This window comes from Halichoerus grypus, chromosome 8 (genome assembly GCF_964656455.1).
Source record: "Halichoerus grypus chromosome 8, mHalGry1.hap1.1, whole genome shotgun sequence".
Taxonomy (NCBI): Eukaryota; Metazoa; Chordata; class Mammalia; order Carnivora; family Phocidae; genus Halichoerus; species Halichoerus grypus.
In genome coordinates, this window is record NC_135719.1 from 29,772,961 (window position 1) to 29,845,049 (window position 72,089).

The 72,089-nt window shown below is 38.9% G+C and overlaps 1 protein-coding gene across 1 annotated transcript; it reads left to right on the forward strand.

The window, feature by feature from the left end:
- The first annotated feature begins 34,952 nt into the window (after positions 1–34,952).
- On the forward strand, positions 34,953–40,101 carry MKRN3 (makorin ring finger protein 3). Its single transcript, XM_078078701.1, has one exon. The coding sequence runs from the start codon at positions 35,059–35,061 to the stop codon at positions 36,562–36,564; it is 1,506 nt and encodes a 501-aa protein (XP_077934827.1). The 5' UTR covers positions 34,953–35,058; the 3' UTR covers positions 36,565–40,101.
- The last annotated feature ends 31,988 nt before the right edge of the window (positions 40,102–72,089 follow it).

Consider the following 72,089-nt stretch of genomic DNA (forward strand, 5'->3'; position numbering starts at 1 on the left):
ATATTTTGTGGATGGCAGTTTTACAATCAGAGATTACCCCATCAAAGTAAAGTACAATCTTTAGAGTACAAGTCTGCCAGCCATATGGGAATGATTTGGTAACATTATTCTCTCAGGATACAATTTCAGGTGTAGAATAAGGAGGGAGTGACTCATTTAAGCATTGCTTCCATTGGAACCATTTAATGTAAAGGGAGGTGAGCACCTAACAGAGTCTGCCAGTACCTGGTACTTAGCCATCCTGTGGTGCAGAAGTGCACCTGGCTGATTTTATTCCAGCACATCTCCCAGGACAGGATTAGGTCCAAGGGGTCCACTGGCAATCCTATTATCCAAACTTTCCACTGTAAGAGTAGCTGCCACAACAAAATAGGTACATGAATTTGACTACCTTGCAGGGTTTTTTTGGGGGCAAACAATCTGGTTGCTGAACAAAGGCAGATTCTGGTTGCTTAAGACCAAGAGATCCTTTACCTCCTTCTCTAAGGTGGCTAGAGGCCTGGACCTCCTCCTCTGATTGTGGATTCCAGGGTTCCTTTGTGGATTTCCTTTTCTAATGTGACTGGCACCCACTAAGTAGAGGGTCTCTTTTCCTCTCTCTCAGATCCACACAGTTCCGTTTGTGGGTCCTGAAGCTATAATTTAAATCTCCTGTAAAACTTTTGACAAATTTGGTTTAATTAACCAGAATTTATGACCCAGATAAATAAGATAAGAGGCAGATTTGGTGGCCTTAGCTTCACTGCTGGTACTGAGCCATCATATATGGGCTGAGGAAACCTGTATAATCATGATCTCTAAGCACTTTTGTAGGGATTTGTTTCTTGGGCTCTCTATTATAAGAGGATCATATTGCACAATCTGCCCTTGATTGGGTCCCTAACATATAGAAGATATTGAGATGATAAAAAAAAGTCCATACTGTTTTCCAGAGTGGCCGCAGTATGGAGGTTCCTCAAAAAGTTGAAAATAGAGCTACTCTACAACCCAGCAATTGCACTACTAAGTATTTATCTAAGGATACAAACAGTGATTCAAAGGGGCACAGGCATCCCAATGTTTATAGAAGCAGTGTCCACAATAGCCAAACTGTGGAAAGAGCCCAGATGTCCATCAACAGATGAATGGGTAAAGAAAATGTAGTATATACATACAAGGGACTATTATTCAGCCATCAAAATGAATGAAATCTTGCCATTGGCAACAACACGGATGAAACTAGAGGGTATTATGCTAAGTGAAATAAGTCAGTCAGAGAAAGACAAATACCATACGCTCTCACTCATATGTGGAATTTAAGAAACAAAACAGATGAACATAGGGGAAAGGAAGGAAAAGTAAAATAAGAGGAAAAAGAGAGGGAGGCAAACCATAAGAGATGATGAACTCTAGGAAACAAACAAGGTCGCTGGAGGGGAGGTGGGTGGGGGATGGGGTAACTGGGTGATGGGCATAAGGAGGGCACTTGATGTAATGAGCACTGGGTGTTATATACAACTGAAGAATCACTAAATTCTACTCTGAAACTAATAATACAGTATATGTTAATTAAATTGAATTTAAATAAAAAAATTAAAATCAAAATGATAAGGGAAAAAATCCATTTCATGAGCAGATGTGAATTGCATCCTCTTTAAGGTCAAAGGAGTGGGCCTTCACTATAAGTAGCCAGTAGGGAAGTATTTGGAGAAAACTGGTAGTTTGTGTGAGGGTTTGGAGACCTGAGGGCTGGGAATTTAGCAGTATTAGAGCTTGGGATAAAATTTCTGTCCATTTGAGGACCACTTATTGCCAGAGTCCAGCTCCAGTCGGGGTGGGTCTCTCGTAGGAAAGGACGGCGTCGGCGAATGAGGAGACACAGACACAGGATCAGGTTGCAAGCATCTCCTCCTGACAGCCTCAGAGGAACTTTATTTATATGTTAGGATATTTTTGTTTTTCCAAATCTTAGATCATTTTCTGGATTACAGCCATAGCCTTCTTTCATTTTTCCTTTGTAATGATTAACATGACCTTTATTGATTTCCGCTTATTGACTTTCGCTAAAACTAAAAATCAGTACGCAAAGAGAAAGGTGCTAGACAGAGCGTGACCATTTTGTTATCTTGTTCTATAGAAACTAATTCTTCATGGAATTAGTTTCATTATGATTGCTTAGATAGGCGTAACTAAGATGAGTAGTCACTTTATCATGAAACCCCAGAAATATTCCCACAATTATAAAGATTGCCATAAACAAAATGAAAGAGAATAGCAGGAGCCAGCCCAGAAATATTCCCACAATTATAAAGATTGCCATAAACAAAATGAAAGAGAATAGCAGGAGCCAGCTGTGGAGTCTCCTGTTTTCAGGATCGTCCCCCATACTTGGACCTTGTCAAACAGCATGAGTAGCTTGGCTCACGCCAACTTATTGTTTAAAAATTTGAGGAACACATCTTTGAATAGGCCATTGTGCCTCTCTTGAAGTCCAGCCGCTTGGGGCTGATAAGTTAGTTAGGGGGAAACTCTACAAGTTTCCATGGTCTAGAGCTCATGGCCAAACAGCTTGGGAAGTGAAATGGGTACCTTGATCTGAATTTATAATACCTGGTGGGCCAATGGAGATTAGCACATGTCTAGTTAAGAAGATTACATGATTAGAAACAGGGTTTCTTTCTGCAAAGAGCAGCCAGCTGGAGTCCAGTCAAGTGATGATAGTGGTTGCATACCCACTAAGTCCAGCAGAGGGCAGCAGTAGCCTGATGAAATCAATGTGCCATATAGACTAGGGTTTGTTGCCCTGAGGCACCTATCTCCAAACTGGGAGCCTTCCAGAATTTTGTTTGAGAACAAAGGGAGTAATGATCTAAAACAACTCTGGCTGGAGCCAGGGTAGGGGAGTGCACACCTGTGTGTCCTATCAGTGTGTCCTTTTGTTCCCCTATGGCCTGATATGGGCCCATTCTGCTAGTGGGTATGGCATCTCTGGAGGAATAGTTGTGTCTAGTAGTCTGAGAGGTGGGGTCTTGGAACAGGCATGTAATTTGAATAAGCAGTCAGCAATGTTATAATGTGCTTCTGGTATTTGTTGACATATGTATGCAGAGACATAAATGACCACAATTGGCATGTGTGAGTTGGATACTTTTTTTCCAAATGAAGGCACCCCAGAAAGGCTTTCTTTTGTCATTGTTCCAACCAGACTGTGAGCCATTGACTACTGCCCAGAAGTCAGTAAAAATATTTGTCCTCAGGAGTCTCTTGTTATGGCCTTTTGTAGAGACAGTCACATTGCCACCAATTCTCCTAGTTGGACAGCGCCAGGAGAGCCCTACTTAACTAGTGATGGACCCCTAGCAGGATGCTATGCTATGGCTTTCCAGCAGGGCTGCACTGTGTAAGGTGGTGGTACTGCCAACCAACAAGAACAACTCTTTCCATGTCAGACAGTTGATACCAAGCCCCTCCCCCACCCGCCCGAACAGCTGAGGGGCCAGCAGTGGGGGTGCCATTAGCTGCACCTCTGGGTCAGTGGACAAGGGGCCGAGCATGGGAGAAGCCACATCCTCCTATAATCTGAAAGGCCCTTGACTTCAGGTCCAGCACTTTCCTGAAGGTATCATTCCCATTTTAACAGTGAAGGCTCAGTGGCTGTGCCAGGCTTCTGCTGGGTTGAATCCTTGAGCCAAAGCACAATGGAGACTTGCGTGCAAAGCAGCACAGGCTGTGAGCCCACTAGTATCTCTTTTTCTAAAAGAGGCGTAACAGCTGCCAAAATTTGACATTCTAGTGGTAGGTACCAGACTGCTTTTTGGAGAAGACATTTGGTTCAGAACGCCATGGGCAGCCAAGTAGAGAAGTGCTTAGTCTGAAAAATCTATGAGGCATAATCAGAAGCATCTACTGATTCAACTCAGAAATCTGAGCCCAGAGGACTAAGGGCAGGGGCTACCGTATGGCTCACTGGGGCCAGCCACAAAGCAGTTGGTCAAGGTTCTCCTCAAAGGAAAGATGCTGACATGTGTAAAACCATAAGTAGGCTTAAGTAGAATAAATAAGTTTAGAATTTGTTTCCTCCAAAAGGTAAAGAGACCTAATATGTGCTGTACTTGCTGTAGTGTAGTGGGAAACTTGTTTGTGAGGACCTGATATCTTATACTAAAAGTAATTTCTTGGCCCTTAGCTGACCATACTATGCCAAAAATTTGACAGAAGTCGCTGCTCTTTGTATCTTATTTAGGGTAATAATTTGTCACTAGGTATAAATCTTCCTGAATGGCATCTTCAGAAGGCCCCCATGGTAGAATGCCATCTATATAATGTCAAAGGTGGCAGCAAGCTAATTTGAGTAAATTTAGATCTTGTCTGCACAAGTTATGTGCAGTGGCAGGGCTCTTTAGAAAATCCATGGGCAGCCAAACTAAAGATATACTGGGTGCTCTTGAAACTAAAAACAAATTGAGGTTGTAAGTAAAACACATTGACTAGATCTAGGACAGCAAAGTAGAGGCCCTGAGATTTTTGAATGTCTTCTATCATCCCTAGAATACTGGGAGTGGGAGCTTTGATGGCATTCAAATTTTGATAGTCAATTGTTCATCTCCATTAATTGGCGGCCAGTTTTAAGACTGCTCAGATGCAGCTATGAAAGGATGAGATGGTGGGGCTAATGACCCCATTCTCATGCATATCTCTCACTATGGACTGGTGGCTCTCTGTACCTATTTTGGCAGTTATTGCGGCATATTTGCTGTTTTCACTGAAGTAGTCAGTTGGATAAGTTCCTATTTGGCAGCTCTCATAGGAAAGGCCAGGCATGTCCACAATAGCCAGACTGGAAGGAGCCGAGATGCCTTTCAACAGATGAATGGATAAAGAAGATGTGGTCCATATATACAATGGAATATTATATAGTCATCAGAAACGATAAATACCCACCATTTGCATTGACATGGATGGAACTGGAGGGGATTATGCTAAGTGAAATAAGTCAAGCAGAGAAAGACAATTATATGGTTTCACTCATAGGTGAAACATAAGCAATAACACGGAGGACCATAGGGGAAAGGAGGGAAATCTGAAGGGGGGGAAACTGAAGGGGGAGACGAACCATGAGAGACTCTGGACTCCAGGAAACAAACTGAGAGTTTCAGAAGGGAGGGGGTGGGGGATGGGGTACCCGGGTGATGGGTATTGAGGAGGGCACGTGTTGTGATGAGCACTGGCTGTTATACTTAACTAAAGAATCATTGAACACTACATCAAAAACTAACTATGTAGGGGCGGAGCAAGATGGCGGAGGAGTAGAAGACCTGGATTTCGTCTGGTCCCAGGAATTCAGCTGGATAGGGATCAAACCATTCTGAACACCTACGAACTCAACAGGAGATCGAAGAAAAGAATAGCAACAACTCTCTGAACAGAAAAGCGACCAATTTCTGGAAGGTAGGATGTGCGGAGAAGTGAATCCGAGGTGATATTCGGGAGGATAGATGGCGGGGGAGGGGGCCTCCGTGGGCCACTTCTGGCAAGTGATAGAGCCGCAGAGCACAAAATCGGAACTTTCAGAAGTCGGCTCTGCTGAGGGACGTCACTCCAGTGGCTAAATGGGGGAGGGGGTGGAACCCTCGCGGGACAGTGTGGTCTCAAGACCCTCGGGGTCACAGAAAGACTAGGGGTGCCTGAGTGCGGTGGAGCTCCCAGGTATCGGAGTGGGGAAGCCAGCTGCAGAGATGGAGCCAAGGCGCAGGCTCTCACCTCAGGGTTGCCATAAACCGTGATCCGTGGCACAGTCGGGCCACTGCTCCTCCAGCAGGGACCCAACAAGTGGCAGATCCGGGGAGACTCCCCTTCCTCCCCTAGGAGGAGTGGAGCGGGAGCGCACCGCAGGGATCTGCTGGGTTTGGAGACTCCACACCGAGCCGGGTGCCCGAGATAGAAATGCTCGGTCACAGGCCAGGTGAGCACGGAGTGCGGCCGGAGACTGGGGAGACGGGAGTGACTGACTGCTTTTCTCTGGGGGCTCACTGAGAAGTGGGGCCCCGAGTTCTTGCCTCCTCCAGGGCGGAGATTGGGAGGCCACCATTTTCACTCTCGGCCTCCAAAGCTGTACGGGAAGCTTGCAGGGAACAAAAGCTCCCGAGAGCAAACCCGAGCAGATTACTTAGCCCGGATGGGTAAAGGGTGGGGCAATTCCACCTCAGGCGGTGGGAACCTGACCAAGACATTTGGGAACCACAGCAACAGGCCCCTCCCCCAGAAGATCAGCGAGTAAAGCCAGCCAAGACCAAGTTTACCCATCAATGAGAACGGCAGAATTCCAGCGCTAGGGGAATACAGCTCATAGAATCCATGGTATTTTTACCATGATTCTTTAGTCTTTCAAAGTTAATTATTTTTAACTGTCTTTTTTTTTTTTTTGAATTTTTCGTTTTCCCTTTTTCAACCAACATCTTATGAATCCCTTTAAAAAATTTTTTTTTATTTTTCATTTTTAGAGTCATATTCTATCCCTTCATAGTAGTTACCTGTATTTTTGGCAAATATATATAATTTGTTCTCTCTTTAAAATTTTTAGATAGTTTCTTCTAACAGATCAAAATGTACCCTAAATCTCTAGTGTATGGTTTTGTTCTACTCTCCTGCCTGATCACATTCTCTCCCTTTTTTTTTTCTTTTTTTTTAAAATCCTCATCTTTCTTTTTTCAAACAACTTTTTATCAATTCCTTTTATAATTTTTTTATAATTTTTATCTTTACAGTCATATTCCATCCCTTCATCATATCAACCCTTATTTTTGTACATATATAAGTTTTTCTTTCTTTAAAATTTTGGGAGGCACTTTCTTCTAACAGACCAAAATACACCCAAAATCTAGTGTGTGGCACTGATCTATGCACCAGCCTGAACATATCTGATCATATTCTGTTTTTTTCTTTTGTTCTGTTTTTGTTTGTTTTTATCTTTTTCTTTTTTCTTTTTTTCTTTTTCTTTTTTCTCTCTTTCCCTTTCTTTTCTGCCTGCTTCAGGTCTTTTCTGATTTGTTTAGAATATATTTTCTGGGGACATTGTTACCCTGTTAGCATTTTGTTCTCTCATTCATCTATTCTACACTGGACAAAATGACAAGATGGAAAAAATCACCTCAACAAAAAGAACAAGAGGTAGTACCTACTGCCAGGGACCTACTCAATACGAACATTAGTACGATGTCAGACTAGAGTTCAGAATCATCACTTTAAAGATACTAGATGGACTTGAAAAAAACATGGAAGTTATTAGAGAAGCCCTTTCTGGAGAAATAAAAGAACTAAAATCTAACCAGGTCAAGATCAAAAAGACTATTAATGAGGTGCAAACAAATATGGGGGCGCTAACTGCTAGGATAAATGTGGCAGAAGAGAGAATCAGTGATATAGAAGACCAAATGATGGAAAATAAAGAAGCTGAGAAAAAGAGAGATAAACCACTACTGGATCACAAGGGCAGAATTCGAGAGATAAGCAATACCATAAGACGAAACAACATTAGAATAATTGGGATCTCAGAAGAAGAAGAAACAGAGAGAGGGGCAGAAGGTATATTGGAGCAAATTATAGCAGGGAACTTCCCTAATTTGGGGAAGGAAAAAGGCATCAAAATCCAGGAAGCACAGAGAACCCCTCTCAAAATCAATAAAAATAGGTCAACACCCCGACATCGAATAGTAAAACTTATGAGTCTCAGAGACAAAGAGAAAATCCTGAAAGCAGCTTGGGAGAAGAAATCTGTAACCTACAATGGTAGAAACATTAGATTGGCAACAGACCTATCCAGAGAGACCTGGCAGGCCAGAAAGGACTGGCAGGGCATATTCAGAGCACTAAATGAGAAAAATATGCAGCCAAGAATACTATATCCAGCTAGGCTGTCATTGAAAATAGAAGGAGAGATAAAAAGCTTCCAGGACAAACAAAAACTAAAGGAATTTGCAAACACGAAACCAGCCCTACAACAAATATTGAAAGGGGTCCTCTAAGCAAAGAGAGAGCCTAAAAGCAACATAGACCAGAAAGGAACACAGACAATATACAGTAACAGTCACCTTACAGGCAATACAATGGCACTAAATTCATATCTTTCAATAGTTACCCTGAATGTAAATGGGCTAAATGCCCCAATCAAAAGACACAGGCTATCAGATTGGATTAAAAAACAAGACCCATTGATATGCTGTCTGCAAGAGACTCATTTTAGACCCAAAGACACCTCCAGATTGAAAGTGAGGGGGTGGAAAACCATTTACCATGCTAATGGACACCAAAAGAAAGCTGGGGTGGCAATCCTTATATCAGACAAATTAGATTTTAAACCAAAGACTGTAATAAGAGATGAGGAAGGACACTCTATCCTACTTAAAGGGTCTATCCAACAAGAAGATCTAACAATTGTAAATATCTATGCGCCTATCATGGGAGCAGCCAATTATATAAGGCAATTAATAACAAAAGCAAAGAAACACATTGACAACAATACTATAATAGTGGGGGACTTTAACACCCCACTCACTGAAATGGACAGATCATCTAAGCAAAGGATCAACAAGGAAATAAAGACTTTAAATGACACACTGGACCAAATGGACTTCACAGACATATTCAGAACATTCCATCCCAAAGCAACGGAATACACATTCTTCTCTAGTGCCCATGGAACATTCTCCAGAATCGATCACATCCTAGGTCATAAATCAGGTCTCAACCGGTACCAAAAGATTGGGATCATTCCCTGCCTATTTTCATACAACAATGCTTTGAAACTAGAACTCAATCACAAGAGGAAAGTTGGAAAGAACTCAAATACATGGAGGCTAAAGAGCATCCTACTAAAGAATAAATGGGTCAACCAGGACATTAAAGAATTAAAAAAATTCATGTAAACCAATGAAAATGAAAATACAACTGTTCAAAATCTTTGGGATGCAGCAAAGGCAGTCCTAAGAGGAAAGTATATAGCAATACAAGCCTTTCTCAAGAAACAAGAAAGGTCTCAAGCACACAACCTAACCCTACACCTAAAGGAGCTGGAGAAAGAACAGCAAATAAAGCCTAAACCCAGCAGGAGAAGAGAAATAATAAAGATCAGAGCAGAAATCAAGAAATCGAAACTGAAAGAACAGTAGAAGAGATCAAGAAACTAAGAGCTGGTTCTTTGAAAGAATTAACAGATTGATAAACCCCTGGCCAGACTTATCAAGAAGAAAAATGACCCAAATCAACAAAATCATGAATGAAAGAGGAGAGATCACAACCAACACCAAAGAAATACAAACAATTATAAGAACATATTATGAGCAACTCTATGCCAGCAAATTAGATAACCTGGAAGAAATGGATGCATTCCTAGAGATGTATCAACTACCAAAACTGAACCAGGAAGAAATAGAACACCTGAACAGACCTATAACCACTAAGGAAATTGAAGCAGTCATCAAAAATCTCCCAAAAAACAAAAGCCCAGGGCCAGATGGCTTCCTAGGGGAATTCTACCAAACATTTCAAGAAGAATTAATACCTATTCTTCTGAAACTGTTCCAAAAAATAGAAATGGAAGGAAAACTTCCAAACTCATTTTATGAGGCCACCATTACCTTGATCCCCAAACCAGAAAAAGACCCCATCAAAAAGGAGAATTACAGACCAATATCCCTGATGAACATGGATGCAAAAATTCTCATCAAAATACTAGCCAATAGGATCCAACAGTACATTAAAAGGATTATTCACCACGACCAAGTGGGATTTATTCCTGGGCTGCAAGGTTGGTTCAACAACCGCAAATCAATCAATGTGATACAATACATTAACAAAAGAAAGAACAAGAATTATATGATCCTCTCATTAGATGCAGAAAAAACATTTGACGAAGTACAGCATCCTTTCTTGATCAAAACTCTTCTGAGTTTAGGGATAGAGGGTACATACCTCAATATCATAAAAGCCATCTATGTAAAACCTACAGCGAATATCATTCTCAATGGGGAAAAACTGAGAGCTTTCCCCCTAAGGTCAGGAATGCGGCAGGGATGTCCACTATCACCACTGCTATTCAACATAGTGTTAGAAGTCCTAGCCACTGCAATCAGACAACAAAAAGAAATCAAAGGCATCCAAATCGGCAAAGAAGAAGTCAAACTCTCACTCTTTGCAGATGATATGATACTTTATGTGGAAAACCCAAAAGACTACACCCCAAAACTGCAAGAACTCATACAGGAATTCAGTCAAGTGGCAGGATAGAAAATCAATGCACAGAAATCAGTGGCATTCTTATACACCAACAACAAGACAGAAGAAAGAGAAATGAAGGAGTCGATCCCATTGACAATTGCACCCAAAACCATAAGATACCTAGGAATAAATAGAATCAAAGAGGCAAAGGATCTTTACTCAGAAAACTATAAAATACTCATGAAAGAAATTGAGGAAGACACAAAGAAATGGAAAAACGTTCCATGCTCATGGATTGGAAGAACAAATATTGTGAAGATGTCAATGCTACTTAGAGCAATCTACACATTCAATGCAATCCCCATCCAAATACCATCCACTTTTTTCAAAGAAATGGAACAAATAATCCTAAAATTTGTATGGAACCAGAAAAGACCCCGAATAGCCAGAGGAATGTTGAAAAAGAAAAGCAAAGCTGGCGGCATCACAATTCCGGACTTCCAGCTCTACTACAAAGCTGTCATCATCAAGACAGTATGGTACTGGCACAAAAACAGCCATATAGATCAATGGCACAGAATAGAGGCCCAGAAATGGACCCTCAACTCTATGGTCAACTAATCTTTGACAAAGCAGGAAAGAATGTCCAATGGAAAAAAGACAGTCTCTTCAACAAATGGTGTTGGGAAAATTGGACAGCCACATGCAGAAGAATCAAACTGGACCATTTCCTTACACCACACACAAAAGTAGACTCAAAATGGTTGAAAGACCTAAATGTGAAACAGGAGTCCATCAAAATCCTAAAGGAGAAGACAGGCAGCAACCTCTTCGACCTCAGCCACAGCAACTTCTTCCTAGAAACATCGCCAAAGGCAAGGGAAGCAAGGGCAAAAATGAACTCTTGGGACTTCATCAAGATAAAAAGCTTTTGCACAGCAAAGGAAACAGTCAACAAAACCAAAAGACAACTGACAGAATGGGAAAAGGTATTTGCAAATGACATATCAGATAAAGGGCTAGTATCCAAAATCTATAAAGAACTGATCAAACTCAACACCCAAAGAACAAATGATCCAATCAAGAAATGGGCAGAAGACATGAACAGACATTTTTCCAAAGAAGACATCCAAATGGCCAATAGACACATGAAAAAGTGCTCAACATCACTCAGCATCAGGGAAATCCAAATCAAAACCTCAATGAGATACCACCTCCCACCAGTCAGAATGGCTAAAATTAACAAGTCAGAAAATGACAGATGTTGGCGGGGATGTGGAGATAGGGGAACCCTCCTACACTGTTGGTGGGAATGCAAGCTGGTGCAGCCACTCTGGAAAACAGTATGGAGGTTCCTCAAAAAGTTGAAAATTGAGCTACTATATGATCCAGCAATTGCACTACTGGGTATTTACCCCAAAGATACAAATGTAGGGATCCGAAGGGGTACGTGCACCCTGATGTTTACAGCAGTAATGTCCACAATAGCCAAACTGTGGAAAGAGCCAAGATGTCCATCGATGTGGTATATATATATACCATGGAATACAATGCAGCCATCAAAAGGAATGAGATCTTGCCATTTGCAAGGACGTGGATGGAACTGGAGGGTATTATGCTGAGCGAAATAAGTCAAACAGAGAAAGACATGTATCATATGACCTCACTGCTATGAAGAATTCTTAATCTCAGGAAACAAACTGAGGGTTGCTGGAGTGGGGGGTGGGGTGGGAGGGATGGGGTGACTGGGTGATAGACACTGGGGTGGGTATGTGCTCTGGTAAGCGCTGTGAATTGTGCTAGACTGTTGAATCTCAGATCTGTACCTCTGAAACAAATAATGCAATATAAGTTAAGAAAAAAAAAAAAAAGAAGAAGATAGTAGGAGGGGAAGAATGAAGGGGAGGAAATCGGAGGGGGAGACGAACCATGAGAGACGATGGACTCTGAAAAACAATCTTGAGGGTTCTAGAGGGGAGGCAGGTGGGAGGATGGGTTAGCCTGGTGATGGGTATTAAAGAGGGCACGTTCTGCATGGAGCACTGGGTGTTATGCACAAACAATGGGTCATGGAATACTACATCTAAAACTAATGATGTAATGTATGGTGATTAACATAACAATAAAAAAACAAAAAAACTAATTATGTAGTATATAGTGGCTACCTGAACATAATAAAAAAAAAAGTTAATATTTTTACTTCAAAAAAAGAAAGGCTAGGTGTTGGGGTTTATTCCACCAGGTGTGTCATGGGTGAGGGCATCCATTACCTATGACAGGAAAAGAGATGGCCAAGGGGGCTACAACCGCAGGTACTTATTTTAGAAATATGATGCTGACAGACACACTCAGCTTATTTTGTTCTCTCTTTATAGTCTTACCTTCTGTCTTGTACACTTAGGTGGTTCCCTTTGGGAACTCAGAAGGGTTATCTGGAATTACTGGGTCTAATGGATCCAGAAATGTCAGGGAGTTGTCTTTGTCTCAGTAGACCACCAGAGTACTTAAGTCAGTGATTGTCCCGAGGAGGTGAGACAAGCTCCAGGGAGCCACTGAGTCCCTGGGGTAAACCTCTGGAGTGCTGCAAACCCCAAAGTTTGGGGAAATTTTTTGGAGTAGAAGAAGCCTCAGGACTCTCTGAAGGCCTCTCAGCCCCTGGGATTGAACTTTGTAGTGAGGTGATCACTTGTTTTAAAGAGAAGAGCTTGCACCAGGGCTCCAGATATAAACTCATTGGATAGCCCCTAATTGGCAGAGCTGCCAGTTCTAAAGTGCTATGCTGTTTAGAACCATCTGGACAATTGTTTCCTGATGAGGATTGCTTATGTAGAGCCGTTAGATCATGTACCACCATATGCCAGGGGTGGGACCCAAGCATCCCATAAATTCGGGAATAAAGTGTGAGAGCAGCACAATATTCAGCAACAGAGAGTCCGCAGGCCTTGACTGCATTTGCCTTTCCCAGGAACCATGACTCCTCAAGTGAGGGTGTCCCAATCATACTGTCTAGGACTCAGTCCTGGTGCCTCCTGAAAATACAGCAGTCAGGGATAGAGAGTTTCCTTCCCCAATTTCCATGGCAACTTTCCTGCACCTTTATGTGGAACCCCCACTTGGACAGGGATTGATTGACACTCATTTGTCCAGGCCCTTAACTAACACCATGGAACTCTGTGAAAATCTTAGCCAGATCACCCTAATAGTTGGCAGCTGGGTCCATGCTTAGAGTTGGAAACACACTGGAAGTCTAACACCCACTGGGAAAATTCACCCTCCCTTGGGTGTTAACAGTTAGAGGACATATCTGCAGAACCTCAAACCAGCCCCAAAGAACAATGCTCCAAGGTTCAGGAGGACTCTGGTTGGTTTTTTCAGAGCTTGCACCTTGGGATGGAAAGCTGTGGCAGTACTCTACACAGGCAGTATGCAGTAGCACAAAGCAGTGCAACTGAATGGCAGCAAGGAGTGGACCCCTCCCAGACAGAATTACCCACCTGTGAGAGCCAGTTTGTAATCCATTTGTAGCTAAAAAGGTATTTCCCATGGTTGACAGCAAGCATGACTCAATCCACCATGTTCCTGACATCATTTGTGATTTTGTTAAATTAATATTTATTTGGTAAAGCCACCACATATTTGATGGTGAGCTGTGGCTCAGCAAAGGACCATAGGGGATTGAAATAGAAGTGTGTTACTTACAAGTCCCAGAGGAGGTACACGGCATAACTCCCGGGGCCCACACTAGAAGATCAAAGCAGGCTGCAGACAGGAGAGGCAGAACCTGGGGCTCATGTTTTTATTAGGGTTTGTGGGTAGAGGAATTTGGTGTTCCTAGGCTAAGGCTAAATTGGTCAGTTCAAAAATAGTGGGGCTTTGGTAAACTTCATAGAGGTCTCATCTAACGGGCACACAAAGAGAAGACCATGAGAGGTGTGGAATAATTCTTATCACAAAGCCTTTGGAGAAGTCATATGAGGACCTTACATTTATTTGTGACTCTGCAGGCTGTTATCCCAGGAGAGGCCAATGTCAGTCTGAGGTCCTTGCAGGCATGTGGTCAGACTGAACTAATGCCAAGGCAGCAATATCACAGGGTAGATTAGCTTAACTCTTAATGATCATTCTCATCAGCTCATTTAATCTCACGTAATTAATTCCTGGTCTGATTGATCTTGAGTTGGCAATGGTATTAATCTATCCATTAGGATTCTGGAAATTCTTACCCAGTTCAGTGGTACGGTTTCTAACTTATTAGAAACCTGTACTCCAGAGTACTTATCAGAGTCTTTCCCATCAATTTCATTGAAGAAGAGGCACTTTTGGACTGTAGTTGATTGTGAAAGCTTTCAGGAAAGCATCTGAGTGAACAACAACAAAAAAAGTCTGTGAATGACAAAATAATTAAAATGGCCCTGATTACATATCTGATGACAGTTCATTAAGTGGCTCACAACATTTAAAAAAATGATTTATGGGGAAGCTAACATAGTAGGACCCTAGGCTTGCCTTGTCCCTTAAGCACAGCTAGATAACTATCAAATCATTCTGAATACCCCATAAATCGACCTGAGGACTGACAGAACAAACTGCACAACTAGAGGGAGAGAAGAGGCCAGATCAAGGAGGTTAGGAAGTGCAGAGATGTGATTTGGGGGAGAAATGGATCACTGGTGCTGCAGAAGGGAGGGAGCTCTGGTGGCAGGTAAAGGTGAGAGAGAGTGGAATGCACAGGGATATGCACAAGGAGAACACTTCTCCAAAACTATTGGCTGGGAAAATGAGAGGGGCTGATTGTGAGTTTTTGCAACCAATGGGGCTCAAAGACTGGACTTTTAGAGGTTGGCAGGCTTGGCTGGGATAGAGATTTGAGAGTGATGCCCTACTCCTGGAAAGAAGGCACACAAGCAACCCTGGCAGACAGTACCATCTGAGGATCCCCTAAGGCACATGGGGAGAGACTATTCACTTTTCTTGGAGGGAACCTGTGAGAGGTGGCATTCTCAGAGTCACCTCTCTGGGGACAAAAAAGAGCTGGCACGTACCATTTCCCTTACCCACACTTCAGCACAGGCACAGAGACATCTGCTGAGGGTGGCTGAATCAGACACTGGCTGTTTAGCCTGCTTTGCTCCAAATCCTATGCCCCTGTACTCTGGTGCAACTGCCCTTCTTGGTAAAATCTGCAATAGTTCCAGCATGGTGAGACCCTCCCCCAGAAAACCAGTGCAGGTCCCTACCACACCAGGTCCCTAAAGTTTAGAGTTTTAAAAGTCAGCATGCTTGGCTGGATAAAGGCCAAAGTGCACTATGCTGTTCCAGGCAGGCAAAAAACTTGGAGACAGACAGAGTGAAAACAGCAATCTGAAAAATGACTGGGAGGCACAAGGGGAAATTCTTCACTCTTCCAGGAGTGCTTCCCTCAAAGTAGCAAGCACCCAGAGTCCTCTCTCCAAGGACAAATGATCTGGCTGACACCATTTCCCTCCCCCAGCCTTCAGCATAAACCAACATCAGTAAACAGCTTAGTGCCAACACTGCCTGCCTAACCTGCTTACACCAAGTCCCACTCCCTGTTTTTCTTGGGCAAGTGTGCCTCCCTACTGGCACACTGGGCTTCTTCCTTAGAAGACCAGCAGAAACCCCTGCACGCAGCACATCAACTGACCATAGAGTTCTGCAAGGCTTCAGTTCTAGTGGAAATTGCCTCAATTCTCATCTAACAAGCAGACCATCCATGTCAATGCAAATGGTGGGTATTCATTCTTTCTGATGGCTGAGTAATATTCCATTGTATATATGGACCACATCTTCTTTATCCATTCATCTGTTGAAGGACATCTCGGCTCCTTCCACAGTTTGGCTATTGCTACATCAAAAACAGTAAGTCCAGAGGGGATTTTCAGCTCTGGGCACCATAAACTACCAGCTGAGCTGGTAGGGAGACCGCCCTTTGCCTGACCACCCTGAAAAGGACTAGAATGTGTGGGCTGTCTAACATCCTAGGGGATCTATAGAACGGCTTGTGCCCATGACAGGGACAACTCTGAGGGTGGTGTGGCCCAGGAAGGGGGATGCCGGAGCGGCACCCAGCATGACCTGGGATCTGTGGAAGCGGGTGCCCCCGCAAGCAACATCAAAACCTAATGATGTACTATATGTTGACTAATTGAACATAATAATAAAAAATAAATTAAAAATATGTAATTGCAAAAGTATGCAATAATATACGTACAAGGATAAGTGAAATGTTGTTTATGCTAATGAAATGAAAAATTATCTAAATATTTTCCATAGATAATTGGTTAAATAAAAAATGGTGCCCTCCCCAAAAACAAAACAAAACAGCAGACCAGAGCACACCTAGTTAAAACTCACTCACAACACTATGGTCAAGGTCCAAAGATTGCCCTGCAGATGACTGACCTGAGGGATACAGCAGGCAAAACACAGCAGGAGAGTGCACACAGCCCACCACAGAAACCCTGAAGCACCGGGCCCTGGACACAATATGAACTCTTCTTCATAAAGCCGTTACTCTCAGGAGCAGGAAACTTAAAGGTTTTCTAACACAGAGAAGAAGACAGAGACCTAGACAAAATGCCAGGACAGAGGAATTCATCCCCGAAAGAACAAGGAGAGGTCATGGCCAGAGATCTAATCAAAACAGATATAAGTAATATGCCTGATAAAGAATTCAAAGCAACACTCATAAGGATACTAGCTGGGCTTGAGAAAAGCATGGAAGACATCAGGGAGACCCTTACCACAGAGATAAAAGAGTTAAGTAACAATCAGGCAGAAATGAAAAATGTAATACCTGAGATTCAAAACAGGCCAGACGTAATGACTACAAGGATGGATGAAGTGGAGGAATGATTAAGTGATATAGAAGAGAAAATAATGGAAAATAATGAAGCTGAACAAAAGAGAGAAAGAAGAATGATGGATCACAAGAGTAGACCTAGGGAACTCAGTGACTCAATCAAACATAACATTTGTATCATAGGAGTCCCAGAAGAAAAAGTAAGAGAAAAGAGGACAGAAGTTTTATTTGATGAAATTATAGCTGAAAACTTTCCTAATCTGCGGAAGGAAACAGACAGCCAGATCCAGGAAGCAGAGAACATCCATTGAAATCAACAAAAGCAGGCCAACACCAAGACATATGGAGCACTGCATGTTATATGCAACTAATGAATCGTTGAACTCAACAAAAACATATGATAAACTACATGCTGGCTACTGAACATAATAAAAAAAGACATATGGTAGTTAAATTTGCAAAATATAGTGATAAAGAAAAAATCCTAAAATCATCAAGACAAAAGAAGTCCCTAACTTACAGGGGAAGACCCATAAAGCTAGCTGCACATCTCTTCACAAAAACATGGCAAGTCAGAAAGGAATGGCATGATATATTTAAAATGCTGAATGGGGAAAATCTGCAGCCACAAATACTTCATCCAGCAATGCTGTCATTCATAATAGAAGGAGAGATAAAGAGTTTCCCAGACAAACAAAAACTAAAGGAGTTCATGACACTAAACCAGCCCTGCAAGAAATATCAGAGGGGACTCTTTGAGTGGGAAGTTAAGACCAAAAGTGACAAAGACTAGAAAGGAACAGAGAAAATCTCCAGAAACAACAAAAAACCCAAATAATAAAATGGCACTATATACATATCTATCAATAATTACTCTGAATGTAAATGGACTAAATGCTGCAATCAAAGTTATAGGAGGTCAGAATGGATAAAAAACAAAACAAAACAAACAAACAAAAAACAAGACCTATCTATATTCTTCCTTTGAAAAACTCATTTAAGACCTAAAGGCACCTGCAGATTGAAAGTGAGGCAATGGAGAAACAGTTATCATGAAAAGGGACACCGAAAGAAAGTGGAGTAGCAGTACCTATATCAGAAAAACTAGATATTATTTTACTTAAATATTTATTTATTTGAGAGAGAGAGAGAGAGTAGGCAGAGGAGCAGAGGGAGAGGAACAAGCAGACTCCACTCTAAGTGCAGAGCCCAACGCAAGGCCTGATGTCATGACCCAAGATCATGACCTGAGAACAAACCATGAGTTGGACCCTTAAATGACTGAGCCCCCCAGGCGCCCCAGAAAAACTAGATTTTAAACCAAAGACTGTAAGAAGAGATTAAAAAGGGCACTTTATCACAATAGAGGGGACAATCCAAAAAGAAGATCTAACAATTGTAATTATTTATGCCCCCAACTTGGGAGCACCCAAATATATGAAAAAATTAATAAAAAACATAAAGGAACTGATTGGTAATAATACCATAATAGTTGGGGAATTTAACACCTCACTTATAGCAATGGACGGATCATTTAAGCAGAAAATCAACAAGGAAACAATGGCTTTGAATGCCACACTGGACTAGATGGACTTCACAGATATATTCAGAACATTTCATCCTAAAGCACCAGAATATGCATTCTTTTCAAGTGCACATGGAACATTCTCCAGAATGGATTACATACTAAGTCATAAATCAGGCCTCAACAAATACAAAAAGATTAAGATCATACCATGCATATTTTCTGACCACAACACCATGAAACTTGGAGTCAACCACAAGAAAAAATTTGGAAAGACCACAAACACGTGAAGATAAAATAACTTCTTTTTTTTTTTTTTTTTTTTTTTTAAAGATTTTATTTATTTATTTGACAGAGAGAGACACAGTGAGAGAGGGAACACAAGCAGGGGGAGTGGGAGAGGGAGAAGCAGACTCCCCGCCAAGCAGGGAGCCCGATGCGGGGCTCGATCCCAGGACCCTGGGATCATGACCTGAGCCGAAGGCAGACGCTTAACGACTGAGCCACCCAGGCGCCCAAAATAACTTCTTAATAAAGAATGAATGGGTTAAACAAGAAATTAAAAAAAAAAAAACACATGGAAAAAAATGAAAATGAAAACACAAGAGTCCAAAACCTTTGGGATGCAGCAAAGGCAGTCCTAAGAGGGAAGTATATTGCAATACAGACCTACATCAAGAAGCAAGAAAAATCTCAAATACACTACCTAACCTTACACCTAAAGGAGCTAGAGAAGGACCAGCAAATAAAGCCTAAAGCCAGCAGAAGAAGGGAAATAATAAAGATTTGAGCAGAAATAAAAGATATAGAAACTAAGAAAACTATAGACTAGATCAATGAAACCAGGATTTATTTCTTTGAAAAAATTAATAAAATTGGTAAACTCCTATCCAGATTTATCAAAAAGAAAGTAAAAAAGGACCCAAATAAATAAAATCACAAATGAGAGAGGAGAAATAACACCCAACACCACAGAAATACAATTATAAGAGAATATTATGAAAAACCATATGCCAACAAATTGGGCAATCTAGAAGAAATGGATGAATTCCTAGAAACATAGGAACTACCAAAACTGGAGCAGGAAGAAAGTTTGGACAGACCCATAACCAGTAAAGAAATTGAATCAGGAATCAAAAATCTCCCAACAAACAAAAGTCCAGGGCCAGATGCTTCCCAGGGGAATTTTACTAGACATTTAAGAAGAGTTAATACCTATTCTTCTCCAGCAACTCCAAAAAATAGAAATGGAAAGAAAACTTCCAAACTCTTTCTATGAGGTCAGCATTACCCTGGTTTCAAAACAAGAAAATGACCCCACTAAAAAGAACTATAGGACAATATCCCAGGTGAACATGGATGCAAAAATTCTCAACAAGATACTAGCAACTTGAATTTAACAGTACATAAAGGAAGTATTCACCATGATCAAGTGGCATTTATTCCTGGGCTGTAAGGGTGGTTCAATATTTGCAAATGAATCAACAAGATACACCACATTAATAAAACAAAGGATAAGAACCATATGATCCTCTCAATAGATGCAGAAGAAGCATTTGACAAAATACAGATTCCATTCTTGATAAAAACCCTCAACAAAGTAGGGATAGAGGGAACATACCTCAAAATAATAAAGGCCATTAGGAGAAGGAAGGGAAAAGTGAAGGGGGGGGGAAATCAGAGGGAGAGATGAACCATGAGAGACTATGGACTCTGAGAAACAAACTGAGGGTTTTAGAGGGGAGGGGGGCAGGGGATGGGTTAGCCTGGTGATGGGTATTAAGGAGGGCACATACTGCTTGGAGCACTGGGTGTTATATGAAAACAATGAATTGTAGATCACTACATCAGAAACTAATTATGTATTGTATGGTGACTAACATAATAAAATAAAATTTTAAAAAATAATAATAAAGGCCATCTATGAAAGACCCACAGCTAATATCATTTTCAATGGGAAAAAAAAAAAACTGAGAAATGTTCTTCTATGGTCAGGAATAAAACAGGGATGTCCACTTTCACCATTGTTATTTAACATAGTACTGGAAGTCCTAGCCTCAGCAATCAGACAACAAAAAGAAATAGAAGGCATCCAAATCAGCAAGGAAGAAGTCAAACATTCACTGCAGACAACATGATACTCTTTGTAGAAAACCCAAAAGACTCCACCAAACAATCACTAGAACTCATACATGAATTCAGCAAAGTTGCAGGATATAAAATCAATGTACAGAAATCTGTTCCATTTCTATACATCAATAATGAAGCAGCAGAAAAGGAAATCAAGGAATTGATTCCATTTACAATTATGCCAAAAACTGTATGATACCTAGAAATAAACCTAACCATAGAGGTAAAAGATCTGTTGTCTGAAAACTATAGAACACTTATGAAAGAGATTGAAGAGGACATAAAGAAATGGGGGAAAAAATTCCATGCTCATGGATTGGAAGAACAAACATTGTTAAAATGTCTACGCTAAGGGCACCTGGGTGGCTCAGTCGGTAAAGCAGCTGCCTTCGGCTCAGGTCATGATCCCAGGGTCCTGGGATCAAGCCCCAAATCGGGCTCCCTGCTCAGTGGGGTGCCTGCTTCTCCCTCTCCCTCTGCTGTTCCCTCTCCTTGTGCTCTCTCTCTCTCTGTCAAATAAATAAATAAATAATCTTAAAAAAATAAAAAAATAAAATGTCTATGCTACCCAAAACAATCTACACATTTAATGCAATCCCTATCAAAATACCACCAGCATTTTTCACAGACCTAGAAAAAAACAATCCTAAAATCTGTATGGAATCATAAAAGACCCTGAATAGCCAAAGCAATCCTGAAAAAGAAAAACAATGCTGTATGCATCACAGTTCTGGACTTTAAGCTATATTAAGCATCTGTAATCATCAAGACGGTATGGTACTGGCACAAAAACAGACATATAGATCAATGCAACAGAATAGAAAACCCATAAATGGACCTACAATTCTACAGTACACTAATCTTCAACAAAGAAGGAAAGAATATCCAATGGTAAAAAGACAGCCTCTTCAACAAATGGTGTTGGGAAAACTAGACGGCAACATGCAAAAGAATGAAACTGGACTTCTTTCTTACAGCATATACAAAAATAAATTCAAAATGGATGAAAGACTTAAATGAGAGACAGGAACCAATCAAATTCCTAGAGGATAACACAGGTAGCAACCTCTTTGACCTTGATCACAGCAACTTCTTACTAGACACATCTCCTTAGGCAAGGGAAACAAAGGCAAATATGAGCTATTGGGACTTCAAGATTAAAAGCTTCTGCATAGCAAAGGAAATAATCAACAAAACTAGAAGGCAATGTATGGAATGGGAAAAGAGATTTGCAAATTATATATCTGATAAAGGATTAGTATCCAAAATCTATAAAGAACTTATCAAACTCAACACTCCAAAAATAAATAATCCAGTTGAAAATAGGCAGAAGACATGAATAGACATTTTTCTAAAGAAGATGTACAGATGGCTAAAAGACACATGAAAAGATGCTCAACATCACTCATCATCAGGGAAATACAAATCAAAATCATGATGAGATACCTCTTCACACCTGTTAGAATGGGTAAAATTAAGAACACAGAAAACAAGAGGTGTTCGTGAGGATGTGAAAGGGGAATCCCTTTACAATAATGTTGGTGGGAATGCAAACTGGTACAGCCACTCTGGAAAACTATACGGAGTTTCCTCTGAAAGTTAAAAATAGAACTTCCCTATGATCTGGCAATTGCACTACTAGGTATTTACCCAAAGGATATAAAAATACACATTCAAAGTGGCACAATCACCCCAATGTTTACAGGCAGCTTTATCAAAGTTGCCAAACTATGGAAAGAGTCCAAACGCCCATCGACTGATGAATGGATAAAGAAGATGTGAGATATATACCATATATATCCAAATATATGAAATATTATATATATTTTATACAATGGAATATTACTCAGCCATCAAAAATGAAATCTTGCCATTTGCAATGACGTAGATGGAGCTAGAGTGTATTATGCTAGGCCCGATAAGTCAGTCAGAGAAAGACAAATACCATATGATTTCCCTCGTATGTGGAATTTAAGAAACAAAACAGGTGAATATAAGGGAAGGGAAAAAAAGAAGAGATAGGGAAGCAAACCATAAGAGACTTTTAATGATAGAAAACAAACTGGGGGTTGATGGAGGGAGGTTGGTGGGGGATGGGCTAAAAGGGTGATGGGTATTAAAGAAGGCGCTTGTGATGAGCACTGGGTGTTATATGTAAGTGATGAATCACTAAATTCTACACCTGAAACCAATTTAACACATATGTTAACTAACTAGAATTTAAGCAAAAACTTGAAAAGAGAAAAAAAACAAACTGTCAATGTTTACTGTATACCTTTGTTATGACCCCTGCATTCCAGACACATTATATAACCAACATAAATACGTACACATCAAATTAAAATATATCATTAGAAGTGTTCATAAATCTTTTTTGTAATCATAAGAAAACTGAAAAAAATCCAAACATCCATCAACAGTAGTTTGAATTATTTTTAAATGTGATATATCAGTACAGTGGAATGCTATACAACAATGAAAAATGACAGAAGCTCTTGCTCTCTTTCTCTGTTGTGTGGGGACACAGCAAAAATGTCGCTGTCTATACAAGTGCCTCACCAGAAACTGAATCAGCTGCACACTGATCTTGAACTCCTCAGCCTCTAGAACTGTGAGAAAATAAATGTCTGTTGGTTAAGCAACTTGTCTAGGGTATTTTATTAGGGCAGCATGAGAAGAATCATACATATTTTGGTCATGAGAAGAAGATGCTACTGTAACAACTAAAACTGTGGAAGTGGATTTGTAAATGGGTAGAGGCTTGAAGCATTTTGAGGTATATGCTAAAAATACAGATGCTAAAGGCAATTCCGGTGAGATCTCAGATGAGGAGCATGGTATCGGAAACTGAAAGAAAGGCAATCCTTGTAATAAAGCAGAAAGTGATTTGACTTAACTGTGTTCTAGTGTTTTATGGAAGGTAGGACTTGAAAGCAATGTAATTGGATTTTTTAGCTGAGGATATTTGTAAGCACAGAGTGACTCGGTTCCTCCTGAATGCTTACCAAAAAATGCAAAGGGAGAGAGATGATTTGAAGAGGGAATTATTAAGCAGAAAGAAACCAGAACTTGAAGATTTGGAAAATTTTCAGATTATTCAAATTGGAAAAATTGAGAAAGCTTTGCTCTGAAGAGAACATAAAGAGTGCAGCAGAACAACCATTTGGTAGAGATTATCGTGACTGCAACTCATTTACATAATCTGACATCTCAGCAGAAGTCTAGATAGAGATGGGATTACACAAGGAGAGACACTGCCACCATGAACATAAGGAAACAGAAAAAGCAGGATGGAATGAAGGAAGGCTGTTAGACTTCTTGGATTATACAAGATGGGACCATAGAGCTATTTGTTTGGGAATGTGCTTTATCCTTAAAGCAAGGGGAGGAATGATCGTTAAGGCAATTCAGAGATCATTAGGGATACTGCCTCAGTTTCATCAGGCCCAATATCTGGCATAGCCCCAGGCGTGGGACCCCAACCAGCAGAACCCTGTGGACAGGACCTTTGCAGAGAGCTGAAGGAGCAGGACCTCAGCAAAGCAGGAGAGGTGATGCTGCCACCGCAGTGGCACTTGGACAATTGCGGGCAAATCTGAAGGGGTAGGCTGGCAGGATGGAGACTAGAGGAAGAGTTACAGTTCAAGCCCAAAACCAGTTTGCCAGCAAAATTCCTTCTTGCTTGGTGGAGATCTACATCAAAACAAAGCAGATTATTCTGGAGCCTTAAGATCTAATGGAATTTATCCAAAGGACACAAAAGTACTGATTTGAAGGGGCACAATACACCGCAATGCTTATAGCAACACTATCAACAATAGCCAAATTATGGAAAGAGCCTAAATGTCCATTGACTGATGAGTGGATAAAGATGTGGACACACACACACACACACACACACACACACACACACACACACACACACACAATGGAATATTATTCAGCCATCAAAAAGAATAAAATCTTGTCATTTGCAACAACGTGGATGGAACTAGAGTGTCTTATGCTAAGCGAAATAAGTCAGTCAGAGAAAGACAAATATATGATTTTACTCAAATGTGTAATTTAAGAAACAAAACACATGAACACAGGGGAAGGCAAGGAAAAATGTGATAAGACCAAAACAGAGAGGGAGGCAAACATAAGAGACTCTATAGTAAAGGGAAAAAAATGAGGGCTGCTGGAGAGGAAGTGGGTGGGGGATGGGCTAAATGGGTGACAGGTATTATGGAGGGCACTTGCTGGGATGAGCACTGGGTGAAACCAATGCTACACTCTATGTTAACTAACTTTAATTTAAATAAAATAAAAAATAAAAACATAAAGATCTAATGGAATTTTCATTACTAGATTCTAGACCTGCTTGGGACACACAAATCTTTCTTCCTTCTGATTTCTCCCTTTTCAAATGGGAATATTTATTTAATGCCTGTCCTGACTTTGTATTTTGGAGGCACATAATGTTTTTGGTTTCATAGGTTCACAGCTAGAGTGGAAATTTACCTCAATGTCTCACCCATACCTGATTTAGATTATATTCATATGAGACTGGACTTTGTTGATGCTAGAATGAGACCTTTGGAGCTGTTGGGATGGAATGAAAGTATTCTGTATGCAGTAAGAATCTGACTTTGGGGGACTAGGGGTAGAATGCTACAGACTGAATTGTGTCTCCCCAAAATTCATATGCTGAAGCCTTAACCTCCAATGTGACTGCCTTTGGCGATAGGACCTATCAGAAGGCAGTTAAGATTAAATGAGGCCATAGGGTGGGGCCCTGATCGAATAGACACCAGAGAACTCACTTTCTCTCTTTCAGTCATATAAAGACACAGCAAGAAAAGAGTTATCTGTAAACCAGGACAAGAACCTTACTAGAAACTCCATCTGCCAGCACCTTGATCTTGGACTACTCAGCTTTCAGAACTATGGGAAATAAATCTCTGTTATTTAAGCCATCCAGTCTGTGGTATTTTGTTATGGCAGTCTAAGCAGGCTAATACACATAACACACATAATAGCACAGCTCCACCTTGTATGTACTTACCACCCCTGCCTATGAAAATCTCATATAGCATACATGCTTGTGTTTAAAGCCAGAAAGTGAGATTTCTGTTATTTCTTGGGTAAATGTTAGTTTTCTTCTAAAAACCTTAGTGTTTTAAATTTCCAGTCTAAATTTCTCTTGAGGTAACATTTTATATATGTTATGAGGTAGAGATCATGTTTCTATTTCTTGTTTAAGTTAGTTATCAGATTGACTCAACATCATTTATTGAGAAAACTATCTTCAATATTCTGAAGTGCCATAGTTGTTATGAATCAAATACCCTTGTGTGGGGGTCTATTTCTGAACTCTCTATTCAGTTTTCTATGACTGCACCAATATCCACTGTGTTAATTACAGTAGCCTTGAAATACATTTTGATATCTGGTAAAAGTAATTCTTCCAACTTTGTCTCTCTCCTTCAAGGTTACCTGATTATATTTGGTTATTAGCATTTGCATATGCATTTCAGATTGACCCTTTCAAGTTATACACACACACACACACACACACACACACACACACACACACAAGCATTTTGACTGAGTTTCTAACAAATCCATAGATCAAATTTCTAAATATTAACCTTCTTAAAATATTGAGTCTCCCATTCCTTTATCATGGAATATCTCTCTGTTTTGGACTTCCTAAATTTCTCTCAATCATAGTTTGATTTCTATGTATATATCTTTGGATTTATTCCTAGAATATTTAAAATATCCCCCATTCTCTTTTAATTTTAATGAATTCTTAAATTTCATTTACTACTATTCATTATAGAAATGTAAAGATATACTTGATTTTTGTATACTGACATTTTATCCAGTGGCTTTGCTACCTTCATTAATTTGAATAGTTCAGCTGTATTCTAAATTTTATACTGTCCTGTTAATAACTCATTTCCAATTAAAATACATTTTATTTCTGTACTTGCCTCATTATATTAGCTAGGACCTGAGTAAATATATAAATAAACAATATAAATATAAATAAATATAAATGCTGGTTGATGGCATTGTGGCCTTGTTCTTGGTTTTAGAGGGAAAGCTTTGTACATTTAAACACTAAATATGACATTTATCTACTCAAATAAATTACTTTCTATTCTTAGTGTCCTAAGAATTTTATCATAAATGTATATTGTTTTAACAGAAAAATATGGACTTGGGGGGAGCTTATTTTATTTTTCTCCTTTAATGTACTAATGCAGTTATTTGCACTAATCGATTTTTAAATCATTCTTAGAAACATCTTTATTACAGGTGTTCTTAAATATTTCTGTGCATTACAGAATGGATATAACTTTCATTCACTGATATAATACTGTTCTAAATGCAGCTTGCATTTAGCATTCTTCGAAACATATTTACTGCAAGTGTTCTCAAACATTTCTCTACATGCTTTTCAGACTTGGTGTCACTTACATTTACTAATACAACAAGGTGCTAAATGCAGCATGCCAATTGTGTTGTTAGAAATGTCTTAATTACAACAGCTCTTAGCACTAATCTACGTGCATTACAGAATGAGCATAAGTTCCATGCACTAATATAACACTGTTCTCAATGCAGCTTGCATGCAGCATCTTAGAAACATCTTGATTACAGCTGTTCTTGAAAAGTTCTCTCCATGCTTTACAGAACGGCTGTGCCTTTCTTTCACTGATATAACACTATTTTAAATGCAGCTTGCAGTTAGTGTCTGAGAAACATCTGCATGTGTATGCCAATCAACTCTTTTTTTATTGAGATACACTTAACATATACCATTACATTAATTTCCAGCAAATAGCATACTGCTTCAATATTTGTTTATGTTGTAAAATGATCACCACGATAAGTCTAGTTAGCATCCATCAACACACATAGTTACGGTATTTTTTCTTATTATGAGAACTTTTAAGATCTACTCTCTTATCAACTTTTAAGATCTACTCTCTTATCAACTTTCAAATATACAATACAGTATTGCAATATATTAACTATGGCCACCACATTGTACATTACATCCCCAGGACTTATTTATTTTAAAACTGGAAGCTTGTACCTTTTGATCACCTTCACCCACTTTGCCCACTGCCCACCCCCTGCCTCTAGCAACCACCAACCTGCTCTCTGTATCTACGAACTTTTGAAAATTGACTTTCAAATATAGCTATCTTGAATCATGAGAATTAACCCTTCTTTGCTGTTATATATTGTTTTAGAGATCACTGGACTTCATTTTTAATTTTCTATCAATTTGAATCAAAGTTTATGAGCAACAGGGGTCTGCAATGTTTCTTCTTACATATTTAATGGGATTTATTGTGAATATATCTGGGCCTGGAGTTTTGTAAGAGAGCTTTTAATTACATGACTTTACTTTTATAAGCTGTGTTTTCTAGGAAGTTTACCATTTCAACTACATTATCATATTTAATGACTGAAAGTTGTTCATGATATCTTTTTATAATCTCCTTAAGGTATATGTGAACAGTAAGAATATCACTGTTTTTCATTCTCGATAATGGTTAGTTGAGTAATTCCCCCCCTTTTTTGTTTTTGTTTTCAGTGAAGCACACCAGAGGTTTAGCCACATTAAATTTTTTTTTTTTTTTTGATTTTATTTATTTGACAGAGAGAGAGAGCAAAAGCAGGGGAAGTGGCAGGCAGAGGGAGTGGGGGAAACAGACTTCCTGATGAACAGGGAGCCTGATGCGGGGCTTGATCCCAAAACCCTGGGATTATGACTGAGCCAAAGGCAGAGGCTTAACTGACTGAGCCACCCAGGTGCCCCCATATTACTAATCCTATTAAAGAATCAACTTCTGGTTATTCTTGTTATATGTTTGTTTTATTAATTTCTGTTCTCATTTTTGTTATTTTCTTCACCTATATATATATATATTTTTTTTTTTTTGGTTAAATTTGTTGTCATTTTATTGCAATTACCCAAGGAGAGTGATTGTATCAGAGATAACCAGACTTGCTCATTTTCCAATATATTCCTTTTAAGGTATACAATTTCCTCTAAGGAGCATTGATTTCCATGAAGCAAAAACAAATTTTTACATAGGCACCTTCATTAGTAATCAAATCATAGTATGTTCTGATTTACTTTGTGATTTTTTTCTTTGAATTTTGGGTTATTTGGAAATAGAGTTATTAATATCTCAATACAGAAATGATTTTCTAGTTATATTTTATTATTGATTTCTGGTTCAAATTTATTCTGGAGTCAGGAAATATATTCAGAATTATTTCAATCCTTTGAAATTATTGAGGCATCCTTTAGACCCAATATGTTGTTAATTGTCATAAATGCCTGGTGTGTGATTTTCACAGGCTAAATTTGATGGATATAGTGTGTTTATAAACATCTATTTGGTCAGTATATTAACTGTGTATCAAAATCTCTAAAACCTTGCAGGTTTTTCCCCCTTCAGCTTATTCAATCAATCACATCCCTGCTCTCTAGTGGCCAGAAATATTAATGTGCTTTCTTATGTGGTATGTGGGAGACAAATGACACTGTCTGGTCAGTTAGGTATGATTGTTCACAAGTCTCTTTAAAACTGCTTAAATGTTTTGGAGGAGGAAAGGAACAGAGTAAGAAATGTGGGAAATAATGAGTATTTTTTTATTTTTATATTTTAAAAAATAAAAAGCGCTATTCCACGGAGCCAAAAGTTAGATGAATTCTGTCCTTTTATCCCTATGGCCACAGTTTGTAGGTCCGAGTGTATATCCATAGCACAGTGACTATGTCCTCTTCCTAAACTGGATGGAGGCAATAGGACTCCAACATTACTATGTCATATTCTACCCCCATCTCTTTTTGTTGCCTTTTTAAAAATTATTTTGAAACTTCTGGAAATGAAGCTTCTCCTTTCCTTATTGATGTATTTAAGGCTATAAATTTTGCCTCTAAGCATAGCTTTGAGTGCATCCTAAATATTTTAATGTGCCATAATTTCATTACTGTTCAAGTGAAAATATTTTCTAATTTTCTTTGTGATTTCTTTCATAAGTCATGGGTTATTTGGTTATGTAATGTTCTGTCTTGGGTTTGGTCCCTCAACACTTACCACATTAGCTGTTTCCTAAGTACTTCAAGAACTTACTACATGTATTTGTCCCATTTCTATCATTGTTGTAGATGGAAAGAAGAGCCTTATATAAGCTAATCTGGCTAGAAATTGAAGTTTAAGTATGTTTTAGATCTATAAAATAGATCAATATGAAAATAACAAAATTCTGTTACCCATGCTAAAGTATACACATACCTGAATTCTTCGTACTTGTAGAAAGCATCCAAAAATTTCTTGAAATTTCCAGTGTTTGATTACGATATAGATAATTCAGTGTAATTTTATCATCAGAGCAATTTTATGATAGTATAATTGAGTTGCTTGAGGAGCATTTACACTTTTTTTTAATATCAGTATTGAAATATGGAATTAAAAAGGCATTTTTGATTAACTTTCTTGTTATCTATTTGTTCATTCATGATGACTAGACATGAATTTCTCAAAACAGCCCACCCAGTCCCAGGGTGAGCTAACAGAATCCTGTTCTACTCAGAATCCCATGACAATTATAAGTGATGAAGGGGCAAAAATATTGCACAAAGTACCTAAAACTGAACTTTCAAAAAATATTTTTTTCTTAAATTTCACCTAGCTTTAAAGCTTGACTTTTTTTTTTTCGGTTTATTGAAGCATAATTGATATAAAAAACACTGCACATAATTATTGTATACAATTTGGTGAGTTTGAATTCTGAACTAGAGTTGGCAAAAACTGCCTCTGTCAATTTCAAAATAAAAGTCAGTTTGCCTATCAGTATGAGAAAGTAAGTATTCATTCATTCACGTCTCATGTGCCCAAACTTCAAGGATCCTATAGACATACTACTGCTGTATCCAGATACCAGAAAACATATTGACATGGTTAGAGACTTTAACTGCAGGATTCTTTAATTTTTTAAAAATTTAAAATCAATTAATTAACATATAATGTGTTATTAGTTTCAGAGGTAGAGTTCAGTGATTCATCAGTTGCATATAACACCCAGTGCTCATTCCAAGTGCCCTCCTTAGCACCCATGATCCAGTTACCCCATCCCCCCTCCTACCTCCCCTTCCGCAACCCTCAGTTTATTTCCTAGAGTTAAGACTCTCTTATGGCTTGTCTCCCTCTCTGATTTCTTTGATTTCAAAGTCAAAAGACATTTATGGAGATCTCAAAGACTGTCCCTTATAACAGATACTGCTCTATTCATTTTATAAGAATTATCTCCTTTAATACAGTAAACCTGTGAGCTAATCGCTTAGATTATTATTGCTGTTATTGTCACTTGCCAAATTTGGTAAAAAAAAAAAAAAAAAGGTGAATTATTTGCCCAAGATGAATCCCTCAGAAAGTTGTGTATTCCAGATTTGAACCCTTGATGCCTGATTCTAGACCCTTGTTTTAGTTCCCATCTCCACAGTAGTACCTAAACGTTGGACCTGAAGCAGGTGTGTTTGCTGAAGGAAATTAATTTGAGACAATTATGTGTCTTTTAAACATGGACATATCCGGTACATGGGGCTGAGCCCAGCAGGCCTGAGCTACTTGGAATAAAAGTCTGTGGGGCCTCCTGAATTTTTTCTACCCATCCCTACAGTCCACTTCTGAGTAAGTCTCCTGTGTCAGGGGCTTTTGTTATGCTGCTTAGACTGTGCCTCAGCCCTGCAGTGCCAGAAACCACCTCCCCCCTTGTCATTCTGTGACCCAAGTGCTTAGTGCAGCCTGCTCAAGTGGAGCCATTGTTTTCATTCATTCCACTTGGACATCCAAATCCTGACCCGTGAGGAGCTCCTGCACTGCCCTGAAGACTGCTGTGTGCGCAAGTTGGTCTCAGGTCCCAGTCCTGAGTTCCTGAGTGGGTTTTTGAAAGAAAGAGCACTCAGCTGAGCCAAATAACTAGAGACATGATCAGATGTGTATTCTCAGAGACTGTGTGAAAACAGCAGTGCTTAAAAATCAAAAAAAAAAAATAAATTAAAAGAAAAAAAACAGGGCAAAACAGGACAAAACAGCACTATGGCAGAGAAAATTCTCTGAGAAAAGATATGTGACCCAGACGGGAAATATTTGCTTATTCTTTCTACATGCATGGCCCCATTTCCAGTTATTCAGTCTCATATATTTAAAATCATGCAATTTCAGTTTCTAATAGCATATATGAAATACTTTCACTATAAAACTGGAAGGTACAGTTCACTACAAGGTGGTAGGACACGAACAGAATTAGGAGCCGCACAGGTGGCGGCCTGAAAACAGCTGCCCAATGCCAGCTGCACAGGCTTGGACAGGTTAGAAAATCTCTGCTCCCTCCTGAGTGAGGAGATGGTATGGTCAAATACCACTTACAACTTCACTGTCCAAGATAGTAGCTACTAGCCCTATGCCTTAAAATTAAATTCAGTCCTTCAGCTATTCTAGCCACATTTCAAGTACTCAAGAGCCACATGGGGCTTGGGACGCCTGGCTGGCTCTGTCAGTTCAGCAGCGGACTCTTGATTTAGCTCAGGTCATGATCTCAGGGTCATGAGATTAATCCCCGTGGCGAAGCCTGCTTAAGATTCTTTTTCATCCTCTCTCTCTGCCCTTCCCCCCATCTCTGGTGTGCTCCCCCTCTCTCTGAAAAAAAAAAGAAAAAGAAAAAACAAAAAAGAACCACATGGGGCTAATAGCTATCAAACTAGAATACTGGACAGAACATGCACAAAATCATCACAGAACATTCTACTGGACAGGGCTGGTCTATAAAAAGTGGATCAAATATAAATTAAACACAGTGCTGGGAACATATTACCATTTAACAAATAATAGTTGTATATTCAAGATTCTTATGTTTGTGAATCTGTAAAAAGCCTGATATATAAATCCACTCTTTATGCTCTAAGTTTCCCCCCCCCCCATAAAAATCTTCAGGGCTGTCAAAGGAATATCCATCAACCAATGCATTTATGAAAGGAAAGAGAATGCAAGTTAGGCTTGGGGAGAACTGGCATCCCAGTACAAAACTCAGTAACCATACAAAAGAAAAAAAATCAAAATCACCATGATGTCCTACATTCATGGTGGAAAACAGCAATATTCTCATAATTACCAAATAAGAAAAAGCTTAACTTTCAAAAATATTGAGCTTAGCTTCTACTGCATGAGCAGAGGATCCCCTGATTTCTTTAAATCTTCCTAAATAAAACATGATTTTAATTTCTACAACTTTAGTTTGATTTCTGGGATCATTAACTTTTTGTTATAAATGTTATGAATTTTAAATGTTTAAGTGTCATTTGACTGAAATGGAAATACAACTGTTTGGTATATTGTACTTCTATCCAATGTCCTTGCTAAATGGGCTTATTAAATCTAATGGCTTATCAATAATTTTTTCTAAATTTTTTGCTGTCTCCTATTAATAATTCTTTTATAATTGTAACATCTTTTATTTCTTTGCTTGCCTTATGGTACTGGCTAGGACTGAAAACAATATAGAACTTTTTGCCTATTTATTTCAGATGGAAAGCTTTAAAATCTTTTATTTAGGGAATTATTTTTAATTACAGATTTAATTTATGTAACAGGTCAGTATTTGTTTCTTTTTTCTGCTCCTGCTATTTTTAATAATAGTTGTGGCTCTAGAAATAAGACCATTTTGTATAAATTTTCACACTTAATGGCTAAACCTTGTTTCTGATAACCTCTCATGATTTTTCATGTCTGTTATTAATGTAGTGATACCACTTTTCAAATTTCTGATATTATTTGAGGCTTCTTCATTTTTTCTTAATAAATTTAGCCAGAAATTTAGGTCTCAATAATCCGTTTAAAGATTACACTTGATTCATTACCCTTACTTCACGTTTTTTTTTTTTTTATTAGTTGCTTCAGTCTGATTTCTGTGCTACTATTTAGACTTTCTCCAATTTTAAAAATTAGGTTATAAATTCCAAGAAACTCGTTTTGGCAAACAAAATCCAGTAATACATAAAATGATAAAACATCATAACACAGAAAGATTTGTTCCTGGGGGGGGGGGAATGGCAAATTAAATATTTGAAAATCTATCAGTGCAAGTAATCACATTAAGAGGAAAAAGGGGAAAATAAAAAAAAAAATCATTTCTCAATGCAGAAAACGACATGATAAAATTCATTATACATCCATGATAAGTACTCTTAGCAAAGGAGGCATTTTTTTTTTTTTTTTTTTTTTACTCATCTACTGAAATATATTTGTAAAACAACAAAGAGCTCACAGAGGAAATTAAAAAGCACCACTTGTGAGCAGAATGATAGAGGACACATTATGAAAGGCTTGCCTGTCACAATACCGGACAAACCTCCGTGAAAGACAGGGAACAAAGGGCCACCATGAGTTAAGCGAGCAAGAGAAAATAAAAGCCAGGGTCACACAGGGGACAGTAGCTTATTATGCTGCATCAGGATTGTATGAGGTCGGCAGCTTCTGCACAGTGGGAAGGGAGAATTGGAAATCACTATAAATTAAGACATCTGAAAGCGCTAAAGTGGCCTCAGATCAGAAGCACTCGCTGCTAAAGCCTTGCCTGCAAAGAGCATTTCCAAAGTAAGCTTGCAAGAATTTCCAGAATAAAGACCAAAAGAAATCATGTCTTGTCAACAAAAAGCTTTCCACAGTGACAGCCATAAGGCTAGGAAGAAAAAACACACACACACACACACACACACAAAGACCCATGTAGACATAAAATGGAGTGAACAGGAAAAAAAAAAAACAAAAACATATATATATAATATTCATGAACGAGACGTTCCAGCATAAGCAGTGACGTGGGGGGCGGGGGGATTATGATTTTTAAAACAGGCATATATGAAAAAGCAATAAAATACAATGTGTCTGAGTGAACACTGGAAGAGATTAAATTAAAACCTCAAAGAGCTGTGATTACGTCCTCCAGAGAAGCGCGCGAGCGAGAGGCATTGGGATCGGCCAGCTGGCGTGCAGAGGAGCAGGGCAAAGGCCGGGGAAGGGGCGGGGCAGCCCCGACTGACGAGAACAAAGGAGGATACGGAATCACCGAACACGCTGTACGGACCGTACAGAATGAATAGAGGACTGACGTTGCCCCCACAGGAAGTGTCCGCCGCGCCTGCCCAGAGAGGAAGTAGGAACCCATAGTCACAGGAAGAGAGCAGGGGAGAAGGAAAAGAGATGCACACTTCATAGATAAGACACCCCGGTGCCAGCTCCGGCTCTCTGGGCCTCAAGCCTAAAGGAAGAGACACCGGAGAAGTTCCGGTACCATTTGGGGAGACGAAGCTGCCATGGAAGAGCCTGCAGCTCCCACTGAAGCCTCTGAGACACCTGGGGCATCTCCGGGTGCCGAGGCAGCAGGGGAGGGTGCAACTGGGCCTTCCCTCCGCACGCGCCCGGTCTTCCGGCAGTTTGCAGCTGCAGGTCCGGCCCCCCTCCGCACGTCACGTCTGAGGCCTGCCCAGGCTGCAGGGGGAGGGGCTGGGCCCAGTCGCCTGCCGGGCCGGAGTGGTGGCAGCTGGACGAAGCAAGTCACCTGCAGGTATTATCTGCATGGGCTTTGCAAGGAGGGGGAGAACTGTCGTTACTCTCATGACCTCTCAGGCCGGCAGTTGGCCAGGGAGGGCCATGGTTCACCGCCTTGGGCCTCTGCAGACCAAGGCCCTAGCACGGCTGCGCACACTGAGACCCTGCCTCAGGAAGTGGCGGAAGCCCCCCCTGCTGCGTCCTCTTGCTCCTTGCCTGTGATTGGCTTGGCTGCTGAAAGGGGTTTCTTTGAAGCTGAGAGAGACACTGCAGGCCTTGAAGCTGCTGGAGGAGCAGGTGCAGAAGGCTGGGAGAATGCCATTGAGTTTGTTCCTGGGCAACCCTACCGGGGCCGCATTTTCCCTTTTGTTCCCAGGGCTCCTCTGCAGAGCTCAGTGACTGAGAGGGAACAGATTGCAGTGGGAAGGGGGCAGCAGCTTTGCCGGGATGCTGCCATGGGGCAGTGCTTTCGTGGGGAGAGCTGCATGTATCTCCATGGAGAGATATGCGATATGTGTGGGCTTCAGGTCTTGCACCCTGTGGATGCTGTGCAGAGGGCAGACCATATAAAGGCTTGCATTGAAGCACACGAGAAGGATATGGAACTCTCGTTTGCAGTGCAGCGAAGTATGGACAAAGTGTGTGGCATCTGCATGGAGGTTGTCTATGAGAAAGCCAACCCCAGTGACTGCCGCTTTGGCATCCTCTCCAACTGCAACCACACCTACTGTCTTAAGTGTATCCGCAGGTGGAGGACTGACAAACAGTTTGGCAACAGGATCGTCAAGTCCTGTCCACAGTGCAGGGTCACCTCCAACTTTGTCATTCCCAGTGAGTTCTGGGTGGAGGAGGAGGAAGAGAAGCAGAAACTTATTCAGCAGTACAAGGAGGCAATGAGCAACAAGACTTGCAGGTATTTTGCTGAAGGCAGGGGTTTCTGCCCATTTGGAGAGAACTGTTTTTACAAGCATGCAGACCCTGAGGGCCCGGGAGAGGATCCTCAGAGGCAGGGTGCTGGGGAATCCGGTGCTCACTGCAGTCAACTTTTGGAGCCTACTCAGGTGGGAGAGGGTGAGATGCCCTTTAAAAGCAGTAAAAAAGAGCTTGTCATGCTTCGGCTGGCCAATCTGTTGTTTAAGTGTTTTCTTTCACTGGCAAATGATGAGCTTTCTTTCTCAGAGGACCAGTGGGACTTGCTTCATTATGAGCGGGAAAATTTTTTTCAGTTTGATCTGTGGCATTATGCTGTGGCATGTGGTCTGTTGTGCTAAGGCTCTGCCATCTGCTGTTGCTTGTTTTCTGTTTATAGACACATCTATCATTCACAGAGGCTATTGAAGCCATTTTTATAAAGCATTCATCTCTGTTTTCTTGTCCATCCCCATTTCAAGGTTATGGTGCTTTACTGTGGTGAACTGTAACAAAAAGTCCTTAAAGTTATTGTTTGATGAAATGAATATTACTGTAGTTTATGGTTTATTTTGTCATCTCTGTTTTCAACAGGATTGACTCAGTTCTAGTCTAGTGTTTACAGAATTTCCACACTCATTTTGAAGTCCCTCAAGAATAAATGTGACAGGGTGAAGGGAGAAGTCTTAACTGAACAAGGAGCTTTTTGCTACTACAGCCTTAAGAAATGGACCCTCGCAGGGCCTTTGTGGTACAACTGCTCATCTTTGTTGTTTACATGTCTGTTCCTTCCCTCATTCCCCTTCAAGTGCACTCTTGAACATGTGGTTACCTTGTGGTTTTGTGTTTTACTTGACCAGAACCAGGTGTGTATGTTTACATGTTTTTATCCTGTTAAGCTTGATGTGAAATTATTTATATTTGAAAGTCTATATTTAATAATTATGTATATGCATATAAATGTATATAAAAGTTACATAATTGGAGATATATATAAAAGATACACCATCATATAATATAGTATATGGAAGAGCTGCAAGCTGAAAGTGAAAGGCTAATAGGATTTGCTGTTTTGTTGAGCGTGAGGTGTGTAAATAATCTTTCTGTCCTTTTCGCAGGCTCAGTGGTTAGCATCTAATGAAATCAGATATTCAAGTGGCTCTGGTCAGTTGTAGCAGACACAGATAAAGGACTTACAAAATAGGACATTGGTAATTCCTATGATGGCATTAATAGCTCACTGTGCTATTATACATACAGAAATGTGTGTTCCCATGCAGTTTAGCACAATCTCATTATTCCTTATAACAGCACAATCAATCCTGAACTCTCTGAGTTCTTTGTATTCAGTAGACATTCAAAAAAGGGGATTTTGACAAAAGTTTTCGACATATAAGTGACAAGATTATAAAACAAAAGAATAACAAAAGTATTGAAACCAATCATAAGAATGGAAAGATAAAAATAGTGAAATATATAAAGGGACAAAAACTAAAATACAATAGTGATAAGGGAATATTATAACACAATTACACTATCAAATTAAATGAATATGGCTTAAAAACTAAAACTCCGGGCGCCTGGGTGGCTCAGTTGGTTAAGTGACTGCCTTCAGCTCAGGTCATGATCCTGGAGTCCCTGGATCGAGTCCCACATCCGGCTCCCTGCTTGGCAGGGGGTCTGCTTCTCCCTCTGACCCTCCCCCCTCTCATGTGCTCTTTCTCATTCTCTCTCTCTCAAATAAATAAATAATCTTTAAAAAAAAAACAAAAAACTAAAACTCCAAGATGATCAGACTTTTTTTTTTAAAGATTTTATTTATTTATTTATTGGACAGAGAGACAGCGAGAGCAGGAACACAAGCAGGGGAGTGGGAGGGGGAGAAGCAGGCTTCCCATGGAGCAGGGAGCCCAATGTGGGGCTCGATCCCAGGACCCTGGGATCATGACCTGAGCCGAAGGCAGACGCTTAACGACTGAGCTACCCAGGTGCCCCAAGATGGTCAGACTTGATTAAAATTAAAATGAAACTGTATGCTGTTTAAAATACACAGCTACAACATAAGAATACAGAAACATTAAAAGTAATAGAATGAAAAAAATGCAATGCTGTGGCTTTTGCAATAGAGGAAGTTGATATTAAGGACAAATGCATTGCTGGAGATAAATAAGGTTAGTATATAGACATTATAATTTACCTGGAAGATAGAACTATTACAATTTTATATTCGTTTAATAACACAGCATCAGATATACAAATAGATAATCAATAAGAAAAATACAAAATTTAAGTGGACAGTTTTCATACGTCTTTTTAGTAACTGAACAAGCAAATGAAGTGAAACCCAGCACAATTCTAACGATTTATCTAATGTAAAATGTGTAGAATTCTGTATGCATCAACTGCAGAACATTCTTCTCTTGGCTGAGAGGTGAAGATATGCCAGGTGCATCAGTTCCAGGAGATCCAGATTTCCTGACCATTCAGCAAAGGCAGGGTACATTTACAGAGTTTGTGCCATGTACTAAGCACTCTCCAAAGCACCAGTTTAATTCCCAGACCAACCTTATGAAGTACTTGCTATAACTTTATGAAGCAAGTACTTTATATATAGAGAGAGAGAGATTAAATTTGCCCATATAGCTATGGCCCATAGGTATAAATTAGTGGAACCACAAATGGAATTCAGTGGTCTATTTCCAGAACACAGGCACCATGCTTCCTCTTCCCTCAACTACATGCCCAGGATCACCTGGACCAGCTGAATATTGCTAATGGTAACATGTGTGCAATCTCTTCAGTATGGATGGTTCAGCCGGGTGGGACAGAGATGGACATAAATAAGCTCCTAAGAGAATGTGGGGGCTGTGGGGCTTTGTCTTTTGGCTTACAGACTCAGTATTTCTTAGTCCCTTACTCACAATATGCCTCAGCTTCCCAAATTTTTACACTGCTTCTCCCTTCTTACATGATTCCTGATTTTATTGGTAAGTATTTCAGCCCATTTCACTGGCATCTTTGCCATATTTCTTCCATATTGATTCCTCTCATCCAAAGAATTCACCAATCAAGAGGCTGTGGATGCCTCACTATTACTCTCATGCAGGGTGAGTGATTCCAAACAAAATTCAAACATGCTGGTACCCCTGAGGCCACCCCCGTCATGCAGGGGAAAGAGGGCTCAGATGACCAAACAACCAAAGAAAAGGACCAGATGGGTCACTCTCAAAGACTGTACTGACACCAAAGTCTCAAGAGTTTTGAATAGTGGCTAAGCTGCTGTTAAGGAGGGGTTTTTAAGCTGAGCTTGGAAAGCTTTGAAAACTTTGTCCTAATCTACACTACCTAATGTTCTGAAATAGCATGTTTTTATCCAAATAGCATCTTGCAACAATCATAATAAAGTTCAGGAGATACAGTGGAACAAGGATTGGCAGAAGATAAAGTGGTTTTGGTGACAATGAATATAATTAGAATTCAGACTCTGCTTCTTACCAGCCATGAAGTCTGGAGCAAGTTACTTTAATTTTCTATACCTCATTTTTTTTTATATGAGAAGTGGGTACAGCACCACCTATTTTGCAGGGTTGTTATGATGATCAAATGTAATCAGGACAAAGAACTTGAAACATAGATGGTATTTTTAAAGTGGCATGTGTAAAAATGGCATTTATGTGTGTTTGTGACCTCAGAAGAGTTTGCACAAGAATCAATACTCCACGAAGTTTTTCCCTTTGGAAATCTTTGGAACTTGTGTTAAAGTAACATTATTATTTTACGATTTTTTGTAGCATGGGGGCACATTACCTTTATAGTCATAATTTCAAAAAGATCAAGTAATTTTTCAAAAAAAGTCATTCAGTCAAAACTAAAAATGTGCTATTTAATTCTTGAAATACAGTAAGCAACAAAAATATGTATTATTTGTGATGGATGTCTACATGAGGAAAATAAATAAAATAATGTTTAAAAAATGGGATTTTTCTGTTCCCTCATTAGCTCATTCAGAGGTCAAATAAAGGGATGTCACTGCCACCAGGTCTGGGAAAAGTGTTCCAAGGGCTTGCTCACGAAGACAGCTGGGCCACTCCTGTCGCAGTCAGAAACAAAGGAGCCCTTGCCACACAAAAGTTTTCTTTGTGAGTGATTCACAGTGTGTGCTGCCCCCTCCTCCACTAGGATTCATGGACTCAGCCCAGGAGTCTGTACAGAAGATACCATTTTAACCACACACACACACACACACACACACACACACACACACACACACACGCCTGCGTGAAACAAGTCTGATTTGCTTATGCTTCACATGACTAATTTGGTGGATGTACAGACTTAGAAATATGCTAACATTTTATCTAATATTCCTTCCCCTCTAACACATGGAAATCACTTTGTCTCACATGCCATTAAATCCATTTACTGCATTTCAAGAACTTAAAGGAAAAAAATTCCAGTCCATAGTTGGCACCCATATGCATTTTTTATTTTGCACTTTTGTAAACATCTTGGGGGACTGTTTTTTGTTTTCACAGTAGATGCTGAACCTCAGCCTCAGTGTAAGATGGAGTTGGGGTGGGAACGGGTAAAGGGAGTCTTGGAAAATAACCCAGCACTAGAGCAAAAAAGTAAATTAATGCATGTCAGGATTTTTGCCATAAAAATATATAGTATATCAAATTTTCCAGTGTTGTATGGACACTAACAAACTATCAGATCATAATGAAACCTGAGTGGTGAAGGGGGGGAGGTCAGGCTCAGGGTCTGCCAACTGATGAGCTGTGGAGTCACTCAGGGATTTCTGAAACAAGACAGAGCTGGCTGAACGCCACCATCTAATTCTACTGCCAGGGGTAAGACCAAGGGGAAAAATTCCAACCTCACAAAGAAACCATCCTGGTTTCCAAGTCATAACCCCGGCCAGTGCATGGTTGGGGCACTGGACACAAGCTGCTGGTGCTCTTAGTTTGAGTACCAGATCAAATACAGAGTAGCCAGTAAATGTGGACTGCAAATAAAGAACACTTAAAAAAAAAAAAAAAAAAAAAAGGAACTGTCAATTACATGAGAAGTTAGTAGTCAGGCAATATTCTCCAATGTCAATACAAGAAAATTAGCCACCACCATGTGAAGCTTCTTTTAAATATCTCTTTTAAAATAATTTGATGAAAGAGTGAATTCAAAGTAATTTAGCAGGACAAAATAATAAAAAATTATACGATAATTTGTAAGATGGTACTGAATCTCTGCTCAGAATAAACTAATTTTAAATACCAATATACATTGTCTAGAAAGACAAATCACAAATAGGTATTCAAATCTGTAAATTTTATTTTTTTAAAGATTTTATTTTATTTTTTTGACAGAGAGACACCTAGCAAGAGAGGGAACAGAAGCAGGGGGAGTGGGAGAGGGAGAACAGGCTTCCCGTGTAGCAGGGAGCCCAACGCAGGGCTCGATCCCAGCACCCTGGGATCATGACCTGAGCCGAAGGCAGACGCTTAATGACTGAGCCACCCAGGCATCCCACAAATCTATAAATTTTAAAGAAATTGCAACATAGAGGTAAACAGAAAGAATTACGAATGATTAAAACAAAAATTAGTGGATCAGAAAATTGAAATATAAAAGTTGTTTCTTGGGGCACCTGGGTGGCTCAGTTAAGTGACCAACTCTATATTTCTGCTCAGGTCATGACCTCAGGTTCGTGAGATTGAGCCCCGTGTTGTGCTCTGGGTTGGGTATGGAGCCTGGTTAAGATTCTCTCCCGCTCCCTCTGCCCCTCCACCCCACACATGCATGTGCTCTCTTTCTCTCTAAGAAAAATAAATAAAAGCTGTGTCTTTGAAAAAAAAAAAACAACAGATAAACCATTAATTTAAAAAAAATAAAGGACAAGGTGCAATTAAAATCGGAAACAATAAATAGGAAGAAATCAAAGATTAAAAGACAAGAAATGGGAGATAAATTCTTGTTACACTGATGCAAACACATTTGATAATGGGAAATAAATTTAAAATCTACATGAATATAATTTTTCAGACATTAATCTAGAAGACAAACTAATTACTAATGAGAAGTTAAGGTTGTCAGGAATGTACTTAGCCCTGTCCCCCCAAAGAAGAGAAGAGCAGGAAAAGACATTTGCCCCAGAAATTTACCAAAACCTTTAAATATATTATAATGTTATATAAATCATTCCAGAGAACAGAAGAAAGGGGACAGTTACATAACTTATGCGTGACACATATCATCAGTATCAAAATGTTACACCAACACAATACAAAAATAACTAGAATTCGATATCATTTGTGAATATTGATGCCAAAATAGTTCAAATGAAATATTAACAAACAAAAAACAGCACAGTAGAAGAATAAGAAATCAGAAAGGGGTAGATTATATTCCAGGAAAAAGAATGGAAGAATATTAGACAATATTTATCTTAATATATCAAAATAATAATCATATGAGCATCTTCATATAACCAAAAAAGAAAACTAAACTCATGATCATTATTATTATTTAAAACAATACAGATGTATAAAATATAAAATTCTATACATGTATGTATACATATAGAGTATAAAGTCTATTTTTTTAAGTTTTTATTCAAATTCCAGTTAACATACAGTGTTATAGTTTTTTCAGGTGTACAATATAGTGATTCAACACTTCCATACATCACCCGGTGCTCATCACTAGTGCCCTCCTTAATCTCCATAACCTATTTCATCCATCCCCCCACCTCTCTCCCCTCTGGTAACCATCAGTTTGTTCTCTGTAGTTAAGTCTGTTTATTGGTTTGCCTCTCTTTCTCTTTTCTTTTTCTCTTTGCTCATTTGTTTTGATTCTTAAATTCCACATATGAGTGAAATCATATGGTATGTCTTTCTCTGACTTATTTCACTTAGCACATTACTCTCTAGCTCCATCCATGCCATTGCAAATGGCAAGATTTCATTCTTTTTTATGGCTGGATAATACTCCATTCTTTATATATGCCACATTTTCATTATCCATTCATCACTCCATGGGCACTTGGGCTGTTTACATAATTTGGCTATTGTAGATAATGCTTCTATAAACCTAGGCATGCATGTATCCTTTTGAATTAGTATTTTTGTAGTCTTTGGGTAAATACCTAGTAGTGCAATTGTTGGGACCTAGGGTAGTTCTATTTTTAGCTTTCTGAGGAACCTCCATACTGTTTTCCAGAGTGGCTGCACCAGTTTGCATTCCCACCAATGGTGCAAGAGGGTTCCCTTTCTCTATATCCTCACCAACACCTGTTGTTTCTTGTGTTGTTGATTTTAGCTATTCTGATAGGTGTGAGGTGATATTATAGTTTTGATTTGTATTTCCCTGGTGATGAGTGATGTTGAGTATCTTTTCATATGTCTGTTGGCCATCTGTATGTCTTCTTTGGAAAAATATCTGTCATATCTTCTACCCATTTTTAATTGAATTATTCATTTTTAGGTGTTGAGTTTTGTAAGTTCTTTATATATTTTGGATACTCATCCTTTATCAGATATGTCATTTGCAAATATCATCTCCCATCCTGTAGGTTGCCTTTTAGTTTTATTAATTGTTTCCTTCAATGTACAGAAGCTTTTTATTTTGATGAAGTCTCAATATTTTTGCTTTTGTTTCCCTTGCCTCAGGAGACATATCTAGTAAGAAGTTGCTACCGGTGATGTCAAAGAGGTTACTGCCTCTGTTCTTCTGTAGGATTTTTATGATTTCAGGTCTCATATTTAGGTGTTTAATCCATTTTGAATATTTTGTGTGTGTGTGGTGTAAGAAAGTGATCCAGTTTCATTCTTCTGCATGTTGCTGTCCAGTTTTCCTAACACCAGTTGTTGAAGAGACTGTCTTTTTTCCATCGGATATTCTTTCCTGCTTTGTCAAAGATTAATTGACCATATAGTTGTGGGTTCATTTCTGGGTTTTCTATTCTGTTCTACTGATCTGTATGTCTGTTTTTGTGCCAGTACCATATTGTTTTGATCCTTTGTAATATAACTTGAAGTCTGGGATTGTGATGCCTCCAGCTTTGCTTTTGTTTTTCAATATTTCTTTGGCTTTTTGGGGTCTTTTGTGGTTCCATACAAATTTTAGGATTGTTTGTTCTAGCTCTGTGAAAAATGCTATTGGTATTTTGATAGGGATTGCATTACACCTATAGATTGCCTTGGGTAGTGTATGTCTACTTTTTTTTAATGCACACAGTCGGAATAACACATAACTAGGAAGGTAAATAAAGGAGATGAATGAAGAAGTTAAATAATAGAGAAAAATAAAATATTAAATATTAAGGCTGATTTGAGTTTTTGAAAACAATTTATAAAATAAACCATAATCTAAATTAAGAAAATGAGGAAAATAGGAGCAAAAAGCACATACATAATCACACACATACACAATCACACACACACATACACTTATCCAGTAGGAAGAATTCACCACAATTTGAGATTTTGTAAAGATATATAAGAAAAAAACATTACTCAATCAGATGCCAATTAATTGCAAAACCTGAGAGAAATTGATAATTTTCTAGGCATATATAAGTAAGCATTGGCTACAAAATACATTAAAATGTAACCTGTCATTTAACATATAATCCATAAAATATTTCACAGAATGGAGTTTAACCTAAAAAAATTAGGAATTTCATAAAAACCTTCAAAGAACAAATAACTTCAGTGCTATTTTACACAAATCAAAAATTATAAAAAAGGGAAAAGGGCCCCTTACATGGTTTTATTTTCTGTTTTATTCTTTTTTTCCAGGTTTACTGAGATATAATTGACATATATAACATTGTGTGTGTATGGTGTAAAATGTAATTATTTGATATAAGTATTGCAAAATGATTGCAACAAGTTTAGTTACATTCCTCCTCTCTCTCCTGTGGTGAGAACTTTTAAAATCTACTCTTAGCAACTTTCAAGTATACAATACACCATCATTAACTATAGCCAACATGCTGGTTTTTGTTGTTGTTGTTGTTGTTGTTGTTGTTTGTTTGTTTTTAGATTCCATGTATGAATGAGATCATATAGTGTGTGTCTTTCTCTAATTTATTTCACATATCATAATTATTATAATGCTTCAGGGATCATCCACATTGTTTCAAATGGCAGGGTTTACTTTTGTTTTGTGGCAGAATAATATTCCATTGTATGATACACAATTTATACCAAAGTATAACCAAGGTAGTACACACACACACACACTAGTGATCAAGTTTATGAAAAATGAAAAGTGCAAAAAATAAATATTAGTAAAAAACAGAATAAAATATTTCAGCATTTTTTATCCTTTTAATAAGTCAAAGGAAAGTAGTCACATAATTATCTCCATTAATCAGTCAAAAGCAAGTAGATCCCCTCTCTTCACTGCCAGTTAACATTATAGTTGATCCTTGAAGAACACAGGGTTAGGGGTGCCATACCCCCTCTGTGAAGTGATAAATCCACATGTAACTTGACTCCCAAAAAACTTGACTACTAAAAGCCTGCTGTTGACCAGAAGCTTTACCAATAACATAAACAGTCAATTAACACATATCTTATATGTTATATGTATTATTAGAATAAAATATTCTTAGAATAAAGTAACCTAGAGAAAAAAAATGTTATTAAGGAGGTCATAAGGAGGAGAAAATACATTTACAATACTGTACTGTATTTTTTAAAAATCCTCATATAAGTGGACCTGCACCATTCAAACCTGTGTTGTTCAAGGACCAGCTTTATTTTGATGATCAATGCAATTACATATAAAACCAAAAAAAGAAGATACACAAACTTCAAAGAAAAATGTAAAATTATTTCTCTGAGCTGATGATACAATATTGTAAGTTGAAAATCCGAAACTGTCTGGAAAATTTCAAAAGATAAAAATCAATAAGGTGCTTAGAAAAAAATATAAAATAATAAATTTCATGTATAAAACAACAACCATATAGAAAATGTAATAAAGATGTATTTTTAATGGAATCTATTTTTTATTTTTTTTAAATTTTTTATTGTTATGTTAATCACCATACATTACATCATTAGTTTTAGATGTAGTGTGCCATGATTCATTGTTTGTGCATAACACCCAGTGCTCCATGCAGAACGTGCCCTCTTTAATACCCATCACCAGGCTAACCCATCCTCCCACCTCCCTCCCCTTTAGAACCCTCAGTTTGTTTCTCAGAGTTGATAGTCTCTCATGGTTCGTCTCCCCCTCCGATTTCCCCCCCTTCATTCTTCCCCTCCTATCTTCTTCTTCTTCTTTTTTTTTATTTAACATATAATGTATTATTTGCTTGTGAAGAGACTTTTGATAGTAACTCTGGTGAAAGTTCAGAAAGGAATGAGGAGAGCTGTAGGGAAATCTTATATGTTCTTGGATAAGAACCACATACAGAATATTGGTAGAGATAAGGATGGTGATGGCCATTCTGTGAAGTTTCAGATGGAAATAAGGAATATGTCTTTGGACAGTGGAGAAAGTGTGATTTGTGTTATAAAGTGGCAAATAAGTTGGCTGAATTGTGTTTATGTAATAGTGTTTTGTGGAAAGTAGAACTTAGGAGTGACAAAGTGGATATTTAACTGAGGAAATTTTGTAAGTGAACTGTTGAAGGAGCACCTTGGCTCCTCCTGATTACATACAGCAAAATGTGAGATGAGAGAAATGAATTGAAGACAGAATTATTAAGCAAAAATTAACCAGAAAATAAAGATTTGGAAAATTCTCAGCCTGTCCATATTACAAAAATAAGGAAGTGTGTTCCGAAGAGAAAATTAAGGGTGTGGCAGACCAACTACATAATGACAAGATGAGTGTGAGAGTGAACCATGGATCTAATCAGCTGCCCTAACAGGTACACTGCCAATCTGAGCTTAAGGGAACAGAGAGAGAAGACAGAATGAAGGAAGGCTGTCAGAATTTTTGGATTTTACAAGGCAGGACTGTAAGAGCTATTTGGCTCTCAACATGCTCTATTCTTCAAGACAAGGGAAGAATGACCCCAAAGGTCATTCAGAGATCATCAGGGCTGCCTCCTCAGTTTCAAGAAAAGGTGCCATCACCTTGGTTTCAACAGGCCATACAACCTCTGCCCTAAGCTGTGGGGATGGGGCTGCCCAGAATCTTGGGGGCCTGACCCCTACTTGGCAGAGCCCTGGGGGTGTGACCCCTACCTAACAGTGCTGCAGGGAGAGGACCACTGCCCCACTGGGTCCAGAAAATAGACCGTAGAGCCAAAGAGGATTATTCTCAAACCCTAAGATACAGAGTTTGCCTTGTTAGATTTTGGACTTACTTGGGATCTGTCACCCCTTCCTTCTTTCCTTTCTTCCTTTTGAAATAGGAATGTTTATCCTATGCCTGCCCCACCATTGTATTTTAGAAGCACATAACTTGTTTTGTTTAACAAGTTCACAGTTGGAGAGTAATTTTGTCTCAGAATAAATGGTACCTTGAGTTTCATCTGTATCAGATTTAGATGATATTTAGATGAAATTTGGACTTTAGATCTTAGAGTTGGTGATGGATGAGTTAATATTTTGGGGGCTGTTGGATAGAATGAATTTAGTTTGGATGTGAGAATTTTGGCTGGAGGCAGAATGCTCTATACTGAATGTTTGTATTCCCCCAAAATTCATGTATTGAAGATCTAATCCCCATTGTGATGGTGTTTGCAAGTGGGACCACTGGGAGGTAATTTGGAAGTGAGAATATGAGGACACAGTTAGAAGGTGGCCATCTGCAAACCAGAAAGAGGGCCCTCACAAAGAACCCTACCATGCTGGCGTGGCCAGCCTCAGATGTCCAGGCTCCAAAACAGTTAAAAACAAATGTTTGTTGTTTAACCCACCCAATCTGTGATATTCTGTTATAGTATCCCAGAGTAAGACAAGTAAAAATGGTTCATGTATAGCTGAAGTAAATAAATAAATACACACATAAATACATACATACATAAAACCATTGTGAAAGCGTATATGAAGAAATGCCAGTAGAACTTGAACATTTTAGAATTGAAAAATAGACAGTCTTGAACCCTACCAGATCTTAAAACAGTATTGTATGCCAGCAGTATGAAGAGTGAGGTATTAGCACTTGAACTGAGAGATAAAAATGTATATAAAAAAGGTTTAAGGGCACCTTGGTGGCTCAGTTGGATAAGCACCTGATTCTTGGTTTCGGCTCAGGTCATGATCTCATGGGTCATGAGATCGAGCCCTGTGTCAGGCTTCACACTCAGCATGGAGTCTGCTTGAGATTCTCTCTCTCTCCCTCTCCCTCTCTCCCACTCTCTCTCTCTCAAATAAATAAATAAATGAATAAATAAATCTTTTAAAAAGGGTTCAGAAAGGACAAAGATACACATGAAAATTGAATTTATGATAAAGATTATAACAAAAATAATTTGGGTTATTTAGTAAAAACTGTTAAGTAAATTTAGGAGTAATCTTGAAAACTAATATATGGGATTCATATATCATACTTTACACCAGTATAAATTCCACTTACATCAAAATATAAATATAACTGTGAAGCCAAAAGCTACAGAAACAACATAGGATAATGTTGTTGTTGTTGTTGTTTTCCTTTTAAAATCTTGCAGTCAAAAATGTTTGTCTATGACATGATTGAAAGAAGTCTTAAAGAAATTTTGACAATAACTGTAGCAATTGCACGGAGCTTACTGTGCTCTAGGTTCTGTGCTAGGATGCATTATCTCATGTAATCCTTCCAACCATCCTAAGAGGTAAGTACTATTTTTATCACCTTGTAACAGCTCAGAGAACTGAAGCTCAGTGAGGTTAAGAGATGTCCCTATGGTCCTGAGGTTGGTGACATCTGACTCCAGGGCCCATTCTCTCAGGCACTGCACTGCCTTATAAATGTGACCAACTTAAAGTGACCCTAACAGGTTTGACATGAGCAAGAACAGAACCAAGTATCAAAGTACAAAAAAAAAAAAAATGAAATTCATAAAACAAGGCAAGACCTTATTTCCATAATTTATAAAGTGATCCAATAAAGCAAAAATAAAAGACCAACAACTTAATAAAAAATTACAAAACGTATTGATTTAGACCTTGAACAGGGAACAAAATGAGGATAGATTTAAAGACAAGAAAAGTTGTTAAACATCACTAATCATAGTGCATATTTAAACTACACGGAGTTTCAATCTTCTTTCAGTTTGTCAAAGACTCAAACATTGTAGTGAGAGCTTGGGAAATAGGCACTCTCATTTATTGCTTGTAGGAGCATAATTGGTAAAATTTCCACAAAGGAAAACTTGATGATATCAATTAAATCATAAATTCACATATACATACTTCTTGACCAGCCATTTTATTTATATAAATGTGATTTACAGGTATATTCTACATGTATGAAATCATTCAAGTACGATGATGTTAATTACAGTTTTTGTTATACAGTAAAAGATTGGAAATGACTAAAAAAATCAGTAACTGGTTAAAAAATGGCATAGACATACAGAGGGATATTATGAAGTTACATTTAAAAAGTAAATAAGCAAACAAAAAGCATGAGGAAATCTGCATGGGCTAACCTGGAAACATAGTGGTAAGTAGGAATTAAATGTGCAGAAGTTTATAGAATTATGTCACATGCCTATAAAGTCAGTAATAATTACATATATTGTCTTTGCATATATACATAATATATTATATATATATATAACATATATAAATATATATATATATATGTTTGTTTTGCAGTTTTGCTTATGTGTGAATAAAAGTCTCCTGATAAATCATTTGTATGTGAAATAATGTATGTTTTAAAAAATATATACACATGCGAATGTATGTATTTATACAGATATACAGTTGACACTTAAACAATGCTGGGGTTAGGGGCACCAACCCCCCACACAGTTGAAAAATCCATGTATAACTTCTGATACTTAAAAACTTAACTGCTTTTAGCCTACCCTTGCCTAGAAGCCTTACAGTAACACACACAGTCAATTAACACATATTTTATACATTATGTGCATTATACACTGTATTCTTACAATAATATCTAACTTTTCTTATTTTTCAGTATTTTTAGGCTACATGATTCATCCGTAAGCTTTTTTAAATTGTCACAAATCTCCGAAAAGTTTTCCAATATACGTATTGCCAAAAGTCTGCATATAATTTGGACCCATGCAGTTCAAACCCATGTTGTTCAAGGTTTAACTATACATATGCACGCATATACATATTCATGTGTAAAGAATACGTATAATTAAGTAAATATACACACCGGAGACTATGTACAGGTATCTCCTGCTTTTTGAAGGATTGTGTCACAGCACTTGCTTTTACAAAAGATCTACACTAGTACTTGTTTTCGCTAACTGAAAGAACCCCAAGGGAATTTTCACTTTTACCAAAAAAAGGTGAAAATCAAAAATAGTGTTCAGCGTTTGTTTTGCAGGGAGCCTTTACAGAGGCAGAGCACTCCCACAGCAGAAAGAGTGGCCCCGCCAAGCTCCTTTCAAGGGAACCACATTCAGCATGTCAGCATGAAGGCACCAGAGCTTTGAACTCTGTCTGTGAGCATCTGCACTTGATCCCTATTTATTTTGTGCATCCATTAGCAAATGTGTGCTACAGTATCAGAAAAGCCTAAGAGAGGTTATTTTTTGGGTCTGGGAATATTCAAAAATATTTCCATATAAAGGAATGGCAATCGCTTTTTTATGCCATTTTAAGAAATTTTCATAGGAACACTCTACTTTTGGATAGTGGGGGAAACTGTAGACATATGTATGTACATATGTATGAGAAACAAAATAAACGCAGGCCTGAAAATTAAATGTTAAGGGTGAGTACCTTTAGTTCCTTTGTGAGTGTGGGTTGTGTGAAGAAAAGATGTGAAGATATGATTAATTAAAGTCCAGTGAGAAAAATTGTTCAAATGGTTTCAGCCAAACACAGCACATTCTCATTGTAGGGACCCAGCAATGACTCACTGCTGGTAATTACCATGGCAACAGAGCTGACTCTCAGGGCTCCCACAGATGTAGACATAGGTTTACTGATAAGACTTGGTACTGTAAGCTATTGATATGTAATAATTCAATCTGTAACTCAGATACATAGGTCTTTTTTTTTATTATGTTATGGTAATCACCATACATTACATCGTTAGTTTTTGATGTAGTGTTCCATGATTCATTGTTTGCGTATGACACCCAGTGCTCCATTCAATATGTGCCCTCTTTAATACCCATCACCAGGCTAACCCATCCTCCCAGCCTCCTCCCCTCTAGAACCCTCAGTTTGTTTCTCAGAGTCCATAGTCTTTCATGGTTCGTCTCCCCCTCTGATTTCCCCCCCTTCATTCTTCCCCTCCTGCTATACGTATATTACAAATCTAATTAACTAGGCAGAGTCAAGGCAGTGGAACAACTGATGGACTCCTGTCTCACATTGAGGTCTTTCAACCATTTGGAGTCTATTTTTGTGTGTGGTGCAAGGAAATGGTCCAGTTTGATTCTTCTGCATGTGGCTGTCCAATTTTCCCAACACCATTTGTTGAAGACACTGTCTTTTTTCCATTGGACATTCTTTCCTGCTTTGTCAAAGATTAGTTGACCATAGAGTTGAGGGTCCATTTCTGGGCTCTCTTTTCTGTTCCATTGATCTAAGTATCTGTTTTTGTGCCAGTACCATACTGTCTTGATGATGATAGCTTTGTAATAGAGCTTGAAGTCCGGAAATGTGATGCCGCCAGCTTTGGTTTTCAGATACATAGGTCTTAATATTGAATACTCTGTAGTCTCCTGATCCTCTCTCTCTCTTTTTTTTTTCTCCTGATCCTCTCTAAGCAAGATGTTTTTTTGAAAAATTATTGGAATAGTAGAACTATAAAGTGGTAAAAGGAGAATAAAAAAATCATAAATTTGTAAGAATGTAAGAAAGAAGAAAAAGTAGACATAGCACAAATAAGAAAAATAGAAAGTAACCGGTAATACTGCAAATTAAATGCAAGTAGTCCAAAAGGAAGATTTTCTAAATTTATTTATATCAGACAAAGTTAATTTTAAGACAAAGATGTTAGCAGAGAAAATTGTAATGCACCAGGAAGTTAAGAGCATTTTAAATTTGTGGTCATGTAATTATATAGCATCAGAAAATACAAAGACAAAATGATAGAACTAATGGGGGAAATCCAGGAATCCACAAGGTAGTAGATATTTCTTTTTAAATATTTATTTTAGAGATAGAGAGAGTATGGGGTGAGGGCAGAGGGAGAGGGAGGGAGAAACCCAAGCAGACTCCACACTAAGTGCAAAGCAGAAGATGGGCTCAACCTCACAACCCTTGAGATCATGACCTGAGCAGAAACCAAGAGTTGGCGCTTAACCGACTGAGCCACCCAGGTGCCCTGGTAATAGATATTTTTAATACCATGTGCAGTAACTTATTTAAAATGCAAGAATGGACAATTTGAACAACACTATTTGAGTAACTATTTGAATAACACAGTGAACATTATGGAATTAATTGTCATGTTTAGAATCTTACACTCATCCAATGGAAAAAAAAATCACTGTTCATGATACGATAAAAAAAATACCTCTGAAACAAATAATACATTATATGTTAAAAAAAAAAAAAAAGAAGAAGAAGATAGCAGGAGGGGAAGAATGAAGGGGGGGGAAATCAGAGGGGGAGATGAATCATGAGAGACTATGGACTCTGAAGAACAATCTGAGGGTTCTAGAGGGGAGAGGGGTAGGAGGATGGGTTAGCCTGGTGATGGGTATTAAAGAGAGCACGTTCTGAATGGAGCACTGGGTGTTACATGCAAACAATGAATCAGGGAACACTACATCAAAAACTAATGATGTAATGTATGGTGATTAACATAACATAATAAAAAAAAAGGAATTTGACTGGGCCAGAAGCCTTTGTTTTTCTGATAAAAATAGATACCTTCAAATAAGATTGCCATATAGTAGACAATGTACAAGTAAGTCTATAAGGATGGTCTCATTCTCACAATACTCAGAGTGGTATACTATTCAGATTAGATAATGAGGCAGGGAGAAGTTAAGCACTTTACCCATAGATAGGCCCACATCCAGAAAGTTGTGGAGCCAGGATTTGAACCTGGATTGTCTGATTCCAGAACTCTTGAGTTGACTGCCTCCTCCTGTTCTTCCAACCCTTTGATCTGGAGTGTATGTGTGGGACAGGAATGGGTGTCCTAAAAATAAATAAACAAACAAAAAAACCTACATGGAAAAAAAAAAAAAAAAGCATGTAGCTCTTCATTGTAGATGGGCCAGCCACAAAGTTAAGGACTGAGGATCTCTAAGCTGCTGGCCATAAAAGACTGCAGGATACTCTGGGTGTTATCTTTTCATCTTCTCTGTCTCTGGACAAGGGATCAGTTGTTCCACTGCCTTGACTCTGCCTAGTTAATTAGATTTGTACAACAGCACTCTTCTTGCTATGCTTCTTTGTTTCCAGGGGCAATGGTTCAACTTCCTTACCTGTGGCTTTTCTTATTTCTTCCAACATTGTCTCTTCCAAAATGATATTACCCAAATGGTTAACAAAAATGGTAGTTTGGGTCATCTGGGAAGCACACACCAAGAGAAATTTAAATATGCAAAGGTTTTACTTGGGTAAACTTCTGTCAGAAAAAAAAATGGGGAGAGATCTAGGAAGACTGGGAGATATTTCAGACAAATTCTGATTGCAAATGAAGGACAGAGGGGAGGAAGGTAGGATGGAGGCATTCTAGACTGCTGTGAAGTCTAGTGGAGGCTCAAAGGGACATCTATAAGTCCTTAAGCCACAGTCCGTCATCATTGGAGTCCCATATCCTTCAGAAATAGACTTATCCACATCCAGTCATTAGCTGGGAGCAGCCCATGGGAAGTATGACTTTGATATAAATGCAACAATGGATTTCAAAGAACAGTTGTTAGGGCCCTTCTTCAATTAAACTCATTATAGTTGGAAGTATTTCAGTTGCATTCTCATGACTGGTCAAGTGAGCCAGAAGGCTTAAATGTTTCACCTGTGCAGTGATGCATGGTGACAAGCATATAATGAGATATTAATCATGACCCAACCTTTAATACACTAAGATTCTTAATAGAGTTTACCTTTTAGGGCCTTGCTTAGCCAAGCAACTATAGAATGAGGCCAATTTCATGTTCTCTGAGACTGTAATAATAAAAGCAGGCATTCCAAAAAATAAGGGCAGTGTAGTAGGCTAGGGCAGTTAGGGCAGATCTAAAGAAGAGGCATTTAGGCCAGACCTTGACAGTTTGTGGATTTTCTCCTATGCTACATTCCTCATAACTGCAGGTGCGATATTTTATTTTACATATATGTAATATATATATATTACATGTAACATATATGTATGTGTATATATATATATAACAACATGTAATATATATTATATATAATGGCACCATATATACTATATATATAATGATACCATTTATCCAGACTGTCACAGTAAGAGGCAGAAGACACTAAACTGTGCTTAGAGAAAGTAAAGTCATTTGGGGGCCAGATACATGAAGGATTGGAAGCTAATACCATCTATTTATCTTACTAGCTTGGCCAAGTTACTTAAGTGTCCTACAGCTCAGTTTACTCAACTGAGAGAAAATGGGAATAACACCTCATTTTCAGGGTTGTTTATATAAAATCTAGATGATGGAAGTCAAATGAAATCTAGATATAGTTTAAATGAATTTTTGAGTGTTTGGCGATCTATTATGAGCATGCATTCCCAGCTTAGCCCAATTGACAGAACTTGTAGCTGTTCATCTAGCCTTTAAGGAAGGCATGATTTGGGCAGGAATTAACAGAGTACCCAGTTCCCATCATGGTTTCTCACATTTCCATTCATACTAACAGCCTTATGCTGGAAGCCATTTTCAACAGTATTGCAGACTCCCTCACTAAGCCTCCTACATTCTGCCCAGTACGGACTCCTCAGAGTACCAGTCCTTCCCTACAGCTCATAAAATGGGCCCATGCAATTTCATATAATCAAGAAATGCATGCCTGAATACTTAGGCTAAAGTGAAGAGACCCCACCCCACCCCCACCCCGCTTGGCAACAGCCAAAATTGTGATAGACAAGTGCATTATCTGTTCCCAAACAATGGAGCCTATCCATATGGGGACATATTCCCCTGAGGGACTGACCACACTCCAGCTGGAAGATCAAATTCACTGGCCTACTATACCCTTCTGCTGGGGCTTCCAAATACATAGACACAATCAATGATACTTAAAATGGACTCCTTTTAGTGACCCCCACCCAGCATTCCTATTCAATACAGGTAATCTCTTTCCATACTAAATTTATTATTGTTCCCTTTGGGTTGCTGGACATTAGTGACTCTGACTAGGTCACCCACTTTCCCTCTCAGGAGACTCAATAGTGGGCTCTCCAACTTAATATTCTTTGGAATTTTCATCTAGGCTACTGTCCCCAGGCAGCTGGCTTCATCGAGTGTCATAATGGCATCCTTAAAGAGACTGTCTTTAAATTACTTTTGGGTATGTGGTCGCCAAAATGGATCAAACTCTCTCAGGCCCTCATCTTGCTTAGCTCTCACCACTAGGGCCTTCAATCTCACATACCAACTATTATGCATCTCCTCAAATTCCACTTTTGGTCATCTCTGTCAAACCTCAAGCTTTTATCCTCCAAGATGCTGCCTTTTTTATTTTATTCTCTGACTCCACTTCCCCCTTCTGCTCTGATGTTCCAATCATCTCACCTTCTGCTTCATGCTGGTAACCTAATGAGAGTGGATGATCCAATATGATCCACTCATTATTGGATGCCCCCAGGCCAAAAGCCCACCAAGATTTCTTTGGGCTTTCACTGAAAATGTTGAGGACTCTCCAGAAAGAGCCTCCTTTAGACTACAACTCTCCCTAAATATAGTGGCTACAAGTGCTGGGTAATGAAACTAAATTCCCCTTGGGTTTACAGGAAGTGGAAACCACCACCCTGGGACCAACCAGTGGCACAGTTTGGGTGTCTAAAGAGGGAAAGAAACTCTCCACTTGGTGGACATGAGCCATATTTGGAGATGAGAGTATGCAAGAAAGCTCCAGGTCCTGGCCTTACCTGACACTGGATGAAGTAACACATTCCTTTCTTCCTGAGAGCAACCACAGTCAGCTTTAATCAAATACAAATAGTTCAGGCAGAATGAACCAGATCCAAACTCATATGTCAATGCTCTGTATGGCTGTGGCTATTCTTATTGCCTTGTATGGCCAGGGTGATGGGGTTGCTGGTAAACCCCTCACACAGCTATAATGCTGGAACAATATGACTCCAGCTCACAATTATACCACTGGGTAGTAAAGTGGGGAATGTTGGGGAGCCCCATTGGAAAAGCTCAGGCCAGCATGCCACTGAGTATGGGGGCAGATGGATTGAATTCCTTTTCAGGCAATGGGCTTTCTGGAAGGAATGTGTAAATGACACTTTCCCCTGCTTTCTATACAACAAATATTGCTACAAGCTAACTGGCTCTATGATTCTCCATACAAAAGCTCATCCAGTTATAGAGGCCATGTTATCATGATTTGTCCATCACCCTCACTGGTTGATTCAGGAATTCCTAAATAGCATCTGCAGATCTCTCTTAGTCTGGGATATAAATATGTCCAGAATCTTTGTATGCCATGGATGAGCTCCTTGGGAAATGAAGGAGAATCTACTGATTCTGTTGCTGAACATGCCCTTGATGACCCCAGGGAGCTCTTAACAATTTGTTCCAATAGCAGCAGGCACCAGATATGCAGCTCATTCTTTAGGGAAGCCTCCACATTATATCATACCACTCCACCTCGAGACCATGACCAATACCCCACTGGATAGCCACATGGATTACCCACCTCCTGGGTAGCTACCACCACAGAAGACCTTACCCCTAAGTGAGATGGTCTCATCGCTGAGAGGACACCATCTCAAATGACAGGGTCCCTGATGAAGTTTACTGTTGGAATTCACATGACTCCTATAGTAGAGTGAGACCTCAGGGACACATCACCACATTGGAGACTTTATCACTTGTCCATATGGCCCCACTTAGTTTACAGTGAACTCAGAGAAATGACACAATGGGAACTAAGACTTTCCTGAAACAATGGAGTGAATGAACTGCCCTATTGGAATCAGGGAATGTCCCAGTGGAATATTATTTTTGCCATATTTTTCTGGTGCTTGTCTACTGACCGTATCCTATAATGAAAGTCAGATTATCAGACTGTCATACTATTAGTAGGTTTTATACTGACTCCAGGCAGTATTGTATCTAATTTACCCATGTGGCAGGTCAAAACGTGCATTCAGAACCAGACAGCTTCCTAGCCTACAAATACTACCTTTTTAAAAAATTTTATTATGTTATATTAATGGCCATACATTACATCATTACTTTTTGATGTAGTGTTCCATGATTCACTGTTTGTGTATAACACCCAGTGCTCCATTCAATACGTGCCTTCTTTAATACCCATCACCAGGCTAACCCATCCCCCCAACCCCTCCCCTCCATAGTCTCTCATGGTTCATTTCCCCCCTAATTTCCCCCCCTTCATTTTTCCCTTCCTACTATCTTCTCCTTCTTCTTCTTCTTCTCCTTCTCCTTCTCCTTCTCCTTCTCCTTCTCCTTCTCCTTCTCCTTCTCCTTCTCCTTCTCCTTCTTCTTCTTCTTCTTCTTCTTCTTCTTCTTCTTCTTCTTCTTCTTCTTTTTACATATAATGTATTATTTGTTTCAGAGGTACAGGTCTGTGATTCAACAGTCTTACACCATTCACAGTGCTCACCATAGCACATAACCTTCCCAATGTCTATCACCCAGCCACCCTGTGGTTTTTATCTTGATGAAGTCCCAATAGTTCAGTTTAGCCCTTGCTTCCCTTGCCCTTGGCGATGTTTCTAGGAAGAAGTTGCTGCGGCTGAGATTGAAGAGGTTGCTGCCTGTATTCTCCTTTAGGATTTTGATGGACTCCTGTCTCACATATAGGTCTTTCAACCATTTGGAGTCTACTTTGTGTGTGGTGTAAGGATATGGTTGAGTTTCATTCTTCTTCATGTGGCTGTCCAATTTTCCCAACACCATTTGTTGAAGACACTGTCTTTTTTCCATTGGACATTCTTTCCTGCTTTGTCGAAGATGAGTTGACCATAGAGTTCAGGGTCCATTTCTGGGCTCTCTATTCTGTGCCATTGATCTATATGGCTGTTTTTGTGCCAGTACCATACTGTCTTGATGATTACAGCTTTGTAATAGAGCTGGAAGTCCAGAATTGGATGCCGCCAGCTTTGCTTTTCTTTTTCAACATTCCTCTGGCTATTTGGGGTCTTTTCTGGTTCCATACAAATTTTAGGATTATTTGTTCCATTTCTTTGAAAAAAGTGGATGGTATTTTTATAAGGATTGCATTAAATGTGTAGATTGCTCTAGGTAGCATAGACATCTTCATGATATTTGTTCTTCCAATCCATGAGCATGGAACATTTTTCCATTTCTTTGTGTCTTCCTCAATTACTTTCATGAGTATTTTATAGTTTCCTGAGTACAGATTCTGTGCCTCTTTGGTTACATTTATTCCTAGGTATCTCATGGTTCTGGGTGCAATTATAAATGGGATCGACTCCTTCATTTCTCTTTCTCCTGTCTTGTTGTTGGTGTATAGGAATGCCACTGATTTGTGTGCATTGATTTTATATCCTGCCAGTTGACTGAATTCCTGTATGAGTTCTAGCAGTTTTGGGGTGGAGTCTTTTGGGTTTTCCACATAAAGTATCATATCATCTGCAAAGAGTGAGAGTTTGACTTCTTCTTTGCTGATTTGGACGCCTTTTATTTCTTTTGTTGTCTGATTGCTGTGGCTAGGACTTCTAGTACTATGTTGAATAGCAGTGGTGATAGTGGACATCCCTGCCGTGTTCCTGACCTCAGGGGGAAAGCTCTCAGTTTTTCCCCATTGAGAATGATATTCGCTGTGGGTTTTTCATAGATGGCTTTTATGATATTGAGGTATGTACCCTCTATCCCTCTACTCTGAAGAGTTTTGATCAAGAAAGGATGCTGTACTTTGTCAAATGCTTTTTCTGCATCTATTGAGAGGATCATATGGTTCTTGTTCTTTCTTTTATTAATGTATTGTATCACATTGATTGATTTGCAGATGTTGAACCCACCTTGCAGCCCAGGAATAAATCCCACTTGGTCGTGGTGAATAATCCTTTTAATGTACTGTTGGATCCTATTGGCTAGTATTTTGGTGAGAATTTTTGCATCCATGTTCATCAGGCATATTGGTCTGTAATTCTTTTTTATGCTGTCTCTGTCTGGTTTTGGGATCAAGCTAATGGTGCCCTCATAAAACGAGATTGGAAGTTTTCCGTCCATTTCTATTTTTTGGAACAGTTTCAGAAGAATAGGTATTAATTCTTTTTTAAATATTTGGTAGAATTCCCCTGGGAAGCCATCTGGCCCTGGGCTCTTGTTTGTTGGGGGATTTTTGATTACTGTTTCAATTTCCTTAGTGGTTATAGGTCTGTTCAGGTTTTTTATTTCTTCCTGGTTCAGTTTTGGTAGTTGATACATCTTTAGGAATCCATCCCTTTCTTCCAGATTATCTAATTTCTGGCATATAGTTGCTCATAATATGTTCTTATAATTGTTTGTATTTCTTTGGTGTTGGTTTTGATCTCTCCTCTTTCATTCATGATTTTGTTGATTTGGGTCATTTCTCTTTTCTTTTTGATAAGTCTGGCCAGGAGTTTTTCAATCTTGTTAATTCTTTCAAAGAACCAGCTCCTAGTTTTGTTGATCTGTTCTTCTGTTCTTTTGGTTTCCATTTCATTGATTTCTGCTCTGATCTTTATTATTTCTCTTCTCCTGCTGGGTTTAGGCTTTATTTGTTTTTCTTTCTCCAGCTCCTTTAGGTATAGGGTTAGGTTGTGTACTTGAGACCTTTCTTGTTTCTTGAGAAAGGCTTGTATTGATATATACTTTCCTCTTAGGACTGCCTCTGCTGCATCCCAAAGATTTTGAACACTTGTGTTTTCATTTTCATTTGTTCCATGAATTTTTTTTAATTCTTCTTTCATTTCCTGGTTGACCCATTCATTCTTTAGTAGGATGCTCTTTAGCCTCCATGTATTTGAGTTCTTTCCAACTTTCCTCTTGTGATTGAGTTCTACTTTCAAAGCATTGTGGTCTGAAAATAGGCAGGGAATGATCCCAATCTTTTGGTACTGGTTGAGACCTGATTTGTGACCTAGGATGTGATCTATTCTGGAGAATGTTCCATGGGCACTAGAGAAGAATGTGTATTCTGTTGCTTTGGGATGGAATGTTCTGAGTATATCTGTGAAGTCCATTTGGTCCAGTGTGTCATTTAAAGTCTTTATTTCCTTGTTGTTCTTTTGCTTAGATGATCTGTCCATTTCAGTGAGGGGGGTGTTAAAGTCCCCTACTATTTTTGTATTGTTGTTGATGTGTTTCTTTGCTTTTGTTATTAATTGGCTTATATAATTTGCTGCTCCCATGATAGGGACATAGATATTTACAATTGTTAGATCTTCTTGTTGGATAAACTCTTTAAGTATGATATAGTGTCGTTCCTCATCTCTTATTACAGTCTTTGGTCTAAAATCTAATTTGTCTGATATAAGGATTGCCACCCCAGCTTTCTTTTGGTGTCCATTAGCATGGTAAATGGTTTTCCACCCCCTCACTTTCAATCTGGGGGTGTCTTTGGGTCTAAAATGAGTCTCTTGCAGACAGCATATCGATGGGTCTTATTTTTTAATGCAATCTGATAGTTTGTGTCTTTTGATTGCGGCATTTAGCCCATTTACATTGAGGTTAACTATTGAAAGATATGAATTTAGTGGTATTGTATTGCCTGTAAGGTGACTGTTACTGTATATTGTTTGTGTTCCTTTCTGGTCTATGTTACTTTTAGGCTCTCCTTTTGCTTAGAGGACCCCTTTCAATATTTCTTGTAGAGCTGGTTTCGTTGTTGCAAATTCCTTTAGTTTTTTTTTTATCCTGGAAGCTTTTTATCTCTCCTTTTATTTTCAGTGACAGCCTAGCTGGATATAGTATTCTTGGCTGCATATTTTTCTCATTTAGTGCTCTGAAGATATAATGCCAGTCCTTCCTGGCCTGCCAGGTCTCTGTGGATAGGACTGTTGCCAATCTAATGTTTCTACCATTGTAGGTTACAGATCTCTTCTCCCGAGCTCCTTTCAGGATTTTCTCTTTGTCTCTGAGACTCGTAAATTTTACTATTAGATGCCAGGGTGTTGACCTATTTTTATTGATTTTGAGAGGGGTTCTCTTTGCCTCCTGGATTTTGATGCCTGTTTCCTTCCCCAAATTAGGGAAGTTCTCTGCTATAATTTGCTCCAATATACCTTCTGCCCCTCTCTCTCTTTCTTCTTCTTCTGGGATCCCAATTATTCTAATATTGTTTCGTCTTATGGTATCACTTATCTCTCGAATTCTGCCCTCGTGATCCAGTAGTTGTTGATCTCTCTTTTTCTCAGCTTCTTTATTTTCCATCATTTGGTCTTCTATATCCCTAATTGCCTCTTCTGCCTCATTTATCCTAGCAGTTAGGGCTTCCATTTTTGATTGCACCTCATTAATAACCTTTTTGATTTCGACTTGGTTAGATTTTAGTTCTTTATATCTTAAGAAAGGGTTTCTCTAGTATCTTCCATGCTTTTTTTCAAGCCCAGCTAGTATCTTTATAATCGTCATTCTGAACTCTAGTTCCAACATCTTACTTATGTCCATATTGATTAGGTCCCTGGCATTCGGCACTGCCTCTTCTTCTTTTTTTTGAGGTGAGTTTTTCCATCTTGTCATTTTGTCCAGAGGAGAATAGATGAATGAGAGAACAAAATGCTAACAGGGTAACAATGACCCCCCAAAAACATACACTAAATAAATCAGAAGAGACCTGAAAATGGGGGAAAAGAAAGGGGAAGAAAGAAAAAAGAAAAAAAAGAAAAAGATAAAAAAAAGAATATGATTAAATATAATCAGGCTGGTGAATAGATCAGTGCCATACACTAGATTTTGCGCATATTTCGGTCTGTTAGAAGAAACTGCCTCCCAAAATTTTAAAGAAAGAAAAGCTTATATATGTACAAAAATAATGGTAAATACAATGAAGAGATGGAATATGACTGTAAAGATGAAAATTATAAAAGATTTTATAAAAGGAATTGATATGATAAGAAGTTGGTTGAAAAATGAAAGAAGAGAAATAAAAAAAACAAAAAGGGAGAGAATGTGATCAAGTAGGAGACTAGAACAAGGCCATACACTAGAGATTTAGTGTATATTTTGGTCTGTTAGAAGAAACTATCCCAAAGTTTTAAAGAGAGAATAACTTATATATATATATATATATATATATATATATATATATATACCCAAAATAAGGTTAACTACCGTGAAGGGATAGAATATGACTCTAAAAATGAAAAACAAAAGATTTTTAAAAAAGGGATTGATAATCGTTGCCTGGATGGCTCAGTCAGTTAAGCATCTGCCTTCAGCTCAGGTCATGATCCCATTGTTCTGGGATTGAGCCTCGCATTTGGATCCCTGCTGAGCGAGGAGCCTGCTTCTCCCTCTCCCTCTGTGTACTGCTCCCCTACTCGTTCTTTCTCTCTCTGTCAAATAAATCTTTAAAAAAGGGGGGGGGATTGATAAGATGTTGGTTGAAAAAAGGAAAAAGAAAAAAAAGAAAAAGAAAATTAAGAAAATTAATTTTGAAAGACGAAAGAATCATGGGAAAAAATACATGAATTCTATGTGCAGTATTCCCCTAGGGCTGGAGTTCTGCCGTTCTCAATGATCGGTAAACTTGGTCTTGGCTGGCTGTTCTTGCTGATCTTCTGGAGGAGGGGCCTGTTGCCATGGTTCCCAAATGTCTTTCCCAGAGGTGGAATTGCCCCACCCTTGCCCGGTCGGGCTAAGTAATCTACTCGGGTTTGCTCTCAGGAGCTTTTGTTCCCTGCAAGCTTTCCGTACAGCTTTGGAGGGCGAGAGTGAAAATGGCAGCCTCCCATTCTCTGCTCTGGAGGAGCCGAGAACACAGGGCCCCACTCCTCAGTGAGCCCCCAGAGAAAAGCAGTCAATCACTCCCGTCTCCCTGGTCTCCGGCTGCACTCTGTGCTCACCCGGCCTGTGACCGAGCATTTCTATCTCTGGCTCACGACCCTGTGTGGAGTCTCCAAACCCAGCAGATCCCTGCAGTGCACTCCCGCACTGCTCCTCCCGTGGGGGAAGGGGTTCTCCCCGGATCTGCCACTTGTTGGGTGCCTGCTGGAGGAGTAGTGGCCCAGCTGTGCCGTGGATCACAGTTTATGGCAACCCTGAGCTGAGAGCCCACGCCTCGGCTCCATCTCTGCAGCCATCTTCCATGCTCCAATACCTGGGAGCTCTGCCACACTCAGGCACCCCTAGTCATTCTGTGACCCCGAGGGTCCTGAGACCACACTGTCCCAGCGAGGGTTCCACCCCCTCTTAGCCACTGGAGCGAAGTCCCTCAGCGGAGCCGACTTCTAAAAGTTCTGATTTTGTGCTCCACGGCTCTATCACTTGCCGGTAGCCGGCTGATGGAGGCCCCCTCCCCCCGCCATCTATCTTCCTGAATATCGCCTTGGATTCACTTCTCCACATGTCCTACCTTCCAGAAACTGGTCGCTTTTCTGTTCAGAGAGTTGCTGCTATTCTTTTCTTCGATCTCCTGTTGAGGTCGTAGGTGTTCAGAATGGTTTGATCCCTATCCAGCTGAATTCCTGGGGCCAGATGAAATTTAAGTCTCCTATTCCTCTGCCATGTTGCTCCTCCCCCCCAAATACTACCCTTTAAGGCTGTTTGCCCTTACTTGCTCCCCTTGACTTTTTGCATCCATTTGCTTAAGTGGCAATTCCCAACCAGGCTACTGCAAGTCCTCACCAAGATTATCCCCAACACTATCATGATTATCTCTAACATATCATTTCTCATATACCTTCCACAACACCAGCAAGACTCTTCCTAAACACCAATGACAATTTTATCCAATGGGCTGGGAAAGCTATCCACACATTGGGAGTCAAATATTTCTGGACTTGTCATTTGGTCCCAATTGCCTGCAGTTCTCTTAAATGCTCACTCAGCTATATTCAATTTCAGTCAACTCCAATTAACAACCATATTGCGGCCCTGAGTTTCCCTACAATTAAATGCTTCATCCATTTTCTGCCTCAATCGCTCCTCAGGGGAATCCTGTTGGAGTAACTTTCAAGGCCACATTGGTGATTCAGTGCCCACGCACAAACAGTTCTTGGCCTGCAGATCCCTTTAATCACATCACTGGGGCTCTTAGAGCAGAGAGAATCAATGAACAGGCATGAATTCCCCAGTTTCTTACCAGAGGATCCAATGAATACTTTATACTGGGAATTTCTGCCTTTGGAATTGATTACAGGGTCACAGCACAAGGCTCATACCAAGTTCATTTTCTCCATCAGTCATCTGACTGGCTTCCTCAGGGCCACATTCTACACTGGACCACATACCATACTGGCTACCACTGGATGTTTATGTTGAGGGTAGCAAACCCCTGCATTTCCTACTCTGGCTGGCTACCACCAACCCAAAATATCCAACAGTCCCATGAGTCTTGTGCTTGGTACAACCACCTGACCATACTGGATAAGGAAGGAGAGGTTTGTGCTACTTGCTGTATATACATCAATAACTCAGAGCAGGTTCAAACCTACTTATACCAGATGACCTAAGATGTTAAAATATTCCACAGTATTGCCCAAATATTTACATATATTCTCAGAACCCCTGAGAACACTGATTTATTTTCATGGCTGGCCCCCTCAAGTTTGGACAATGGCTACAGACTGGATTGCAGACTATTACCTATATAATTATTATAGGATTTGTTACGGCAACCCTAATTACATATGCACTCTCTTGGTTACACTGTGTCCTACCCCTGACTTTTAACATATGTGCTACCCAGGCTGTTTATGTCCTGATGTCTTGGCATCCCAGGATGGATTGTAGTGTAAGTGCCTGACAATTGGGGTTTTTTAAAATTATAATATATATTCCTGACATTTAGCTTTTGATTGTTAAATCATCCATTTATTTATTTTTATTATGTTTTTATTTCAATCCCAGCATAGTAAACATACATTATTATAATAGTTTCAGATGTACAATATAGTGATTCAACAATTCTATACATCACTCAGTGTCCATCGACTTTTTTTAAGTTTGTATTTAAATTCCAGTTAGTTAACATACAGTGTTATATTAGTTTCAGGTGTACAACATAGTGATTCAACACTTCCATATAACACTTAATGCTCATCACAACAAATGCATTCCTTAATCCCCATCACCTATTTAACCCATCCTGCCACTTACCTCCATCAGTTTGTTCTCTATAGTTAAGAGTCTGTTTCTTATTTGTTTTTTTTTTTCTCTCTCTCTCTTTCTCTCTTTCTTTTCCTTGTTTGCTTTGTTTCTTAAATTCTACATATGAGTGAAATCATATGGTATTTGCCTTTCTCTGGCTGACTTATCTCACTTAGCATTATACTCTAGGTCCATCCATGTCATTGCAAATGGCAAGATTTCATTGTTTTTTTATGGTTAGGTAATATTCAATTATATATATGGAATATGAATATATATGAAATATTTTGACATCAGCCATAGAAACTTCTTTCAGAATATGTCTCCTGAAGCAAAGGAATCATTTTCTTTTCAGACTTTGAGTTTCACTCTTAGGAGTCAGAGTTTTGGTTACTCTTTCAAATAGGTGACTCATTTCTCTGAGTGGTATGACTTGAGAATGCAAATGGCAGAAAGGAGGAAAAACAAATGTGAAACACTCAGATAAATACTTCAGCATATAATCAAGCCACATGTCCTTCTCAGTTTATATTCCAGGCCTTCCATTGCTATCCCTCTCACCCAAAAAGGTAGGAAGTAGAATTCCATATCACATCTATGTTATTCTGGAACACTACTTGCCACTTGCCTCACAGGCAAATCATTGTTTGTCAGTGGAATTCCATAATTCCTTTGAATCCATGACTGTTGTCTATTTCCCCTGCCTTTCCAAATGACAGTTTTGAATATGGGTATCCTCTCCCTTTCTCCAAATGACTACTTGGTGTTGGGGAAAATGACATCATTTTATTTTTCCAAGTCCTTAACCATAAAAAACCAATTAGGACTTCAATATCATTCAGAAATCCTGACTTTAAGCTGGATTCAATATCTAGATTAAATTTGCATTGTCTCCCTTAGAAAAGGCATGTGTTCAACATGTGAGAAGAAGGAGTTAAGTGAATATTTGAACAAAAGGGCTACTATGGAAGAGAAAATGCTGTATGTTCATCAAATCTTATTCACTCTGGCCTACATTTCACAGCTGTCCTGCATTTCCCATTCACAGTTGTCTTTAGTAGAGGGCATGTGACTGAATTCTAACCAATGGCATGTAGGCAGAAATGAAGTGTTTCACAACCACAGCTGGTCTATAGAAACATCTGACATAATCCTCCATGCTCTTTCACTTCTTCTGACAAGTGGATGGCATAGATTCTGACAATCAAGTGAAAAACAGAGTCATAAGTGGGTAGATAGATACTTGAGTCCTTGCATAGAGCAGAGCCTCTCAATCTCCACTCTCCTTAACCCATACTGAAGTTTGCATGATCAATAATGTGACCTATGATATATGACTTGACATATAACACAAATCATGACATAGTGTAAAATAACATAACATAATAAGCCACTGAGATTTAGGGATTTCTTTGTCACTGCATCTAGTGTAAATTACTCTGAGTCTCCCAGAAGGGATACATCTGGGAGGACATGGCATTTTATCTGAAAGCACCCATGGCTTTAGAGAAAAGCCATCCATGTAAATATCTGGGAACCAATCATTCTAGAACCAATCGTTCTAGGCAGAGGGAACGGCACATACAAGGACCAGGGTCTGGGAGCATGCGTTTAAGAAAAAGGAAAACAAACAAACAAAATAGAACAACAAACCCAAGTACATCTGGTCTATAGTGAATGAAGAGAGGAGAAATAAAAAATGAGATTGAGAGGTTGATGGAGTCTAAATCACACAGAACTCTGTAGGTAATGGTGAAGAGTTTACATTTCACTCTAATAATAACAAAACATCATTGGAAGATTTTTAAATGGGGAAAATACATGATTTTTATTAAGATACATTCATTTTAAAAGATAATTTGGTCTACTCTTTGAGGAATGGATTATAAGGCTCAAAAGGGGAAGAAGCAGAGAGATTATTTAGGAGATAATGTGTCTTTCAGGGAGAAGAGGTTAGCAACTTAGACAAGAAAATTGTATTGGAAAGGGAAAAAGTTGACATATTCCACTGAGTCATTTAATGAATCAAGTCTAGTGAAAGCACATGGATTGTATTTTTACATAAAAATTATATGTAATATATAGTACAGTTAATATATTAACAAAATATATGTGTACTGAGTTCTGTTAAATATTCAGAACACTTTAAGTTAGTCTGCAGCAAGCCCTAGTTTTAGACTTTTTAGACTTCATAGTATAGTTTTAGTGAAATAAAGTTCTTCACAGTAACAGAATACAAAAAGCTGCTAGTTTCCCTAATGGCCACTAGATGGCCGTAATGAATCTACTCCACTGACCATGGAACACAGACAGAATAAAGTCAGTGCAGTTAGGACCAAATATCTCACAAAACTCTTGCTCTCGTTCACTGAAAATGGAAAATAATCTTCAACAAAATAAACAAATTCACAACCTAAGAGACTATGCTATAGGATCTTACAAAACTGGAATTATGTAAAAACTTACTGAGATGGGTAATAATTTTAAGATGAAAAATAATAATGCATGTGTAAAAAATATGTAATCTTAGTTATGGGCTTCAGCTAGAGAGTTATATAGACCTCATTACCCTTCTTTTCATTAGAGAGCATAGCTCCTAAACACTCATATTTGACAACTCTATAGATAAGAGTATAATAAAGAAAAAAAGTATAAAACCAGGCTTGCTGAAGACTATCTACAAGTGTCTTGAAAATCTTTTGTGAATTGTTCTTTTGCCAATTTATTAGTGCGTTATTTATTTTATATTTATTGACTTTTATGTGTTCTTTATATAGTCTGGATACAACCCCTTTATCAGACATATGGTGTACAAATATATTCTCTGAGGCTATGGCTTGCCTTTTCATTCCTTCAGTGGTGACTTTCATAGGGGGAAATTTTTTTACTTTTTGCTTTTGATAAAGTTTAATTTATCAATTTTTAATTTCATGGATTATACTTCTTTATTATATCTAAGAACCTGTGAACAAACTCAAAGTCATGCCACCTTTCTCTTTTGTTTTCTTCTGAACAAATTTATTGTTTTGCATTTTATATTTAGTTTTATGATACATTTTAATTACTTTTTGTGTAAGGTGTGAGGTCAGTTTCAAAGTTTACTTTTTACATATGGACTTCCAATTTTTTCACCATCATGTATTGAAAAGACTATTTTTTCTCCATTGAATTGCTTTTATGTCTTTGTCAAAAATCAGTTGACTTTTTATCTTGATGAAGTCCCAAAAGTTCATTTTTACTTTTGTTTCACTAGCTTTTGGAGATGTATCTTGAAAGAAGTTGCTGTGGCCGATGTCAAAGAGGTTACTGCCTATGTTCTCCTCTAGGATTTTGATGGATTCCTGTCTCACATTGAGATCGTTCATCCATTTTGAGTTTATCTTTGTGTAGGGTGTTAGAGAATGGTCAAGTTTCATTCTTCTGCATGTGGCTGTCCAATTTTCCCAGCACCATTTATTGAAGAGACATTTTTCCATTACATATTTTTTTCCTGCTTTGTCAAAGATTAGTTGACCATAGAGTTGAGGGTCCATATCTGGGCTCTCTATTCTGTTCCACTGGTCTATATGTCTGTTTTTGTGCCAGTACCATGCTGTCTTGCTGATCACGGTTTTGTAATATAGCTTGAAATCGGGCAATGTGATGCCCTCAGCTTTGTTTTTCTTTTTCAACATTTCCTTGGCGATTCAGGGTCTTTTCTGATTCCATACAAATATGAGGATTGTTTGTTCTAGCATCTTGAAAAATGTCATTGGAATTTTGATCAGGATGGCATTGAAGGTATAGATTGCTCTGGGTAGCATAGACATTTTAACAATGTTTATTCTTCCGATCGATGAGCATGGAATATTTCTCCATCTTTCTGTGTCTTCTTCAATTTATTTCATGAGTGTTCTGTAGTTCTAGAGTATAGATCCTTTACCTCTTTGGTTAGGTTTATTCTGAGGTATCTTATGGTTTTTGGTGCTATTGTAAACGGAATCATTTTTCTAATTTCTCTTTCTACAGTTGCATTGTTAGTGTATAAGAAAGCAACTGATTTCTTTTTTTTTTAATTTTTTTTATTGTTATGTTAATCCCCATACATTACATCATTAGTTTTAGATATAGTGTTCCATGATTCATTGTTTGTGCATAACACCCTGTGCTCCATGCAGAACGTGCCCTCCTCAATACTCATCACCAGGCTAACCCATCCTCCCAACCCCCACCCCTCTAGAACCCTCAGTTTGTTTTTCAGAGTCCATTGTCTCTCATGGTTCTTCTCCTCCTCCGATTTCCCCCCCTTCATTCTTCCCCTCCTGCTACATTCTTCTTCTTCTTTTTTTCTTTCTTAACATATATTGCATTATTTGTTTCAGAGGTACAGATCTGAGATTCAACAGTCTTGCAAAATTCACAGCGCTTACCAGAACACATACCCTCCCCAGTGTCCATCACCCAGTCACCCCATCCCTCCCACCCCACCCCCCACTCCAGCAACCCTCAGTTTGTTTCCTGAGATTAAGAATTCCTCATATCAGTGAGGTCATATGATACATGTCTTTCTCTGTTTGACTTATTTCGCTCAGCATAATACCCTCCAGTTCCATCCATGTCGTTGCAAATGGCAAGATCTTATTCCTTTTGATGGCTGCATAATATTCCATTGTATATATATACCACCTCTTCTTTATCCATTCATCTGTTGATGGACATCTTGGCTCTTTCCACAGTTTGGCTATTGTGGACATTGCTGCTATACACATCGGGGTGCATGTAGCCTTTCGGGTCCCTACTTTTGTATCTTTGGGGTAAATACCCAGGAGTGCAATTGCACAGGATCATATGGTAGCTCTATTTTCAACTTTTTGAGGAACCTCCATACTGTTTTCCAGAGTGGCTGCACCAGCTTGCATTCCCACCAACAGTGTAGGAGGGTTCCCCTTTCTCCGCATCCCCGCCAACATCTGTCATTTCCTGACTTGTTAATTTTAGCCATTCTGACTGGTGTGAGGTGGTATCTCATTGAGGTTTTGATTTGGATTTCCCTGATGCCGAGCGATATTGAACACTTTTTCATGTGTCTGTTGGCCATTTGGATGTCTTCTTTGGAAAAATGTCTGTTCATGTCTTCTGCCCATTTCTTGATTGGATTCTTTGTTCTTTTGGTGTGGAGTTTGATGAGTTCTTTATAGATTTTGGATACTAGCCCTTTATCTGATATGTCATTTGCAAATATCTTCTCCATTCTGTCAGTTGTCTTTTGGTTTTGTTGACTGTTTCCTTTGCTTTGCAAAAGCTTTTTATCTTGATGAAGTCCCAAGAGTTCATTTTTGCCCTTGCTTCCCTTGCCTTTGGCGATGTTTCTAGGAAGAAGTTGCTGCGGCTGAGGTGGAAGAGGTTGCTGCCTGTGTTCTCCTTTAGGATTTTGATGGACTCCTGTCTCACATTGAGGTCTTTCAACCTTTTGGAGTCTACTTTGTGTGTGGTGTAAGGATATGGTTGAGTTTCATTCTTCTTCATGTGGCTGTCCAATTTTCCCAACACCATTTGTTGAAGACACTGTCTTTTTTCCATTGGACATTCTTTCCTGCTTTGTCAAAGATGAGTTGACCATAGAGTTGAGGGTCCATTTCTGGGCTCTCTATTCTGTTCCATTGATCTATGTGTCTGTTTTTGTGCCAGTACCATACTGTCTTGATGATGACAGCTTTGTAGTAGAGCTGGAAGTCTGGAATTGTGATGCCGCCAGCTTTGCTTTTCTTTTTCAACATTCCTCTGGCTATTCAGGGTCTTTTCTGGTTCCACACAAATTTTAGGATTATTTGTTCCATTTCTTTGAAGAAAGTGGATGGTATTTTGATGGGGATTGCATTGAATGTGTAGATTGCTCTAGGTAGGATTGACATCTTCACAATATTTGTTCTTCCAATCCATGAGCATGGAACGTTTTTCCATTTCTTTGTGTCTTCCTCAATTACTTTCATGAGTATTTTATAGTTTTCTGAGTACAGATCCTTTGCCTCTTTGGTTAGATTTATTCCTAGGTATCTTATGGTTTTGGGTGCAATTGTAAATGGGATCGACTCCTTCATTTCTCTTTCTTCTGACTTGTTGTTGGTGTATAGGAATGCCAGTGACTTCTGTGCATTGATTTTATATCCTGCCACTTGACTGAATTCCTGTATGAGTTCTAGCAGTTTTGGGGTGGAGTCTTTGGGATTTTCCACATAAAGTATCATATCATCTGCAAAGAGTGAGAGTTTGACTTCTTCTTTGCCAATTTGGATGCCTTTGATTTCTTTTTGTTGTCTGATTGCTGTGGCTAGGACTTCCAATACTATGTTGAATAGCAGTGGTGATAGTGGACATCCCTGCCGCGTTCCT

What these genes read in the sequence shown, in the direction of transcription:
- MKRN3 (XM_078078701.1), top strand. Translation starts at nt 35,059, where the DNA reads ATGGAAGAGCCTGCAGCTCCCACTGAAGCCTCTGAGACACCTGGGGCA.